Raw genomic sequence first — 72,089 nt, 5'->3', positions numbered from 1 at the left:
GGTCACAGAGCATGCCTAGAAGACTCTCCCATAGAAGTCAATGACCATTGTGTCTATGGCCCATGGGCTGTGCCGTAAAGCAGTTTTCTTAATGCTTTCTAAATGCCGTTAAGAATGGCTCAGACAAGATGGCTGCCCCCATAATAATGTTCAAAAATCTGAATAAATAAATGCGCAATCAGAAAATAAAAACTGATTAGAAAATAAGGATATGTGTTACTATCTGATTTTAACTGGCAGATAAAACTTTTGGCAACATATTTCCTTTAAGCTGGCTATACCAATTAGAAGGATCTTGGCTGAATAATGTCAATTTTGGCAAGATGGGCTGACCAATGACCATCTAATGTTACAGGAGCCTTCTGACTTTTCCTCAATGGCAGATCTCAGGGGAGAAAATGGTTGGTCATGTTGAATATCAACATGTCTGGTCCTTTTGTTCTCGAGGAGATAAACTGGTGCCAAATGTGTCTGTCAATGGTTTTCTTTTCTGTCAGCCAAGAGTTATCTCCAGTGTATGGCCAGATTTAAACACGTTGTGGACAACATGATGACAACATGTCGTTACAGAAACACTGTTGCCTTGCAGTGCTGGGGTCCTGGATTTAAAAATAACCAAAGACGACACAGGAATGGAGTTTGTAAGTTCTCCTCGAGTTTGTGTGGGTTTCTGACCACAGTCTAATAACGCACTGATAAGTTAAAGTGGTTGATATATTGATGACCTATCCTTGGATCTGATACCTGGCACCTCCACCAATCTGCTGCTGTTTCGGGTAGTCATGGCACCAGAAACTATACAGTGTATGGAGCGGAAGCAGAAGGCTCATCAACACCATGTCGTTTCTGGTTCTGACATATTGCAGCTCTGCTCCCATTCATCCAAATGGGAAATGAGCTGTAGTACGCCGACACCAGGGGCGTAGCTATAGGGGGTGCAGAGGTAGCAGTCGCTACCGGGCCCAGGAGCCTGAGGGGGCCCAAAGACCCTTGTGCCACATAAGACACTAGCATTATAGAAAGTGCATACTGGTCAATTTACACCTCTGGCTGGAGGGAAGGGGTTAGGTTAAGAATTTGGCATGAGGGGGTGCCCTTTCAATGTTTGCCTCAGGCAGCAGGAAGGCTATGTGCTCCCCTGCCCCTTGCCAACAAGCACTGAGGGACGGGGGCCCAAGCTGAACTCTTGCACCAGGGCCCATGAGCTTTTAGCTACGACCCTGCCCGACACGGCCATTACTCAAAGCATAGAGCTGTGTGCTTCCAGCTCCATATACTGTATGGTTTCCAATGCCGGCAGCTGCCCGAAACAACTGATCAGTGGAGGTGTCGAATCCCTAACGACCTGATATTAAAGACCTCTTCTGAGGACAGGTCATCATCAATATCTGACTCCTGGTGTCCTACTATCCTAGTGTAAGTGCGTTTAACATAAGGAATTAAGATTATGAGTCCCACTGAAGACAGAAACTGGTGTATTAATAAACTCTGTACAGCTCCGCATAATATTGTCAGTGTTATATATTAATTCTGGGAATAAATAGTGTATAATGCGATCCTGAAGAGTAAGATGACCTGTTGAGTTGTAAATGAGTATTACTGGAAACATAACCTGCGCTAAAGCATCTTCTATAGTAACTTGCAAGCTAAGATTTACTACTCCATATGTATCAAGAAGTAAACTGTAAGCTCACCTGGCATGCTTTAGGTGTAAAGCTCCGAATGCTAGCACCTAAAGTATTACTTTCTTCTTGCAAAACGACCCAATCTTTGCACACCCTTGGAGGTGGAGGCTGTTGGGCTCTCTGCCATATAATTAGGTGAAAGTATCTTGCACCTGCCAAGCATAAGATATGTAAGAAAGGAAATTTTTATTCAAAGAAATACTCAAAAGATATATTAATATTGACATTTATTTCGGAAAGAACATCGGATTTGCAGGCCATAGACATCAGATTTTTTTTAATGATCTTGCTAATCTGAAGTCATTGGGGACTAAACTGTGATATGTCGATCCTTCCGATTGGGGACTACTAGTATCCAAATAATTGGACTTCCAGTTGTCTGATCAGCATCATCACACAGGATTCTTTAATAATAATAAAAAGCACCTTGCTTCCGTACTGATGGCATATGCTACGCTAGTATTAGGGAATGTAATGCAAGCACAAAACTATAGGACACTGATCTGTAAATGATATAGGCAAGATGTAACCAGAAGAAGCAAAATGTGGGGATGATATGCACAGACAAGATCGAAGTTGTGTAAGTTGTCTCTGTACTCAGAGACTTATCAGAAATATTGAGTAGCAGCAGGCTCTACAGATCTATGATTTAAAAGATCCACTGAAATTTGGATAAAAATTTTGAAACAAAAATGTAGAATACAAAAGTTTGGACACACCTTCTCATTCAAAGAGTTTTCTTTATTTTCATGACTATGAAGGCATCAAAACTATGAATTAACACATGTGGAATTATATACATAACAAACAAGTGTGAAACAACTGAAAATATGTCATATTCTAGGTTCTTCAAAGTAGCCACCTTTTGCTTTGATTACTGCTTTGCACACTCTTGGCGTTCTCTTGATGAGCTTCAAGAGGTAGTCCCCTGAAATGGTCTTCCACCAGTCTTGAAGGATTTTTCAGAGATGCTTAGCACTTGTTGGCCCTTTTGCCTTCACTCTGCGGTCCAGCTCACCCCAAACCATCTCGATTGGGTTCAGGTCCGGTGACTGTGGAGGCCAGGTCATCTGGCGCAGCACCCCATCACTCTCCTTGATGGTCAAATAGCCCTTACTTTCAAAGTTTTCCCAATTTTTTGGCTGACTGACTGACCTTCATTTCTTAAAGTAATGATGGCCACTCGTTTTTCTTTACTTAGCTGCTTTTTTCTTGCCATAATACAAATTCTAACAGTCTATTCAGTAGGACTATCAGCTGTGTATCCACTTGACTTCTCCTCAACGCCACTGATGGTCCCAACCCCATTTATAAGGCAAGAAATCCCACTTATTAAACCTGACAGGGCACACCTAAGAAGTGAAAACCATTTCAGGGGACTACCTCTTGAAGCTCATCAAGAGAATGCCAAGAGTGGGCAAAGCAGTAATCAAAGCAAAAGGTGGCTACTTTGAAGAACCTAAAATATGACATATTTTTAGTTGTTTCACACTTGTTTGTTATGTATATAATTCCACATGTGTTAATTCATAGTTTTGATGCCTTCAGTGCGAATCTACAATTTTCATAGTCATGAAAATAAAGAAAACTCTTTGAATGAGAAGGTGTGTCCAAACTTTTGGTCTGTACTGTATGTAATTAAAATCCAGAGGTGTAATTTTATGTTTTTAGGCCATAACGCAAAATCTGCAGCAGGGCCTCCCAAACCTTACATCAGAGTAACCAACATCGACATTAAAACATATGATTTGTTAAAAAAAAAGGTTAAAAAAACACTTCACTGCAAGACACAGCCAGGTCTCAATGGTAACAGGGATAATTCTTCTAGAACCTGGATAATGCAGGGAGGACACAAGACACTCTGTCTTGGCCAGAATATTTGGATACTGCACTAAGGTAGCCAACTGAATGTGCCCAAGGTGATAACTCTAAATAATGCACACAATGATATCCCACCACAAGGATAACAAAAACAGTGTTCACAGCATCGCTATAATGAAGATCATGAGGTTATAATGCAAAGATAATACAGTGTTTCATAGTACAGGTGTAATGCAAGTATTAAAACAAGATTAAATAACAAAACAAAATCTGCACCAGTTTTTACATTTACTGTTCTGTTATAGTAACTGAAAAAAATGGCAGTACTGGATCCATAATATGTCAGAAACGAATGGCTCTCAATAGACCTCCATTGACTATAATGGGTTCCGTTAGGTTTCTGTCAGGAAGCCCAGCATTTCAGTGGACAAAATACTGCAGCATATTGTGCTATTTTGTTCAGATTTTTTTTTTTTACTGACTCTGCAATGGAGGCTTCTAACAGAATCTGCAATGCAGATCTGAACATAGCCTTACTAGAGATAGAAAATAAACACTGTAAAATCATAGGAAAAGCATATGGTGATGTCATAGAACAGGTATAGCATAGTGACATCACAGCACAGTAACGTCACATAACAGAGGTAATACAGTGCTTGTACAGTAAAGATGTAATAAACACAATTATATCACAGTACAGCAGAGAGATAATAAACACAATGGTGTCACAGTACAAAGATAATAAACATAGTGATGTCACAGCAGAGAGATAATAAACACAGTGATGTCACAGTACAGAGATAATAAACATAGTGATGTCACAGCAGAGATATAATAAACACAATGATGTCACAGTACAGAGATAATAAACACAATGATGTCACAGTACAGAGATAATACCTATAGTGATGTCACAGCAGAGAGATAATAAACACAATGATGTCACAGTACAGAGATAATAAACATAGTGATGTCACAGCAGAGAGATAATAAACACAATGATGTCACAGTACAGAGATAATAAACACAGTGATGTCACAGTACAGAGATAATAAACACAGTGATGTCACAGTACAGAGATAATAAACATAGTGATGTCACAGCAGAGAGATAATAAACACAATGATGTCACAGTACAGAGATAATAAACATAGTGATGTCACAGCAGAGAGATAATAAACACAATGATGTCACAGTACAGAGATAATAAACACAATGATGTCACAGTACAGAGATAATAAACATAGTGATGTCACAGCAGAGAGATAAAAAACACAATGATGTCACAGTACAAAGATAATAAACACAGTGATGTCACAGTACAGAGATAATAAACACAATGATGTCACAGTACAGAGATAATAAACATAGTGATGTCACAGCAGAGAGATAATAAACACAATGATGTCACAGTACAGAGATAATAAACATAGTGATGTCACAGCAGAAAGATATTAAACAAAGCACTATAAAACAAGGATAATATGCTTGTGTCATGAGTAGGATATGCCACCAATGTCTGATAGGTGCAGCTCTCACCTCTGGGTCCCGCATCTATCTCTAGAATGGAGCCAACAAAGTGAAGAACCACACATGCTCAGCCGCCTTTCATTCATTTCAATATGACTTCCGAAAATAGCCGAGCACACCAGTCGGCTATTTTCAGCATTCCCATGCACAGCAGCGCATGCACGGTCCACTCTCCTTCACTTTGTGGGCTCCATTTTAAAGAGAGCTACTGGTCACAGAGGTAAAGCCCACACCTATCAACCTAGAGATATGCCTCCAATGCTTGAGATGACACAGCCTCTTCAGATGTTTCTTAAAAACCAACAATTCATTAAGTTATCCCATGATTTTTGCAGACTTAGGCCAGGGGTGTAGCTAAAGGCTCATGGGCCCTGGTGCAGGAGTTCAGCTTGGGCCCCTCTTCCCTCAGTGTTTTGTGGTCAGGGACAGGGAAGCACGTTGCCTTTGCGCTACCTGAGACAAAAATTGAAACGGCACCCTCCCCATGCCAAATTCTTGACCTTACCCCTTCCTTCCAGCCAGAGGTGTAACTAGACCAGCATGCACTCTCTATAATACCAGTGTCTTCTTATGTGGCACAAGGGTCTTTGGGCCCCCTCAGGCTCCTGGACCCGGTAGCGACTGCTACCACTGCAACCCCTATAGCTACGCCCCTGACTAAGGCTGTGGTACCATTCAAAAGCTTTCTATGCACGCGCTAATATATGGTGGCCCACGAAAAAGTAGACCACCTCCAAATCAAACTGCCTAATAGTAAATCCGTCTTAGTTGTCCATACCAACCAATAAGAGCTCAGCTTTAATTTTTTTTAGAGCCTTGTAAGAACTGAAAGCTGAGCTCTGATTGGTTGTTATGGGCAACTAAGACTGGGCAACTAAGATTTATTATTTAGTTTGATAAAAGTGGCCTATTGTGTCAGAAAGATGGTGTTCGCCCTGGAACAGTGAATAGTGATTGTGGAAGGCTATATGCAAGGAAGATCGATTAAGGAAAGACAAGAGACCTTTGCCGATTATTACCCAGGAACAAAACCACCAGCTTAGAGTCTGGTTCAGAAATGGCATCAAACTGGCTCTGTTGCAAACATGAAGAAACCGAGGCCTCCATCAATCAGGACAGCTGACGTTGTGCATGAAATTGAGCAGCGGATTGCAAGCAGCCCCCAAAAATCAATTCAAAGCAAGTTGTTGTATCACGAGTGCTGAAATCTCTGAACCTGAACCATACTGAATAACGTGCGTGCAGGAACTGAAAGAGTCTGACAAAGCTAAAAGCGTACATGACTGGACTTGGTTGCTGACTATGATTGCTGACAGACATTTCGACCCATTGCTGACTCTATGACGGACGGAGCTTGGTTTCATTTATCAGGTCGTAAAATCCCAGAATACGAGGTTCTAGTCCGCTGAAAATCTCCATGTGACTCACAAAACATCATTTCACCAGAAAATTGGCATTTGGTGCGCAGTGTCAGGAACATGAATAGTGGGCCCAATTTTTTTCAAGTCAACTGTGAATACCGCAATTTACCTGGACATCTTTGAACAGTTTTACAACCAACTAACACCAGAAGAAAAAAAGTCCTGTTTTTTCCAACAAGATGGGGCAACATGCTGCACCTCACGGAACTCACTAGTACAGGTGAACTGTTTACGGAGGAGCGAACTGTCAGCAAGGGGTTATAGTCACCACGTTCCCCAGACTTGTCTACACAGATCCTTGTCTACACAGATATTTATCTGTGGGGAACTTTACAACAGAAAGTGTCAGCTAACAATCCATATACCCTGGATGAACTCAAGGAGAACATCACAAACACTCTCCACAACATCACTGTTGAAGGGCTGCAAGCAGTATCAGAGAACATAATCCGACGTGCCCAAAGATGCACAGACGTGAAGTGGGACCAATTTCAGCATCTTTTGTGACTTGTGGGTAATAAAAAAATACTATGGAGGCGGCCTACTTTTTCAGGGGCCACCCTCTATAATTAGTGTTGAGCGAACCTGAACTGTAAAGTTCGGGTATCGTACCGAACTCTACGATTTTTGGTACCCGGACCCGAACTTTGCTGGAAAAGTTCAGGTTCGAGTTCGGTGTTCAGGCATTTAATAAAGCTTGTTGAAAGGCTGTAGGGCAGCCAATCAACAAACTTTTAAACTGTGTGCCCTTAGAAGCCATCACAGCCAGGCCTACTAATGGCATGGCTGTGATTGGCCGGAGCATCATGTGACCCAGCCTCTATATAAGCTGGATCACGTGTAGCACCGCCCATCAGCTCTCAGTAGTGAAGGGACAGATAGCAGGCAGCTAAAGTGAGGGACAGTGTTAGTGCGATTTTTTGTGGGTGCAATACACCATCTTTGCAGCCTTGATGCAGACAGATAATCATAAATCTGGCAGTTTTTTTGTCGGTGCAATGCAACATTTTACTTTGTACCCCTGACACATGGGCGTCCGCAGGGAAGGGCAAGGGGGGGCAAGTGCAATCTCCCCCTCCCCCCCCCCCCTGAGCTGTTTAGAAGTGGGGGGGGCAGCGGCGAGGCACAGGGAGATGAACGCTTCCATTGTGGAAGCGTTCATCTCCATAGTCATCTGTATCGCCGTCCTCAAGACAGCGATACAGATGACTGTGCTGAGGCAGGGGAGGGAGAGGCGTGTCCCTTTCCCTTCCTCTGATAGGCTGCCGGCCTAGTGCCTATCAGAGGCCGGCGCAGGCGGCACGATGACGCCATCACGCCACCTGAGCCGTACAGCGCGGGACAAAGGCCGGAAGAGGCCTGCATCGCATCGCTGCCAAGGAGGTAAGTATAAGTGTTTCTTTTTTTTGGTGTACAATACTGGTGGCTACTGGCACATAATGGGGGTCTCTGGCTACTGGCACATAATGGGGGTCTCTGGCTACTGGCACATAATGGGGGTCTCTGGCTACTGGCACATAATGGGGGGCTCTGGCTACTGGCACATAATGGGGGGTTCTGGCTACTGGCACATAATGGGGGCTCTGGCTACTGGCACATAATGGGTGCTGTCATTACTGGAAAAAAATGGGGGGGGCTGTCATTTCTGGCACAAAATGGGGGGCTGTCATTACTGGCACATAATGTGGGGCTGTCATTACTGGCACATAATGGGGGGCTGTCATTACTGGCACATAATGGGGGGCTGTCATTACTGGCACATAATGGGGGGCTGTCATTACTGGCACATAATGGGGGCTGTCATTACTGGCACATAATGGGGGCTGTCATTACTGGCACAAGGGGGGGCTGTAATTACTGGCACATGATGGGGGGGCTGTTATTACTGGCACATGTTGGGGGGCTGTTATTACTGGCACATGATGGGGGGGGCGGTTATTACTGGCACATGATGGGGGGGCTGTTATTACTGGCACATTATTGGGGGCACTATAGGGGCATCTACTGAGGCCACAAAGAAGGGGTGTTTTATATGGGGGGCTCTGTACAGTAGAATTTTATACTGCGACACATTATCGTGGGTACTATGAGGAAGGGAGGAGAGTAGTACTATGGGGTCATAAGTGTCATCCACCACAGATTCCCATAAATATCATCCACAGATCCCCCATAAGTGTCATCCTCCACAGATCCCCATAAATGTCATCCACAGATCCCCCATAAGTGTCATAGTGTCATCCACAGATCCCCCATAAGTGTCATCCACCACAAATCCCCATAAATGTCATCCATAGATTCCCCCTGTGTCATCCACAGATCCCCTCCCCGCCCAGCGCCGCCTCCTAGCTAATTTATTCACTTCACTTGCCTATGTGTAATCTCGCACAGGCGCATTGGCAGAGGCATCGTCGAATGAGGTGGGCTGGAAGACGGCGCATGCTCACTTCGCTCGATGATGCCTCTGCCAGTGGGCCTGTGCGAGATTACACAGAGGCAAGTGAAGTTAATAAATTAGCTAGGGGGCGGCACCGCGGGACCCCACCGGCCCTGCATTCGGGGCACTGGACAAACCATCCGGGGCTCCAGCCTCAAATGTTTTGACCTAACGACGCCACTACCAGTCACTAAAAAAAAGAACGTATGAGACTTCTACTGTATAGGTTTCAGTAAAAGTACAGTACAGTAGAAGTCTCTTAATGGCTATGCAGCTATTATAGCTGAGTGGTTAAGTGCCTTGCCTCTAATACAGAAGGTTGTGAGTTTGAATCCCAGCAGAAACTTTTCTGAAATACAGGCTAAATTAGATTTAAAAACACTGGGGTGTCCTCAAGCACTAACTCCATATATGGACATAGCTATATATGGAGTCAGAGCAGGGACTCCTATGCCGAACTAGAGTCCCGACACCCTCCCCTCTTCAGAGCAGGGCGTGCCTGGGGTTCTCCCATTGACTTCCATTGTGCTCGGGTGCTTGATCAACATTAGTGCACCCGCCTACACGTACTGACTGATGGGTCTGCCCCATTCAACTTCTGGGTCTCCAAATTGGGCACATGGCCTGAGCTTGCCCTTTACGCCTTGGAGGTGCTGGCCTGCCCTGCGGCCAGTGTATTGTCTAAACGTGTTTTCAGCACGGCAAGGGGGGGGTGATCACAGACAAGCGCAGCCGTCTGTCCACAGCCAATGTGGACAAGCTCACGTTCATTAAAATAAACCAGGCATGGATCCCACAGAACTTGTCCGTACCTTGTGCAGAATAGACAAGTATACAGGCTGCACCCAGCCATTGTTATACTCCAGCGCACTTTCTGTTTGTTTTCTTTTTTATATTTCCCAATCTTTTGGGGTCTTTCCAAATCTACACTGCTCAAAAAAATAAAGGGAACACTAAAATAACACATCCTAGATCTGAATTAATTAAATATTCTTCTGAAATACTTTGTTCTTTATATAGTTGAATGTGCTGACAACAAAATCACACAAAAATAAAAAAATGGAAATCAAATTTTTTAACCCATGGAGGTCTGGATTTGGAGTCACACTCAAAATTAAAGTGGAAAAACACACTACAGGCTGATCCAACTTTGATGTAATGTCCTTAAAACAAGTCAAAATGAGGCTCAGTAGTGTGTGTGGCCTCCACGTGCCTGTATGACCTCCCTACAACGCTTGTGCATGCTCCTGATGGGGTGGCGGACGGTATCCTGAGGGATCTCCTCCCAGACCTGGACTAAAGCATCTGCCAACTCCTGGACAGTCTGTGGTGCAACGTGACGTTGGTGGATAGAGCGAGACATGATGTCCCAGATGTGCTCAATTGGATTCAGGTCTGGGGAACGGGCGGGCCAGTCCATAGCATCAATGCCTTCGTCTTGCAGGAACTGCTGACACACTCCAGCCACATGAGGTCTAGCATTGTCTTGCATTAGGAGGAACCCAGGGCCAACCGCACCAGCATATGGTCTCACAAGGGGTCTGAGGATCTAATCTCGGTACCTAATGGCAGTCAGGCTACCTCTGGCAAGCACATGGAGGGCTGTGCGGCCCTCCAAAGAAATGCCACCCCACACCATTACTGACCCAATGCCAAACCGGTCATGCTGGAGGATTTTGCAGGCAGCAGAACGTTCTCCACAGCGTCTCAAGACTCTGTCACGTCTGTCACATGTGCTCAGTGTGAACCTGCTTTCATCTGTGAAGAGCACAGGGCGCCAGTGGCGAATTTGCCAATCTTGGTGTTCTCTGGCAAATGCCAAACGTCTTGCACGGTGTCGGGCTGTAAGCACAACCCCCACCTGTGGATGTCGGGCCCTCATATCACCCTCATGGAGTCTGTTTCTGACCGTTTGAGCAGACACATGCACATTTGTGGCCTGCTGGAGGTCATTTTGCAGGGCTCTGGCAGTGCTCCTCCTGTTCCTCCTTGCACAAAGGCGGAGGTAGCGGTCCTGCTGCTGGATTGTTGCCCTCCTACGGCCTCCTCCACGTCTCCTTATGTACTGGCCTGTCTCCTGGTAGCGCCTCCATGCTCTGGACACTACGCTGAGAGGCACAGCAAACCTTCTTGCCACAGCTCGCATTGATGTGCCATCCTGGATAAGCTGCACTACCTGAGCCACTTGTGTGGGTTGTAGACTCCGTCTCATGCTACTACTAGAGTGAAAGCACCGCCAGCATTCAAAAGTGACTAAAACATCAGCCAGGAAGCATAGGAACTGAGAAGTGGTCTGTGATCACCACCTGCAGAACCACTCCTTTATTGGGGGTGTCTTGCTAATTGCCTATAATTTCCACCTGTTGTCTATCCCATTTGCACAACAGCATGTGAAATTGATTGTCACTCAGTGTTGCTTCCTAAGTGGACAGTTTGATTTCACAGAAGTGTGATTGACTTGGAGTTACATTGTGTTGTTTAAGTGTTCCCTTTATTTTTTTGAGCAGTGTATCTAAAAAAAAAAAAAATATAGGGTTGGCTACCTCCTCCTCCTCCTCCACTACCACCTACAGTACAGACCAAAAGTTTGGACACACCTTCTCATTCAAAGAGTTTTCTTTATTTTCATGACTATGAAGGCATCAAAACTATGAATTTACACATGTGGAATTATATACATAACAAACAAGTGGAAAACAACTGAAAATATGTCATATTCTAGGTTCTTCAAAGTAGCCACCTTTTGCTTTGATTACTGCTTTGCACACTTTTGGCATTCTCTTGATGAGCTTCAAGAGGTAGTCCCCTGAAATGGTCTTCCAACAGTCTTGAAGGAGTTCCCAGAGATGCTTAGCACTTGTTGGCCCTTTTGCCTTCACTCTCAGCTCACCCCAAACCATCTCGATTGGATTCAGGTCCGGTGATTGTGGAGGCCAGGTCATCTGGCGCAGCACCCCATCACTCTCCTTCATGGTCAAATAGCCCTTACTTTCAAAGTTTTCCCAATTTTTCGGCTGACTGACTGACCTTAATTTCTTAAAGTAATGATGGCCACTCGTTTTTCTTTACTTAGCTGCTTTTTTCTTGCTATAATACTAATTCTAACAGTCTATTCAGTAGGACTATCAGCTGTGTATCCACCTGACTTCTCCTCAACCCAACTGATGGTCCCAACCCCATTTATAAGGCAAGAAATCCCACTTATTAAACCTGACAGGGCACAGCTGTGAAGTGAAAACCATTTCAGGGGACTACCTCTTGAAGCTCATCAAGAGAATGCCAAGAGTGTGCAAAGCAGTAATCAAAACAAAAGGTGGCTACTTTGAAGAACCTAGAATATGACATTTTCAGTTGTTTCACACTTGTTTGTTATGTATATAATTCCACATGTGTTAATTCATAGTTTTGATGCCTTCAGTGTGAATCTACAATTTTCATAGTCATGAAAATAAAGAAAACTGTTAGAATGAGAAGGTGTGTCCAAACTTTTGGTCTGTACTGTATACCGCCACGACCACAGCCTCCTCAACCTCCTACTCCACTTTGACCTCCACCTCCTAGTTCAAGATCATTATTTTTAACTTTTTTTTAAAGTCTGTTATTTTAATTAATTTCCCTATCCACATTTGTTTGCAGGGCAATTGTCCTGCTCTTACCCCTATTTTGCTTCCCTTTGCAGCCCTCTAGCTCTTTCTATGACTTTTTTAGAGCCATTTTAGTGCCCCAAAGTTCAGGTCCCCATTGACTTCAATGGGGTTCGAGTTCGGGGTCAAGTTCGGGTCCCAAACCCAAACTTTGTGGCGAAGTTCAGCCGAACCCGGCGAACCCGAACTTCCAGGTGTTTGCTCAACCCTATCTATAATGTATGATTTTACTGTAGCTAAAGTGGTTATTCATTAGTAAAGTGATAGCGTGTCAGGCTTTATATGGAAGGTAATCTGTTTCGTAATCTATGAACATAAGCTTACTTTACTTCTTATTTAGCCTAAGACTTAAACCTTTCACTTCTGGTTGACAGTCGATTGAGTGAAACCAGTTACTTAAATTCCAGATATATTTTGAGACCTTTGGTCTAAAAAATCAAATTGTTGCCATACTTTCTTTTTTTTAAGAGGTACATTTTAAAAAGGATATGTGTTGCTTGGTGACTTCCACTGCCGGTCTGTATGGCCTACATCCAGACGGGGCATGGAAAAAGGTTGTCTTTTGTACATAGAACAGACTTTCTCAGTCCACACCTGGTTCTCTGACTTGTGAAGGAACAAGCCATGTCTTATTCATTAATAGGGAGTTTATTACCCTAATTCTCTTTTCTCTTGTGCCAGCAATTCAAACATAAAGGTCTTCTCATTTAGTTAAATTTGAAAACAGCAATGTACACCTTCCAGCCCTGATAGGTTAGCCTCTGGAATGTCTAAGAAATTACATAATTTTATTTTGTATGATGTAATGCTCTTCCTCATGAAAACAACAAAGCAATGTCATACAGTAGCTTGAATGCATATGTTTGACTTGAGGTCCAGATATTGGAATTTACTCCATTATTTAGTCATTAGCATATTTAGTATATTTAGTATTAGTCCATACTTGTCGTTCCTGGTTGATCGAACATTTTGGCAAACAATGCTTTGAGTAAAAATAACAAGTTGCTGTTCTGTTGCTGCCATGATCTGTGGTTTTATCTAAACTTCTAATGATGGGACAGATCTGTCATTTGGCACCAAACAATGACCAAATTAATCCAACTTGGCAGAACATTCCAAAAGATATCTAACTTCAGTCAGCATCTGTTTATAGGGCTGAAAAAGACATGCATCCAGTTCAGCCTGTTAAAGTTGAACCAGAGTAAGACAAAGCAGTCAGAATAACTCCATGGATCAACAACCCTTCTCCAGAAATCTAGTACCTATAACCTGCAATATTATTACCCTCCAGAAATACATCCAGACCTCTCTTGAACTCTTTTAGTGAACTCACCATAACCACCTCCTCAGGCAGAAAGTTCCATAGTCTCACTGCTCTTACCGTAAAGAATCCTCTTCTATGTTTGTGTGCAAACCTTCTTTCCTCCAGACGCAGAGGATGTCCCCTCGTCACAATGACAGTCCTGGGGATAAATAGATGACGGGAGAGATCTCTGTACTGACCCCTGAATTATTTATACATAGTTTTTAGATCTCCCCTCAGTCGTCTTTTTTCTAAAGGGAATAGCCCTAATTTTGATAATCTTTCTGGGTCCTGTAGTCCACCCATTCCAGTTATTACCCTCTCCAGCTCTGCTATGTCTGCCTTGTTCACAGGAGCCCAAAACTGTACACAGTACTCCATGTGTGGTCTGACTAGTGATTGTAAAGTGGCAGGACTATGTTTTCATCACGGGCATCTATGCCCCTTTTTATGCAACCCATTATCTTATTGGCCTTGGCAGCCGCTGCCTGACACTTGTTGCTACAGTTACATTTATTGTAAACTAAAATTCCTTTTTCGTGTCAGTGTTAACCTGTGTTTTACCACTCAGTACCTTGTACCAACTTGTTATATGTGTTTTCCCTTTCCATGTGCATAATCTTACATTTATCAGTGTTGATCCTCATTTGCCACATCTCTGTGGGGCTCGTTAATGCCACAAAAGGGCACTGATAGCAGAAAATGATCTAAATCTGCCTTTTCAGATGTCCAGAAACTGTGCATGGACAACTTAAAGAACAATTCCCCTGGTTTTTTTTCAGACTTACATTTCAAATAGATATTAAATCTCCTTTACTCATAAAGTTACATTTTTAGATGCTTACTTTATGCAGAAATTCAAAAAAAAATTTCAGTTACTGATCATATCAGGGGCCAGAGGGGTGAAAATGGGGGAATGTCCGGGTTCAGCTCGGAACCTGGAAACAACAAGCTAAACTGAACCCCCGATGAATAGTGATGAGCGAGCATGCTCGGCCGAGTACCGGTTTCGGCTCGAGCATTGCTGTGCTCGGCTCATGGCGGTACTCGGCCGAATACCACGTGTGCTCGTTGCATTGCTCGAGTCTCCGCCCCGCACATTTGGCGCCTCCTGAAGCATCCAATCAGCGTTCAGGTAAGTAATTCCCTCCAGTGTAATGCCATAGCCATGTTAGCTATAAGCCTTACACTGGTTGGCTGGCCGGAACACGTGGTACTAGTTTATATAGGAGCCAACGTCTCGCGCTCAGATCATTCAGCGTCAGGGAGAGCCGACAGTAGGCAGGGACATATAGCGGTTTGCTGAAATTACAACGATTGAACTCCCAAAAAGCTCTTGAAAGACAAAACAGTCCTCTTCAGGACTAAAGTGTGTGTTTGACAGCAGTGCAGCATTTTTATATATTTTTTTTAACAAGGGTTAAATTCCGCAGTATTAGGGACTGGCGTCTGAAGGAAGGGACAGATAGTGCAGGGCTGGAAAATCGCTGTGTTCAGTACCAAAAAGCTTTCAAAAGAAAGAAATATTACATATCAGTGAGATCTACAGTACACCATCAGAAAGCAGTGTGTTTAGCAGACATTCTAAAAAGGGGCTTATTTACTAGAGTGTTCCTGCTAGTGAGATATACACCCCTCCATAATAGAAATGCATTTTTCTGGGGAAATTTACCTAATTTGTGCCACATCTGTGTGTTATATACAGTATTCCAGCCTAGAATCATTTCTATTTGGGACAAATTTCACTAGTTTGGGTCACATCTGTGTCTGCATTTAGGCCGCAACCATATATACAGTAATTCAGCAGAGAATTCTTTCTATTTAGGACAAAAATCCCTAGTGTGGGTTTCATCTGTGTGTGAATTTAGGCCACAACCATATATACAATAATTCAGCACAGAATTCTTTCTATTTGGGACAAATTTCCATAGTTTGGGTCACATCTGTGTGTGAATTTATTCCGCAACCATATATACAGCAATTCAGCTGAGAATTCTTTCTATTTGGGACAAATATCTCTAGTTTGGGTCACAACTGTGCGTGTATTCATACTGCAACCATATATACAGTAATTCAGCAGAAAATTCTTTCTATTTGGGACAAAAATCCCTAGTTTTGGTCACATCTGTGCCTGAATTTAGTCCGCAACCATATATACAGTAATTCAGCAGAGAATTCTTTCTATTTGGGTCAAATATCCCTAGTTTGGGTGACTTCTGTGCGTGAATTTAGACTGCAATCATATACAGTAATTCAGCAGAGAATTCTTTCTATTTGGGACAAAAATCCCTAGTGTGGGTTTCAACTGTGTGTGAATTAAGGCTGCAACCATATATACAGTAATTCAGCATAGATTTATTTCTATTTGGGACAAATTTCACTGGTTTTGGTCACATCTGTGAGTGAATTTAGGCAGCAACCATATGTACAGTTATTCACCAGAGAATTATTTCTATTTGTGACAAATTTCACTAGTTTGGATGACTTCCGTGCGTTAATTTAGACTGCAACCATATATACAATAAATCCGCAGAGAATTCTTTCTATTTGGGACAAAAATCCCTAGTTTGGGTTTCATCTGTGTGTGAATTTAGGCCGCAACCATATATACAGTAGTTCAGCAGAATTTTTTTTCTATTTGGGACAAATTTCAATACTTTTGGGCACATCTGTGTACTGTGGATTCATGTGGCAAATACTATATCACATTTGAAAAGAGTGTCTGTTGCGCCAATCTAAATAATCTGTGCATAATCTAGTGTCCATATTCTGTTCATTACTGGGGCATATACTGAGTCAAATTTAAAATTTGTGTTTCGGGCGACAAAATAAATAATCTGTTCAAAATCTATTGTCCATAGCGCGTGGCTCTCTGTTTCAAATACAGTACCACATGTGAAAACAGTGTATTTTTGTGAGAAGTAAAATATTTGTGCCACATCTACTGTGTGTGCATTTCATACATATTACTATCATATACTGTACTTCATCCGCAGACGGTGTATGGTAGTCTGTGACATTATCAGAGCTACATCCCCTGTGTGAAAAGTGTGCGCATCCAAAATACCTGTTTTAATTGATTGGCGCGTACACGTACATATCCCACAATACTGTAGGTGTTAAATACTTTTAAGCATATATAACATTTCATATTAAGAAGGCGCCCAGTAGGGGACGTGGAAGTGGCCGTGATGATGATGGTTCACGCAGAGGCTGTGGCCCTGGGCTCAATGAAACAGAGTAAAATAATGTAGATGAGGGTCTCCAGGTGCGCTAACCCTCTAAAACAGCGAAGGCGATGGCGAACCTTTTAGAGACTGATTGCTCAAACTGCAACCACAAACAGACTTATTTATCGCAAAGTGCCCACACGATCATTTACCCTAAATACTACAGTCCAATATAGTATATCTTCCATGTTCCTTATTATTTAGTGGCCTGTCTACAGTCAATGTGCTGCCTGTGCCATTCATGGCGTACCCGATGCTGATGAATGGCAGGAAAACTGTAAGGCATATTGGTGCACCATAGACTTTTTCAAGAGTAAGGGTGCCCACAGAGACGGCTCTGAGTGTCGCCCCTGGCACCTGTGCAAGGGTTTCGCTGACCCTATAAAACATTATGCCCTGCCTCTGTTGGAACTGCGGTGTGTTCCCCTCATCTCCCCTCCCGGGTTGGCCAAGGAACTACGTACTCTGCCGCCAGCGTTGTCAGCTGTAAATATTTCTGCAATGACATTCTGTTCTGTTATTATTATAGTTTTTTGTTTGTATTATAGTTGGTATTATAATTGTTATTATGGTTTATGGTTGTAAAATATGTTATGGTTATTTGGTTATTTATGAGTTCTTAAAAAGTTCATGCCATTGGTTTAACTCCACTCTTGTTTGTTAGGTTTTTAGTTATATTGGTGTATAAGTTTGGGATGTTTGTTGTGCATGGTACATATATGCTGTTTGATTGCCATGTGTGTGAGCTTGCCGAGCTACAAAGCTGCCAACAACTTATGGCCATTATCAGACACAGCCAACCTGGTCCCTTACACCCTGCCCCAGCTCTGCAGCGGTGTGCTTTTTGTCATCCAAGCAAATTAATTTCAGCAGGCCTGTTGCCACTTCCCCATGAGAATTCACAGTTTACAGTGGAGGAGGAGGTGGAGGCGGAGGAGAAGAAGGGTGGGTTGCTGCCACTAATGTAGGTGGTGGCAGAAATCCTGATGGCAGTAGTGCCCTTTCAATCCTTGGCATCGGTGGCACCTGTGCTATCCCATGGTCCGACTCGTTAACGGCCTACACAAGGTTCACCCAGTGTGCCGTAACGGAAATGTAGCGTCCCTGGCCAAAAGCACTTGTCCATGTATCCGTCGTTAAGTGGACCTTCCCAATAACTGCGTTGGTCAGGGCACGGGTGATGTTACGGGACACACACACAATTGCTGGTGTAATGCGGCAACGGCACACCGTGAAAAATAGCGGCGGCTGGGGACTGAGTAACGAAGGATGGCCACCACCATGCGGCTGAGGAAAACCTCAGTGTCCACAGGCCTAGATGGTAACATCTCCATGCCTACAAATTTTGAAAGCTGCGCATTTAGCGCTATAGCCTGTGGGTGGGTGGCGGGGTATTGGCACTTACGATCAAAGGCCTGGGGACATCTGTACGCTGTGCTTGGACACAGAAAGGGGTGTGCTAGCAGATGGTGCTTGCAAAGGCCCAGCATCAGGGTGGGAGTCATCCAGGCCTGCATCTAGGACAGAGGATTGGCCAGCACGTAACACAGGGGAGGAAAAGGTGACCCACAGACACTGATTGTGGACCCAGGGGTTCGGCCCACCGATTAGGGTGCTGTAAGGCCGGATCATGCTGGTGGGGTTGAGGTTGCTACTGTTCCCACCAGGGGCGTACCTAGAGCATTTGGCACCCGGGGCGAACCCTTTGTTTGGCACCCCCCCTCCTCAAGAAAGTTAAGAAAACATGCACAAACTTTTTTCAATGTTTTCAATAATATTTATTACAAATTTGTAAGCTCTATATCAACTTGAAAAAACTATAACTGTGAAAAATAAATTAACTTGGAAATAAATTAAACTTAAAGGGTTTCTATCACTTCGTATGACATAATTAGCTCTCAGACACTAGCGGTCCGCTAGTGTCTGCTCTGGCCAACCATCCTAATATAACAGCTTTTGTGGCAGCCGTTTTGCTAAAAAAATAACTTTTATAAATATGCTAATGAGCCTCTAGGTGCTATGTGGGCGTCATTAGCACCTAGAGGCTCCGTCTACCTTCATACACAGCCACCTCCCAGCGCGTCCCTCCAGCCCGCCCATCTCCTGCTGAATGCGATCCTCCGTGTGACGCAACGGACGAATTCTCGCGCATGCGCCGTGCGCGGCTGTATTCGGCGCATGCGCAGTGAATGTCTGACCGCTTCCCTGCTCAGACATCTCCACTGCGCCTGCGCCGATGATGTCATAGTGCTCCAAGGAACAGGCGCAGTGGAGATGTCTGAGCAGGGAAGCGGTCAGACATTCACTGCGCATGCGCCGAATACAGCCGCGCACGGCGCATGCGCGAGAATTCGTCCGTTGCGTCACACGGAGGATCGCATTCAGCAGGAGATGGGTGGGCTGGAGGGACGCGCTGGGCGGTGGCTGTGTATGAAGGTAGACGGAGCCTCTAGGTGCTAATGACGCCCACATAGCACCTAGAGGCTCATTAGCATATTTATAAAAGTTATTTTTTTAGCAAAACGGCTGCCACAAAAGCTGTTATATTAGGATGGTTGGCCAGAGCAGACACTAGCGGATCGCTAGTGTCTGAGAGCTAATTATGTCATACGAAGTGATAGAAACCCTTTAAATAATTACTGAACAGCTTTCTAGAAACAAAAAAAACACAGATCCAAAGTGACCACTCAGTCTATTACAGAGAACACAATGACAGCCCCAGAGCCTTTCTGCTGCCTGGCCAACCGTATGCTGCCACAGCGCCAGCCCAGCCTGCAGGACATCAGAGAGGTCTGGGGTCCACATTACAGCATCAATACATTTACATTTATTTATTATCAAAAATCATCATACATAACTAAAAAAAAAAACAATTTTTTACTGTCCCTTTAAGCAAAAGCCAGAATATAATAAAAGACAAAAACAGACATTAAACTACATTTATAATAAAACAATTTACTTACAAAAGAAGCTATTCAGTCGTCTGCTGTGCCGTCCTCTGCTTGCTTCCACTGATTATTTGCCCTCCTTTCTGTCTCTCCTCAGTGCGCAGGCGCACTGTTATGGGGGATCTGTGGATGACAGTATGACACACTGTTATGGGGGACCTGTGGATGACACACTGTTATGGGGGACCTGTGGATGACACACTGTTATGGGGGACCTGTGGATGACACACTGTTATGGGCATCAGTGGATGACACACGGTTATGGGGGCATCTGTGGATGATGCACTGTTATGGGGGATCTGTGAATGACACTTTAATGGGGCATCTGTGGATGACACTATTATGGGGGCATCAGTGGATGACGCACTGTTATGGGCATCTGTGGAGGACACTCAAGTGTTATGGGCATCAGTGGATGACACACAGTTATGGGGGCATCTGTGGATAATGCACTGTTATTAACAGTGCGTCATCCACAGACCCCCACCCCATAACAGTGTAATCCACAGATATCCCCTTAATAGACTGTTAAGGGGATATCTGTGGATTGCATGGCACTGTTATGGCGGCATCTGTGGATGACACTGTTATGGGTGGCCGGGGGGGATCTGTGGATGACACACATATATGGCAGCGCAAGCATCTTGTGCTATATATATGTGTCATCATCCACATTATCCACGGATATCTCCCCCCCCCCATAACAGTGTCCCTCCCTATTGTAAGACAGACCCCGCCGTTCCTTATGTAAGTGAGCTATTGAGCTTGTAAATAAACTTGTGCAAAGTATATGAGTAGTTAGTAACTACTCATATACTTTGCACAAGTTTATTTACAAGCTCAATAGCTCACTTACATAAGTTACTATCTAATAATCTATCACTATCACTAACTTACTGCCTTGGACAGTCAGTAGGCATGGGCAGGCGGCAGCCACAGCCAGTTGGGCACTACTAGGGCGGGCAGGCAGAAGCTGGTGGCTCCGGTCCCGCTCTTCAACAAGCTCAACATTCAAACTAGGCGGCCGGCGGCAGCGTAACGTGACGTGACGTCACTCACTACGTAACGCCGCACGCGCATGCTCCTCCCACTTTATTAATGAAGGCGGAGCAGGCGCGTGACGTCGGAGTGAGCTGCCGGCTGCCGGAAGATGGAGTCACGAAGGCGGAGCACAGGAGGCGGAGCAGTGGGGGTGGACTCACAGTCAGTATCTATGTGTCTTTGTGTCACTCGTCTCAGAGTCGGTCATGAATGATGATTAAGCTGTGCGGCCGGGGCTGGCCGGAGGCGGAGCACAGGGAGGGGTGTGATTAGGCCATACCGGCACACCCACTCGAGCCCTGAGGCGGCCCGGCCCGACCTATGGCCAGTCCGGCCCTGATCAGACAGTCATGATGATTATTAAGCTGTGCGGCCGGGGCTGGCAGGAGGCGGAGCACAGGGGTGTGATTAGGCCATACCCGTCACACCCACTCGAGCCCTGAGGCGGCCCCCCAGTGGCGGCCCGGCCCACCGGGCAAATGCCCGGTCTGCCCTATGGCCAGTCCGGCCCTGGTCATGGCACCCCCCTTGTGAGTGGCACCCGGGGCGGGCCGCCCCCCCCTTGGTACGCCACTTTTTCCCACCCCTACTCATTTAGCCTCCAGTGTACAGTCTTCCCCCATTATGTTCCCGTGTTTGAGTGTTTATTGTTATGTTTTTAGTTAGTTTATTGATAGGATGTAAAATATGTTATGGTTATTGTTATTTATGAAATGTTGAGTTCTTATTTAGGTATAGCACAGTTACAGTTAGCAAATTCCAATTCTTTTATCGTCCCCACCTTCCTCAATAAAGCCCCAAACTGCGGAACACCTACCCCTTGTCAAGGGAGATTTGCACAAGGGGGAACAGTTGCAGGCCTGTTTATTGTGGCCTGCCTTCTCTCTTTTGCCACCACACAGCCTCTTCCAGCCTGTTGCGGTGCTGGCTGTGGATCCCTCCCCCTCTGTCCTGCTGTTCTCACTTGGCTTTCCACCTCCCCAGGTTGAGTCAGTGATGTCATCGTCCCCCATCTCTAAATCCACTTCCTCACTCTGGTCATCCTCCTGACTTGTGTTGACCTAACAAGACCCTACTTATTGACAATTGTGTCTCATCCCCATCATCCACCAAGTGAAATACTAATTGCCATCCCCCCCCCCCGTCATCTTCTTCTGACTTAGGAGGCTTAAGAGTTTGGGGATCAGTGCATAAGATATCCTCATGTCCCTCTTCAGGGAGGGTCAGCTCACCTTCAGGCCCTCACCTACAATTTTTTGGGGGGTTAGCTGACATGGTATATTATTTTCTATGTTTCAGACTTGGAAGGAAACATAATTTGGTTTCCTTCAATGGTGAATCTTTCATGCGTGTGTTTTTTACAGGATTCTGGTTTTTATATAGTGGCACAGGGGTAAATATTTCAATGTTTTTTTTTTTAATATGTCAGGCTTGACTCCATTTTCTCCTCTCTCCTTTGCAGATGCCTTTTCAGGAGATATTAGACCCTTTTGCAGTTAGGGCCTGGAGGAATTACAATTGTATACCTTTTTTTCATTGTATGTGCCAATTTCCCTAGATCTTTCTTTGGGGTAGACAATAGAATTCCAAGATAGTCAGATAGCAGCTTGTAATTGTGGTACAGTTCGATAATGTAAAGAGGCAACAAATGCTGACCGCCATTCCGTGCGCTAACTCTGCTATGTGACGTTATCTGGAACCCAAAGGAACATTACGAATAGAAATTGGTCATTCTTTCTTGGTAGCCTGTGCTGACCACATTCCCTGCGCTAACTCTGCTATGTGACGTTCTCTGGAACCCAAAGGAACATTACGAATGAAATTGGTCATTCTTTCTTGGTAGCCTGTGCTGACCGGGTCAATTAACTTCTTAGGCGGTCAGATCAGCAGGCCCTTGCTCCTAATGTTTTTGAGGGTCACCAGCAGGCCATCAATGATAATTTTTAAAGGGTGGGTATGATGCCCTCCTTTATGTGTAATAAAGGGTGCATAGTAGTGCCAGTTCCTTGTAATTTTTAGCAGCCCTTTCCCTTAGTGCATAGGCTTTATGAGTGTAGGAGTCCCACTACCTGTACAATTGTAGCACCATGTGAATGAGGCCCACCTTTATGTGATATACGGGCTGTATCTCTTCTTCGTTGTAATTTTTGGCAGCACTTACACTGTATATACAATTGAATCTACAGGAAAGAATGTTTCCTAACAATTTTTCCTCTAAAAATATATTATTTTTTTTTGTGGGGGCGAGGTTTTGTCCGTTTTTTTCTCAGTCTGTTAAAGTGGCGTACAGCTTGGACAACATGGTTCCCAGCAGCGACATTGGTGTCCAAGATGCATCCAGACACAGAAATTTAAATAGGCCTTTCAGAAAGCATATCCATGAAAACTGGCAATACACATTAAGTAGAGGTCGGTCGGCCACACAGTTTTACCTCCCGAATCACCTAGGCCCATGCATATTCGGTTCAGCCAAACATGCATGTGCTTTGAATGGGGATAGCAAAATAAGATACCTCTGGCATTAGCTTGTCTCTGAAGAACAAAAGGATAAGGCATGTTGAAATCCAACTACCCTATCCCCCTATAGAAATTAGATTCTCTGCTATGACATGAAGACTGATTCTCTGCTGACATGAAGCCTGATTCTCTGCTATGGGACCTCTCTCCAATTGATATTGGTTAATTTTCTATTTATTTTATTTTTATTTTTATTCATTTCCCTATTCACATTTGTTTGCAGGGGATTTAACTACATTTTGCTGCCTTTTGCAGCCCTCTAGCCCTTTCCTGGGCTGTTTTACAGCCTTTTTAGTGCCGAAAAGTTCGGGTCCCCATTGACTTCAATGGGGTTCGGGTTCGGGACGAAGTTCGGGTCGGGTTCGGATCCCGAACCCGAACATTTCCGGGAAGTTCGGCCGAACTTCTCGAACCCGAACATCCAGGTGTTCGCTCAACTCTAGTCACTATTCAAGCAAAACATTTCCCTATCTCTGGCCACCATATCTAATATCTGTTAAAATACTATACCTTAGATGGAAACCACTCAAAAGAACATATGAAGGCTCTGAGCTCACTTTTTTCAGCATACTTGTATGGTCCGAAATAGAAAACAAATGGAAGATTCTCCATATATGAGTCATTGTGCAAGAGGCAAAAATGACCTCATGCCTCTATATGCAGAGTGAAAGTGAATCTCCTTCATATAACTGTCAAAGGTGAAAGAGTTAAGGGCAAAAAGTATCACTTAATCATTTATTCTTTGCTGGGAAACAATGTTTTTTTTCCTCCAAGCATCTGCCAAAGTATTACTAACTCTCCCATCCCATTCCCCTGTATCTCTCACCTTCCTGCAAACATTACTAAAGAGGTTCCTCTCCGTTCTCACTCTCTGGAAAGGTTTTGCTCCTATGTATAGCAAATGCTGCTGTGTTTTGCAAAAAAAGAAGAAAAAAAAACGCAGACACTTGACAATGATGCTCTTGTGGAGGCCCCATGAGAAGTACTGACTCACAGCAGCAGATTACAGAGAGTGTTGAATTTTAGGGAGAGGTTACTCTATCCGTCTGCTGCAAAAAACATTCTGGGAACAGCAAATTTCACTAATGTTCTATACTGCATCATCATTAACATAGCTCTGAGGATGGAATAGTTTGCGGAAAGGTAGAAGCATGATGGACGTGTAGGAATTGAACTGGTTTGATAATTATGTGCATGTAGGACAACAGGAGACTACATAGGTAGAGCTACTACATAAGATAATAACCATGTAGTTTATGCTGGTTCTGAGAATACATTTCCTCTAAGACCACTCTAATGGGGAGCGGGGGGTTGAAATAGGTTTTTAATGTGTACTAATATCATAATTTTGGCTCCAAAATGCAAAAGAAAGTTTACTCTACTCAGGTACACTCTTCAACGGGAGCAGTAATTAGGTAAATTCATAATAAAACTGGCCATAAACATTAGATGAATGTCAGCCAAACCGAACAATTTTAGCAGGGCAGTTGATCATCTGCTCCTCTCGCTATTGAGAACAATCACCTTAATATAACAATTTGAAAGATATCTCAACTTCATCTCAGAGATCATAGAGATCATATATTGAACAAAAGTAGGTTTTACTCTGTGTCCAATCCCATAGGTAGGCAGGGGATTTAAGACTACTGATCCCTGACTGACTTGCCTGTGATTTTGTTTGTATCTGGGCTTTATACTGTGTGATATCCTGTTGATTCTCCCGGTGAACTAACTGCAGGCTTGTTTCTGGGTTAACCCTTTGGCTGCTGTTCCTCCTTATATTTCTTCTTCTGGTACTGACCTTGGCGTGGCTCTATATTAACCCCTTGATTATTGTATTGGCCGTGTCTGTCTCTCCTGTTTTGACCACAATTGTGTCACGGATGGTGTACAGGAAACAAGACAATACAATATAAACAATGACTCACTGGATCCACAACTAAGGAACAAAAGGGAGACCCCTGCATGAGACCTGCCGCTCTCCCTTATTGCTCAGCCTATGCGACCACCCCAAAGGGGATGGGCGCATATCCACGTACCTCGACTATCTTACACCTGAAGACCCTACAATAGTGAGGGGACACGACCACCGGCTCCCTACACAGACACGGAGGGAGTCAGGGTCACCTGGATCCAGAAACAGAAAATCATAAATACATAAACAGCACTTATCTTGCAGACGACTGGGGACTGTGGACTGGGAACTAGGAACAGCATGCACACACACTCCAGGAAGTTGTATAAGCCGCACACTACTGCATTCTGGGGAGGAACTTAAAGGGCAGCAATCAGTCCAACTGCATGACAGCTGAGATAGACTAACGAGATGAGGAACTTAACCAAAACAAAGAAACTCAAGAAGGAGGATCTGGAAAGCTCCTGTCAGAGCTTCTCAACTGTCTGGTTGTGACAGTACCCCTCCCTCTACGAGTGGACTCCGGACACTCAGGGCCCACCTTCTCAGGATAGGACCTATGGAAAGCCCTGATGAGACGAGTGGCCTTAATGTCCGTCACTGGGACCCACATCCTCTCCTCAGGACCATAACCCTCCCAATGAACGAGGTACTGGAGGGAACCGCGGACAAGACGAGAATACACAATCCTAGAGACCTGAAATTCAAGATTTCCATCAACCATAATCGGAGGAGGAGGCAAAGGCGAGGGTACAATAGGTTGAACATAAGGTTTCAATAAGGATTATGAAAAACATTATGGATCTTCCAAGTCTGAGGAAGATCAAGACGGTAGGCAACAGGATTGATGACAGACAGGATCTTGTAAGGCCCAATAAACCTAGGACCCAACTTCCAGGAGGGAACCTTCAATTTGATATTCTTGGTAGACAACCACACCAGATCACCAACATTCAGGTCCGGACCAGGCACACGTCTCTTATCTGCCACACGCTTATATCTCTCACTCATGCTCTTTAGATTATCCTGAATCTTTTGCCAAATAGATGACAAAGACGAGGAGAATCTGTCCTCATCAGGTAAACCAGAAGACCCCTCTCCCGAGAAAGTCCCAAACTGCGGATGAAACCCATATGCACCAAAAAATGGTGACTTATCAGAGGACTCCTGACGACGGTTATTTAAAGCAAACTCAGCAAGGGACAAAAAAGAACACCAATCCTCCTGATTCTCCGCCACAAAACAGCGCAGATATGTCTCCAGATTCTGATTGACGCGCTCTGTCTGGCCATTTGACTGCGGGTGGAAAGCAGAAGAGAATGACAACCGAACCCCCAAGCGAGAACAGAAAGCCTTCCAGAATCTGGAAACAAACTGCGTGCCCCTATCAGAGACTATGTCTGAAGGAACACAATGCAATTTGACAATGTGGTCAATAAATGCCTGCGCCAGCGTCTTAGCATTGGGCAAACCAGGAAAAGGGATGAAATGCACCATTTTGCTAAAACGGTCCACCACCACCAGAATCACAGTCTTCCCCGAGGAACGAGGCAAGTCCGTTATGAAGTCCATGGACAGATGTGTCCAAGGACGGGAAGGAATGGGTAAGGGAAGGAGAGGACCTGATGGCCGTGAATGAGGGACTTTGGCACGAGCGCAAGTCTCGCAAGCTGCCACAAAACCCTCAACCGACTTACGACGCGCAGGCCACCAGAATCTCCGAGCGATGAGATCCAGTGTGGCTCTTGCCCCCGGGTGCCCAGCAAGGACCGTATCGTGGTGTTCCTTAAAAATCTTGTGTCTCAAAGCGAGAGGCACAAACAACCTCCCAGGAGGACAAAGATCAGGAGCCTCTGACTGGGCTGCCTGCACCTCTGCCTCCAATTCAGGAAAAAGAGCAGAGACCACCACACCTTCAGCCAAAATGGGACCCGGGTCTTCAAAATTCCCACCTCCCGGAAAACAACGTGACAGGGCATCTGCCTTCGCATTCTTAACCTCAGGGCGGAACGTGACAACAAAATTAAACCTTGAAAAGAACAAAGATCATCTGGCCTGTCTCCGGTTCAGACGCTTGGCTGACTCCAAGTAGGCCAGATTTTTATGGTCAGTAAACACGGTAATAGGGTGTCTGGCTCCCTCTAGCCAATGGCGCCATTCCTCAAAAGCCAACTTGATGGCCAACAATTCCCTATCTCCCACATCATAATTTCTCTCTGCGGAGGAGAGTTTCTTCGAGAAAAAGGCACATGGTTGCCATTTGGCAAGAGAGGAACCCTGAGACAAGACCGCACCCACCCCTACCTCAGAAGCATCAACCTCAACTATGAAGGGTAACGAAATATCAGGTTGTACCAGGATGGGAGCGGAAGCAAAACTCTCCTTGATATTAGAAAAGGCCTTACGCGCCTCTACCGACCAGGAAGAAAAATCTACCCCCTTTCTGGTCGTATCAGTGAGTGGTTTAACAACAGAGGAATAATTCAAAATAAATTTCCTGTAATAATTGGCAAAGCCCAAAAAACGCATCAGCGCCTTCTGATTCTCAGGAAGCTCCCACTCAAGCACAGCGCGGACCTTCTCGGGGTCCATGCGAAAACCAGAAGCGGAGAGAAGAAACCCCAGAAATTGAATTTCTGGAACCGCAAACACACATTTTTCCAGTTTCGCGTATAATTTATTCTCCCGCAGGATGAGCAAGACCTGACGTAAATGTTCCTTATGAGTCTTGAAATCAGGAGAAAAAATCAAAATGTCATCCAAATACACTAATACAAATTTTCCCATTAAATGATAAAAAATGCTGTTCACGAAATGCTGAAAAACGGCTGGGGCATTCATCAAACCAAAAGGCATAACCAAATTCTCAAAATGGCCCTCAGGGGTATTGAAAGCCGTTTTCCATTCGTCTCCTTCTCTGACCCTGACCAGGTTGTATGCCCCTCTTAGGTCTAATTTGGAAAAGACTTTAGCCCCAACAACCTGGTTAAACAGGTCCGGGATCAGAGGAAGCGGATAAGGGTCACGAATAGTGATACTGTTCAGCTCCCTGAAATCCAGACAAGGTCTTAAAGAACCATCTTTTTTCTTAACAAAGAAAAAACCAGCGGCAACAGGTGACTTCGAGGGTCGTATGTGTCCTTTTCTCAGACTCTCAGAGATATAAGCACGCATAGCGACCCTCTCAGGTTGGGAAAGATTGTATAAACGAGATTTAGGCAGCTTGGCGCCTGGGATGAGATTAATAGGGCAATCGTACTCCCTGTGCGGGGGCAAATCCTGAACTCCACTCTCAGAGAAGACATCCGAAAATTCAGAGAGGAAAGGTGGTACAGTCTTAGTAGAAACCTCAGAAACAGATGTCATGAGGCAATTCTCTCTGCAAAAGTCACTCCAACCATTTATTTGCCTCGCTTGCCAATCAATGGTGGGGTTATGTTTAGTGAGCCAGGGTAGCCCCAACACTAGAGGAGTAGGCAAACCGCTAAGGACGAAACATGACACATCCTCAACATGAGCATCACTCACAATTAAACGGATATTGTGAACTATGCCCTTTAATGATTTCTGAGAAAGTGGAGCGGAATCAATAGCAAAAACAGGAATATCCTTTCCCAAAGTGCATACCTGGAAACCCTGAGTTATTGCAAATTGATTATCAATGAGATTGACAGCTGCTACACTATCCACAAAAATCTCACAAAAAATGCTTTTGCTCTCTAGCGCCACCCTAGCAGTCAGGACAAAACGGGAACTACAAGCAAACGGAAAACCTTCAATTTCCGCGTCAACCCTGCCAATAGTAACAGACGGAACATTTTTAAAAGATTTTTTCCTTTTTTGTTTCTTTATTACTCCCAGAAAACTGCCTGAATCTCCTAGAGGGACAAACATTTGCCAAATGATTTATACCTCCACAACAAAAACAAACCCTCCCATGCGGGCTGAATCTTCTATTGTCAGAGGCAATCAACCCCAGCTGCATGGGCTCCTGCTCAGAAGGGGCTGACAGCGACTGAGACCCCTGCGCACAGAAAGAGACCGCTGCACTGTCCCGGGACTGAGTATGACAGGAAGGAGAGATCTCTCCTCTCTCTCTAAGACGCCTGTCAATACGAACGGCCTGAGACATAGCAGAATCCAAGGAGGTAGGTCTCTCATGAAAGGCAAATGCATCTTTCAATCCCTCTGAAAGACCATGGCAAAATTGACTTCGGAGTGCAGCATCATTCCAACCAGTATCAGCTGCCCATCTCCGAAATTCTGAGCAGTATATCTCTGCGGATTGTTTACCCTGGCATAACAGACGTAGTCTAGACTCAGCCAGAGCAATACGATCCGAATCATCATATATCTGACCCAGGGCTAAAAAGAATTCATCCACTGAACGGAGGGGCCGTGCCCCCTCCGGCAGCGAAAAGGCCCAGGATTGAGCGTTACCCCTGAGCAGCGATATAATGATCCCCACCCTCCGTTCTTCATCACCAGAGGAATGGGGAAGAAGGCGAAAATGGAGTTTGCAAGCCTCTCTAAAACGCACAAAATACTCACTACCCCCGGAGAACGTATCCGGGAGCGAGATCTTAGGCTCAGAACAAACTCCATGAACGCAAGCTGAACCGGTCACTTGAAACTGAGAAAAAGTCTTACGGAGATCAGCTACCTCCAATGAAAGACCCTGGAAGCGCTCAGCCAAAAGTGAAACCGGATCCATGCTTGAGACGGTTTTGGCGGCTTATAATGTCACAGATGGTGTACAGGAAACAAGACAATACAATATAAACAATGACTCACTGGATCCACAACTAAGGAACAAAAGGGAGACCCCTGCATGAGACCTGCCGCTCTCCCTTATTGCTCAGCCTATGCGACCACCCCAAAGGTGGATGGGCGCATATCCACGTACCTCGACTATCTTACACCTGAAGACCCTACAATAGTGAGGGGACACGACCACCGGCTCCCTACACAGACACGGAGGGAGTCAGGGTCACCTGGATCCAGAAACAGAAAATCATAAATACATAAACAGCACTTATCTTGCAGACGACTGGGGACTGTGGACTGTGAACTAGGAACAGCATGCACACACACTCCAAAAAGTTGTATAAGCCGCACACTACTGCATTCTGGGGAGGAACTTAAAGGGCAGCAATCAGTCCAACTGCATGACAGCTGAGATAGACTAACGAGATGATTAACCAAAACAAAGAAACTCAAGGAGGAGGATCTGGAAAGCTCCTGTCAGAGCTTCTCAACTGTCTGGTTGTGACAAATTGATGATTTGTCTTTGTACCTCTCTGGTCATTCTGGAAGGTCTGCTACTAGTGTGTCCACACCTGTTTTCTGTTACCAACTCTACAGACATTACTTGGGTTCCCCACACTGGTTGTCTCCCTTCTGGCTTGATTGACATTCCATAGGCCAGGTATGTAATCATAAGCCACCTCCAGCAGCATCCAGCTTGTGTGTACATTACTAGATAAGCATGGAGAACTGGTCTTAGCTTTATCTTCACACTGATTGCTGATTGCCATTGAATTTAGCATGTGAAGCTGTACTAAGGCTGTAAGATGCTGATTAAGCCAGCAGTGTTCCTCTGTACGCACACGTTTTTGTTCTGTCTGAAGTATGTAGCTTTTACACCCATTTCTATTCTTTGTTGAATGCTAAAGCAATAACAGAGCATGTTTAATTTTTAAAGATATGAGTAAGGCTACCCCTAGACTTCTTATAGGACTTGATTAATTGATTTTTACTACTGAGCTACAGTTGTAGTCTAAAACAGTAAATTGATTTGTATGCAATTGTGTCCACTGCAGTATGCAATTGTGTCCACTGCAGCTGTCAATTAAAAATGTCTTGGGGAAGCCCCAGCCTAAATACTCTTCTTCAGGATTACAAATTTTTATAAAGGAGGTATACTCACAAAAAGTCCTAACTGCAATGTTCTGACTATATTATACTGACTGCTTAACTCTTAATTAGTGCAATTGTAATAAGGTAATTGTCATTTCTGGAAAAATTGTCCACAAACGTGTTCTGGGATTTTTAAGCAGTAAGTCTGGGGCTACACCTAGACTTTTTGTAGCACTTGAAATTGATTATAAAGGGTAACTAAACATTTGAATGAAATTTTAATATGATGTCCCTAAAAAACTTTTTCCAATATAACTTTTTTATTAATTTTGTATTTTTCTTAGTGTTTTTCCTACCTAAAGCGCACCATTCACTGTGCGCTTAAAACTCAGTTTTCTGTACACCGCTGAGCTGTCAGCATATTGCTGCTCCTGTCCGTTCTCCCCAGAGGATTGCTAACTCCTGTAATAGTACATAGGTACTCTGTACCCATGTACTATGCCAGGATTAGCTGAGTGGAGCTGGCTACTGCTAATGCCTGCTCCTCTAAGCTAAGAGAACTGCGTGTCAGCACTTAGCTTTTCAGAGCAGCAGAAGCAGGAGCCCGCTCCGCTCAGCTAATCCCACCTAGGAGTTAGTAATCCCACCCAGGAGTTAGTAATCCTCCAGGGAGCACGGGCAGGAGCAGCAATATGCGCTCCTGCCTGCACTCACAGCGCTGCTGCTGCCCATTCACAAATTTCACACTCCGTACACTGCTGAGCTGTCAAAATTAATGTACGTAAAAATTAATGTACGTAAAAATTACGCTTTGGCCAAAATGTACACCAATGCCTCATTCAACATCCAGCATAGAGGCAGGGCAGAGTGCTGGTTGCAGAGTGCTATTGCATTTGTATTTTTGCGTTTGTATGTGTATTTCGCCATAGCGATGTGCACCTGCATACAGGGTTGTGCTGACTGAATCCCCCACATTTTTTCTTTGTAGTATATATTGGAGGCGTGGCGATCTCCATGCAGTCATGCACACCTGACCAGTTAGTCTGCCCTGGAGGCTGGTTTTAAAGTCAGTATAAAACTGAGTCTACTTTTACAGTGCCTACCAGTAGCCATTTGGCTCCAGGAGAAGTATATAGTGGGCTCAGCATGCATGTTGGTGCTTGCATCCCTGGATCCGATGAAAGCTGTCACGGCACCGGACGGGGTTAAAAGCAGAGTGTGCCTGGCGTGCATGCTGTACCTGAGCTCCCTGGACTTTGTGTGGCTATCATAGCCCATAAACAGGTAGGAACTAGTGTTAGGGACCACTCATAGAGGCGACCTTGACGTGGTGAGTGGCTTATTACGCTTTGGTCATAATGTACTCCAATGCCTCATTCAACATCCAGCATAGAGGCAGGGCAGAGTGCTGGTTGCAGAGTGCTATTGCATTTGTGTTTTTGCATTTGTAATGTACGTAAAAGACTAAGAAAAATACAAAATTAATAAATAAAGTACCGTATATTGGAAAAAGTTTTTTTTAGGGCATTAGGGACATCATATTATAATTATATTCAAAGCTTTAGTTACTCTTTAACTATTGAGCTACTGACTTGTATGCAGGTGTACGTGAGTACTGTACAATAGACCTGCTGTCCGGCAGGAATTCACTGCATCACAAATCACTATGATGCAGTAAGCTTGGGTCAGATGAAGTGATGTTTGTCTGGAAGATGCTGAACAGTTAGTAGTAGAAACCACGGCACTAGCAAGAGATTTTGTAGTAATTTCTTGTTTATTTCATTTCATTATTTAAATTTCATTATTTAAATCCATCCGCTTAGTAAATTACTGGCCAACGTTTCGGTCCAACTCGTACCTTGTTCACGGCCTATGTCTGGAAGATGCAGCCGACACACAGATTATGCCTCCCTGACTGCACACTTTCTCTCCTTTTATGACCCACTTCTGATTTTAGCTTCATAAATGTGTCAACCTGAACTTGTGGAAGTAACCTTATAACAAAAGGGAGGTGGAATGGAAAAAGAAAGAAAGAAAGAAAGAAAGAAAATGTGTTGTGAGTCCATGTACCAATAATACAGTTTATATGTAGTGTTGAGCGAACTTGTGTTTTAAGTTCGGCGTCTAAAGTTCGGGTTCGGGTTATCGAAGAATCGCGTTATGGATTCTAAATTCCGTTATGGTCCGTGGTAGCGGAATCCATAACGCGAGTCTTCGATAACCTGAACTTTAGACACCGAACTTAAAACACAAGTTCGCTCAACACTATTTATATGGCTTGTCTCTGACTATGCTTCAGCTTCTGCCTCAGACAATCATCATCATCATCAGCTGCTGCCTTTACTCTAGTCTTCTGTGCAATACCACTTCTCACCACTGTGTCTGCTATTGGACTCAGTTCACACTAAGGGCTCTTTCACACTTGCGTTGTCCAGATCCGTCGTGTACTCCATTTGCAGGAGGTGCCCGCCGGATCCGTAACAACGCAAGTGAACTGAAAGCATTTGAAGACGGATCCGTCTTCAAAATGCGTTCAGTGTTACTATGGCAGCCAGGACGCTATTAAAGTCCTGGTTGCCATAGTAGTAGTGGGGAGCGGGGGAGCAGTATACTTACAGTCCGTGCAGCTCCAGGGGCGCTCCAGAATGATGTCAGAGCGCCCCATGCGCATGGATGACGTCACTCTGAAGCGCCCCGGGAGCCGCACGGACGGTAAGTATACTGCTCCCCCGCTCCCCCGCTACACTTTACCATGGCAAACAGGACTTTAGCGTCCTTGCAGCCATGGTAACCATTCAGAAAAAGCTAAACGTCGGATCCGTTAATGCGCCGAAACGACGTTTAGCTTAAGGCCGGATCCGGATTAATGCCTTCCAATGGGCATTAATTCCGGATCCGGCCTTGCGGCAAGTGTTCAGGATTTTTGGCCGGAGCAAAAAGCGCAGCATGCTGCGGTATTTTCTCCGGCCAAAAAACGTTCCGGTCCGGAACTGAAGACATCCTGATGCATCCTGAACGGATTTCTCTCCATTCAGAATGCATGGGGATAATCCTGATCAGGATTCTTCCGGCATAGAGCCCCGACGACGGAACTCTATGCCGGAACACAACAACGCAAGTGTGAAAGAGCCCTAACTGCAGTTCTTACTGCAACTTGAGCTACTGGAGCGTTACCTGAGCCAGTGAGTCAGCTGTCAACAATATTAGCTAATCCTGTAGGTAGTGGTTCAGTTTATCTCTTGCTGCATTCTGTCCTGTCTCCTGTGAGAGTTTGACCAGTGGGTCCCACTCACTGGTTGTAACACTAGGCAAGTATTATACAATGCTTTTCCCACCCTTACACCATGCTTTTTTGAAATATTAATGGGATTATGGTTTTTGTGATAGGGTTCAAATTTTTCAGGGTTTCCCTTCAAAAACATATGATGCATCATGTTACACTGAAGGGTTTGAGGAGCATTATTATTTACTTGGCTTTAGAAGCCTTTATGGAACCAGCTAAAAGCTGAATGACTATATAGTCCATATTGGAGAATGAAAATGTGACAGAAATGCTGCTTCCTTAAAATCTTTGCATATGGTGAGTTCATTATCCCCCACACATTAACGGACATATGTGCCCCCACACAGTTGTGCTGATATTATCATTGATAAGGAATTTGCATTATCAATCTGAATGGAATTCCATGATCCATATGAAATGACGCCATGCAAACATTGTTGGATTTATTGGATGTTTTTCAAATAATATGTTGGATAACAATTTTTTTTTTCTAGTTTCTATATGAAATACGCATTTCTGTAGTTGCATATCTCAGACTCTACTTGAAAATGTCCAGTGACGTGAGGCTGGACTGACTCCAAACTTCAGGATACAGTTCCAGCCACTGACTCACAGAGGTTTCTGTTACATTAAGTCTGTGATTTTCCAGTTATTTATTACATCTGGTGGGTTCTTGTAACTGTTAGGTATACCCACCCACACAATGTGTGAGACCAGTCACAATGCTGTGTAAAGCAGACTAGTTGCTTACAGTGCATACTGTGTGTTCTTCATTCTGGACTCTGGAGTCTGAGGCTTTGCAGAGCATCTAGTCGAAACCAAGGGGGAAGCAGCCTGTGCTTATACGGCCGCATTATACAGGGAATCGTGTTAAAATGATCAAAGGAGAATTTAGTGGTGTTTGCAATAAATCCTCTTTGGATGGGTTATATCAAATCATGGCATCATGTACATATTATATATTTCAAGAAAATGTATACTAGCACATTCATGGTCACAGGTGCATATCCATGAAGCGAGCATATAGAAATCTAATAAAAGTATGGCAGCACAACGTTTCACATACAAGCAATAGAACTGAGAAATGGGGATCATTCTAAATTAAAGTGGTATTATACTTACTGTAAATGAAAAAATAGAAGCTCTTTTGAAACGTTTGATCAAAAATGTGTGCAAAGAGCTTCTATTTTTTCATCTATAGTAGGTATAATACCACTTTAATTTAGAATGATCCCCATTTCTAAGTTCTATTGTTTGTATGTGAAACGTTGTGCTGCCATACTTTTATTAGCTTTCCATATTCCATATTTCAGTTTGTTGTTTAGGTGAGGATCAAATATTTTTTTGCAAAATTTGTTTGCTACCTTCATTATTTATGCACTTAGTTCTACGGGCATGTTCCTCCTCACTATAGCCTGGCAGAGCGCACATTTGTGAATTTCGTCTTGCACACCAAATGTGGTTTCCGCACCAGTGGGCATAACCATGGAGTAAATCCAGGACCTGATCACCACACAATAGTATGAGCTGACAGAAATGAACACTCCCTGTTCATATGCCCTATTAAAGGGGTTGTCCAGAATTTAAATATTGATGACCAATCCTTAGGAGAGGTCATCAATATCTGATCAGTGGGGTCCAACTCCTGGCAACCGTGCTGAGCAGCTGTTAGAATGGTTCCAAAGTGAGCGCTATAGCCTCTTCCTAGACATGTGACCTCATGTCCATTGGTCACATGGCCTTTGTGCAGCTAAGTCCCATTCAAATGTATTGGAATGACCTGTAATGCTAAGCACAGCCACTATACAATGTAGAGCTGTGTGCTTGGTACACTGTGTGGAGACAGCTGATCGGTGGGAGTGCAATGAGTCAGACCTCCAACATCAGATAATGGGAAAGGGAAATGTATGTTGTCCCGGGACATTTAAACGAGTTGTCCAGCTTTTTTTAAGTGATGACCTATACAGCAGTAGTCTGACACTCCGTACCCTGTCGATCAGCTGTTCTGTGTAGTTAATCGATGCCGGAACTAAACAGTACTGTCCACATTGTAGTGGACAATGGCCGTAACTGCAGCGCTGCTCACATTCACATCAATGTCCACTACAATGTTGAAAGGACTGAGTAGTTTCAGCGCTGACTTCCAGTTGCAGAGTTACACAGAACACCTGATCGGAAGGGGTACAGAATGTCGGTTAGCTGCCGATCGTGAGGACATCACTTAAAAAGGATGGAAAACCCCTTTAAATTGATTGCCAGTGGATTTTAGCAACTGGACCCATAGTGGTTAGCTTATAAACACAGTGGTGTGATTGCAAGAAGTGGTTATTCAACGGCCAAACAACCACCAAAAGAATATAAATGAATGCTCACAAGATGGTGTCTATAGGCATGTGTGTGGTTACCCTCTATCTCACCAGAAGGCCCCAGTGTTGATATTAATGTTTCAACCGTTCATCCTTTTGGGTTCTCTGTACTGTGGCCATCTATAACAGCAAAATCATGGGGGTAGGGTAGGACTATGTATGGCCATCTGTGTGATTTACAAATGTTCCCCCAGCAAAATGTTCTTCTAAGCTTTAATGGCAAATAGATGTTTCTTCAAGAAGTTGAGGTTATCTTCCCCATCAATATTCTTTAAAATGGAGAATATGGAATTATTAATCCTTCAATATATGTATTCACAGTGAATGTACAATTGCTTAACACTAAAATCACTGGGAAAGCTATAAGGGGCAGTATACTCGATTAAACTTTACTTTTAATAATATGTAGGAGATAAAAATAGCCCCTACAGACAAACAACAAGTAAGACGTTCACCCTCAGCAAGGTGTGGTGAGAGAGCATAGACGGTTACAGTACAGACATAAATACTGATGGTGGGCTGGACAAATATGAACGTAGAGGGTCAGGCGAGAGGGTGTAAGTGTGTACTACCCACTAGCCCTAGTGCCTCCCTACTTGTCCTAGTCCACCCTAAAACGTGTGTCCAAGGGACGGGGTCCAAAAAAGCCCCGCAAGGGGTGGCCCAGACTGGAACTCTGATCCTATATTGGAAGCCCTGATGAGGCCCTAACCAATAAAGAAAAAAAGGGGAGAATTCCATACATTGGAACAACACACATGCAGATTAAAGGAGATTAACTCCACCAAAAAAAAACAGGAAGGATTAAATGGAGGAATACTCAAGTGTCCCGACGCGTTTCTTCGATAGAGGCCCCAGGATTCTTCAGGGGACACGGGGCATAAACGATGGTTATCCCTGCCGGCTGATAGCCCAGTAGTTAGGGAGTAACCTGTATATTCGCTGCAGTCAGTATGTGGCTGAGCCTACGGGGAGTAGTAAAAAACAAACAAACACAAAGCATGAATAAAGTAACCAAAACGAATCTCCATCAGTCATCCAGTATAGGGCCATGGAGGAAAATCACTTACTTTTTGGTGACTGCGGTCAGCATATGGCTGTAAATCTAAGCAAGACCCAGGGTGGTGGTGTCTGCTGGAGTAGTGACCGGCATCCAGTGAGGCGAAACTGCCCCATTATAAAGGCTGAAGGGCCAGGTGAGACGCATCATCTGTAGCCGGCTACAGCCGGCGGGACGCCTATTGATGACGTCATGTGAGGCGTCTTGCTAACGCGGTCATGTAATCGGAGGAGCCGAAGTCACATGACCGCGCATGCGCTTCAAACCCCTGCCCCATGCGTTTCATGAGGCTAGAGGTGGAACGCACGGCTAAAGCTGGACTTCCGCATCACGTGACCGCGCCGACGTGAGACGCGGTCGCGTCATAGCAGCGGCCATAGGATCGAAGTCAGGTAGCAGCCGCACTTGCGCAGACGTGCCCCAGACGGCAGATAGAGCCAGCAGTTCAATCTGGATGCCATCAGTTTAGCAAACCGCCGGACTGGGTGTCATGGTCTTACCTGCTTGCTGCTCTCCTTCGTTTGACATGTGCTGGCGGCCATCTTGGTTTCTGGGTTTCTTGTAGCCTTCCACCCTGCGGCTCCTCCTTCCCCTGGGAGGAGCTGGATGCCTAGCTCATATATATAGGAGGTCTGTGGCTTCAGTTCCTTGCTTGGTCCTCTTGTGTTCACATGCTTCTAAGACTGCTGCTGCTTCTGGTTCCTGATCCTGGCTTCGTCTGACTACCCTGCTGGTTCCTGATCCTGGCTTCGTCTGACTACCCTGCTGGTTCCTGATCCTGGCTTCGTCTGACTACCCTGCTGGTTCCTGATCCTGGCTTCGTCTGACTACCCTTCTGGTTCCTGACCTCTGGCTTCGCAAAGACTCTGCTCGGTTTCACCATCCGTTTGGACTTTTGCTTTACAGCTTTATTTTCAATAAAGCCTTCTATTTTCACTTATCTCTTGTTGTACGTCTGGTTCATGGTTCCGTGACATTAGGACCAAGCCATGAATTCTGACGGTACAGGGCCATCCTCGCTACCCACGCTGGTTGCCAGACTTGATCAGCAGGATCACCTGTTGGGTCGGTTCGCTGTGGCGTTGCAAACCCTGCTTGAACGCACGGCTCATTTCGCTCCCGTTGCCGATGGGTCGGTTGTCGCTCCTGGGCTCGCTCCTACTGCCGCTCCGGTTGTTGCGCCAGAGTCTACCCCGACACCTGTTGTTGCGCCTGCGGTGTTTCGGGGTATGACCGGTTCTGCCCCTCTTCCACAGCGCTTTGGGGGAGAGCCAACTCAGTGCCGAGGTTTCCTTAACCAGGTGGGCATTTATTTCGAGTTGCTGCCACATGCCTTTCCTACTGAGAGATCAAAGGTGGGCTTCTTGATCTCGCTGCTCTCGGACAAGGCCTTGGCCTGGGCCAGCCCTTTATGGGAGAACAACAATCCGGTGGTTGCCGAGTTTTCCGGTTTTGTTGCTTCTCTTCGGAAGGTATTCGATGTGCCGGCTCATGCTGCCTCTGCTGCGAAGCTCCTTATGTCCATCAGACAGGGTTCACGATCCGTAGCTGAATACGCCATTGAGTTTCGTACCCTGGCAGCAGAGGTGGGCTGGAATAATGAGGCTCTGGTCGCTGCTTTCTCTCATGGTCTCTCGGATGCCTTGAAGGATGAGGTTGCAGCTAAGGACCTACCAGTTGAGCTCGAGTCTCTTATTTCTTTCCTGATTTTGATTGACACCAGACTCAGGGAGAGACCTTCCTTTAAGGAGCACCTGCGGAGGTCTTCTAACAGATTGGTGCCTACGTTTGCTGTCCCACCCGTGCCTCCCTCTCCTCCCACGCCTCCTGGGGATGACTTGTCTGGGGGTGAACCCATGCAGCTGGGGTTTGCTCGCCTGTCCGAGGGGGAGAGGGCACTCCGGAGACGCGAGGGCCGATGCATGTACTGTGGTCTCGGTGGGCATTTTCGGTTGGCATGTCCGAACCGTCCGGGAAACGCTCGTACCCTGAGATCCTGTCGGGGGCAGATCTTGGGTGGAGTCTCCTCGTCCCCGGTTTCCCATGTTGACAAACCACTGATCACTGTTGTCCTCTCCTGGGTCGGGGGCTCGGTGACGACCCAGGCGTTGGTGGACTCTGGTGCTGGTGGTTTGTTCATTGATAGTGTGTTCGCTGCCGCCAATTCCATTCCTCTGCAGGCTCGAGGTTCCCCACTGGCTCTTGAGGCGATAGACGGCAGACCCCTTCTGCCGCCACACGTGACTCATGAGACCCTTCCAGTGGGGATAGCCATTGGTGCCGTTCACAGAGAGTCGGTCTGCCTCCAGGTTATTTCTTCTCCACACTACTCGGTGGTCTTGGGGTACCCCTGGCTCCAGAAGCATAATCCGACTTTCGATTGGAGATCGGTCGAGATCCTCTCGTGGTCACCGCAGTGTGGGGCTAGTTGCATCCATGGGTCTGTCAAGTTGCTGTGTACTTCCTCGGACTCTCTGTTGCCTCCTGAATACGAGGAGTACCGGGAGGTATTCGATAAGGTGCGCGCGGTTGCCCTACCTCCGCACCGCCCATACGATTGTGCCATAGAGTTACAATCTGGTGCCGTTCCTCCTCGTGGCAAAGTCTATCCACTGTCGGTAGCGGAGAATGAGGCCATGGAGGAGTACGTGAGGGAGGCGCTTTCACGCGGACACATTCGCAAATCTTCGTCCCCGGCAGGGGCTGGATTTTTCTTTGTGAAAAAGAAGGGCGGTGAGTTGAGGCCTTGCATCGATTACAGGGGTCTCAATCGCATCACGATCAAGAACGCTTACCCGATACCCTTGATTTCCGAGCTGTTCGATCGCCTTAAAGGGGCCACGGTCTTTACCAAACTCGACCTGAGGGCGGCATATAACCTGGTAAGGATCAAGGCGGGCGATGAGTGGAAGACCGCGTTTAACACCAGGACCGGTCATTACGAATCCTTGGTTATGCCCTTTGGGTTGTGCAATGCGCCCGCAGTCTTTCAGGAATTCATCAACGATGTTTTCCGTGACCTGTTGCAGCAGTGTGTGGTGGTCTATTTGGATGACATCTTGGTATATTCTGAATCCATGGAGGCCCACATTCTGGATGTCAGACGAGTGTTGCAACGGTTACGAGAGAACAAGCTGTTCGGTAAGCTTGAGAAATGCGAATTTCACCGATCCCAGGTAACCTTCTTAGGTTACATCATTTCCGCTGAGGGGTTCTCCATGGATCCTGAGAAGGTTTCGGCTGTCTTACAGTGGCCCCAGCCCAGTGGTCTTCGTTCCCTGCAGCGCTTTTTGGGCTTCGCCAATTATTATCGGAAGTTCATCAGGGACTTTTCCATGCTGGCCAAGCCTCTCACGGATCTGACCAGGAAGGGCAGTAATTCCCAGGTCTGGCCGCTCGAGGCCATCCGAGCTTTTGAGGCCCTAAAGTCCGCCTTTGTGTCGGCTCCGATTCTGTCGCATCCCAACCCTGGGTTGCCCTTTGTCCTCGAGGTGGACGCGTCTGAGACGGGAGTAGGCGCCCTTCTGTCTCAGCGTAGAACACCAGAGGGTCCTCTGCTTCCTTGTGGGTTTTACTCCCGGAAACTGTCTTCCGCGGAGTGCAACTATCAGATTGGTGACAGGGAGTTATTGGCCATCGTGCAGGCCCTTAAAGAATGGAGGCACTTGCTCGAGGGTTCGGTGGTTCCGGTTCTCATCCTGACGGACCACAAGAATCTGACCTACCTTTCTGAGGCCAAGAGATTGACACCACGTCAGGCCAGATGGGCTCTGTTCTTGTCACGTTTTAATTACGTGGTCTCCTACCTACCCGGTTCCAAGAACATCAGGGCGGATGCCTTATCACGGCAGTACTCCGAGCTGTCCAGGGAGGAGTCGATTCCGACTTCGGTCATACCTCCGAATCAGATCCTGGCCGCCATTCGCACCAGCCTGACCTCTCCCCTGGGTGAGCAGATTTTGGCGGCTCAATCTGGTGCTCCCTCTGGGAGACCCAACGGCAGATGTTTTGTGCCTGAGGAGTTGCGCACTCGGTTGTTGCGAACCTACCATAACTCCAAGACCGCGGGGCATCCTGGAAAGAATCAGCTGTCCTGGGCTGTTTCACGTCTGTTCTGGTGGCCTTCCCTACGTTCCGACATCGCCGCATATGTAGCGGCATGCTCCGTTTGTGCCCAGAGTAAGTCCCCTCGGCACCTTCCGTTGGGCCTTCTGCAACCCATAGCCACCGGGGAGCGCCCATGGTCACACCTGGGGATGGATTTCATTGTGGACCTCCCTGCATCCCGAGGCCATACGGTCATTCTCATGATTGTGGATCGGTTTTCCAAAATGTGCCACTGTGTTCCTCTCAAGAAGTTACCCTCTGCACAAGAGTTGGCCACGATTTTTGCCAGGGAGGTCTTCCGGTTGCACGGTTTGCCTAAGGAGATTGTGTCGGATCGGGGGAGTCAGTTTGTGTCCAGGTTCTGGCGCGCCTTTTGCTCCCAGTTGGGGATTCATCTCTCCTTCTCCTCGGCCTACCACCCTCAGTCCAATGGGGCCGCAGAACGATCCAATCAGGCCTTGGAGCAATTCCTTCGTTGCTATGTCTCCGATCACCAAGACAATTGGGTTGACCTCCTGCCTTGGGCTGAGTTTGCCAGGAACACGGCGGTGAACTCTTCCTCTGGGACGTCTCCCTTCATGGCCAATTATGGGTTCCAACCTGCCGTGTTACCGGAGGTATTCTCTCCCCAGGATATTCCGGCTGTGGAGGATCACCTTTCCGTCCTACGTGCTTCTTGGGTACAGATCCAGAAGTCCCTTGAGGTCTCTGCGCAGCGCCAGAGACTCCAGGCTGATCGCAGACGAGCGCCTGCTCCTTCCTACCAGGTCGGAGACCGTGTATGGTTGTCCACCCGCAACCTCAACCTTCGAGTGCCCACTCCCAAGCTGGCGCCTCGCTTTGTTGGTCCCTTCCGAGTGCTTCGCAGGGTAAACCCGGTAGCCTATGCCCTTGCGCTTCCTCCTGGCATGCGGATCTCCAACGTGTTTCATGTCTCCCTGTTGAAGCCTCTGGTGTGTAATCGTTTCACTTCCTCGGTTCCTCGGCCTCGTCCGGTCCAAGTGGGCAATCGTGAGGAATATGAGGTGAGCAATATCCTGGACTCACGCCTGGTCCGCGGTCGGTTGCAGTTTTTGGTCCATTGGCGTGGTTATGGTCCAGAGGAGCGTTCCTGGGTTCCCTCCGCAGATGTCCATGCTCCTGCCTTGCTCCGAGCCTTCCACGCACGCTTCCCTCAGAAACCGTTTTGTGCTCCGCGGAGGAGGGGCCCTTGAGGGGGAGGTACTGTCATGGTCTTACCTGCTTGCTGCTCTCCTTCGTTTGACATGTGCTGGCGGCCATCTTGGTTTCTGGGTTTCTTGTAGCCTTCCACCCTGCGGCTCCTCCTTCCCCTGGGAGGAGCTGGATGCCTAGCTCATATATATAGGAGGTCTGTGGCTTCAGTTCCTTGCTTGGTCCTCTTGTGTTCACATGCTTCTAAGACTGCTGCTGCTTCTGGTTCCTGATCCTGGCTTCGTCTGACTACCCTGCTGGTTCCTGATCCTGGCTTCGTCTGACTACCCTGCTGGTTCCTGATCCTGGCTTCGTCTGACTACCCTGCTGGTTCCTGATCCTGGCTTCGTCTGACTACCCTTCTGGTTCCTGACCTCTGGCTTCGCAAAGACTCTGCTCGGTTTCACCATCCGTTTGGACTTTTGCTTTACAGCTTTATTTTCAATAAAGCCTTCTATTTTCACTTATCTCTTGTTGTACGTCTGGTTCATGGTTCCGTGACACTGGGGCACATTTAGTGTCATGCAGAAACCTCTCCTCCGGTCTGCATGATCTCATAGTTGGATCGCCCCCTATTGAAAGTATATTCACAGGGGGAACTCTGCTCCAGTATGAATTTTAGAATGGGTAAAGAGAAAACACAAAGGGGGAGCAAACTACTCATTGGTCCATCGGGACCATAACCCCCTTGTCCCTCTCACACATTCGTTGGGGACATGGCAGTATGTGCCCATTGTCCCACATAGAAGACCAAATAAAAGGACTTTGTATGGCAGGGAGTCTGACCGCAGGGCCTGAGCAAGAACACTAGTAATCAGAGAAAACAACTGAAGTTCAGTTGTTCATTGAGACCCTGAGGGGCAACCGTATTAAGAGTGAACGTCCACCAACATTCTCTTTGTAGAATGAGTCTGTTCCAGTCGCCACCCTGTGCGGGTTTAGGCACATGTTCAATGGCCATAAACCTGATGGACGCAGGGCGTCCCTCATGGGACAACTGCACATGGTGCACTATGGGGGTATCTCTGTTGTTACGGATATCACTATAGTGTTCCCCCATACGTTTGCGCAGTTCCCTGAAAGTTTTGCCAATATAGCGTAACCCACAAACACATGTTATTAAATAAATCACACCGGCCGTGCGGCAGTTTAAAAAACCTTTCACATGGTGGACAGTGATATTGGGTTCTCCAATGAACGTCTTACCCTGTGACAGGCAGCCACAGAAGCTGCAATGTCCACATCTGTGGCATCCCATCACAGGTCTATCCAGCCACGTCCGTGGCTTCGCTGGGGGGGCAAAGTGACTGTGTACCAGCCTATCCCTCAAATTGTTACCTCTCCTGAAGGTGAGGGAAACGGAGGGATCCAGAACCTCGGCCAGGTCTGGGTCCATCAACAAAGTATCCCAGTGGCGTGCCAGGATCTTCCTCACTTGGGAAGCAGCAGCATCAAATGTGCCTATTACCCGGACAGTACCCTGAGATTCACTAGTAGTGGGGTGGAGTAACTCTGTACGTGTGCGTACTTTAGTTTTCTCATAGGCCAGTCTGAGGGTCCTATCCGGATACCCCCTCTCCTGAAACCTAGACCTCAGGTCTCTCGCCTGGTGCTTAAAATCAATTTGTTCTGAGCAGTTACGTTTTAATCTCAGGTACTGTCCGGTGGGAATCCCTCTCTTAAGAGGGACAGGATGGCAGCTGTCCCACCTAAGGAGGGAGTTGGTGGAAGTGGGTTTACGGTAAAGGGACGTGCTAAGACCGCCTCTATCATCCCTGAAGATAACCACATCCAGGAAAGGGAGGCGATCCCTAACAATTACAGAAGTAAACCTCAGGTTAAAGTAGCGTGACAGTGACGGTTCCCCGAAACCACAGTGACGGTTCCCCGAACACCACAGACTCCTCCCACCAGCCCAGGAGCAAGTTGGCATAAGATGGGGCACAAGAACTGCCCATAGCAGTGCCCCTGAGCTGGTGGTATATGCGACCGTCAAATAAAAAATTGCTTGACAGTATGAAGTCCAGAAGCTCGAGGGTAAAAGCGTTATGCAGAGAAAATTGCTGCCCTCTGGTTTTCAGGAAGTGGCTGGTGGCCTCCAACCCTCGTTCGTGCGGAATAGAGGAATATAAGGCCTCGACATCAATGGAGGCCAGGTACCAGTGTGGCTCGATACAAATATCCTCCAGTTTCCCCAGCAGGTCACCCGTATCCCTCACATAGGACGGTAGAGCCACCACAAAAGGACGCAACACCTTATCCACATAGATACCACAGTTTTGTGATAGACTACCAACTCCCGAGACGATTGGTCGTCCTTTGGTTGGTGTGGTCCCCTTGTGGACTTTTGGCAGACAATAAAAGGTGGCTGTTATCGGATGGAGTGGATAAAGGAAATCATATTCCTCACTGCTGATTAGATGGGCATTTTTAGCCTTTTCTAGAAAGTGTCTCAATGTCCCTTGCAAACCGCTGGTAGGGTTAGTGGGAAGTATCTCGTAACCAGTGCTATCTGACAGGACAGAGAGACACATTCCTCTATATGCGGACATTTCCATCACGACAACATTGCCCCCCTTATCCTACGGTTTAATTATGATATTTTTATCGCTTTCAAGAGTCTTAATGGCCATCCTTTCCTCTTTGCTACAGTTGAATCTGGGTGGGACTGGGTGTATGGTGGCCAAATCAGAGGTAGTGTGTTGTAGAAATACATCCACACAGGACACATCACCCATTGGGGGCATTCTGACACTTTTGTTTTTCAGGGACGTAAAGGGACCCAGCCCTTCGGCGTTGGGTGGTAATTGATCAAGATTAAAGAGTAGGCAGACGTCCTTCAAAATTTCAACAGGGACGCCCAGTTCGCGACTTTCCCTTTTGTCCCTAAGTTTGTGAAACTTGTGCCACTTAAGTCTACGGGCAAAGAGATGAAGATCTCTTGTCCACCGGAAGATATCAAATTTATTTGTTGGGACAAAGGAAAGTCCACGTCCCAGCAGCCTAAGTTCAATTGGCGACAGGACACTGGAGGATAAATTTATGACCCGTTTGTCCGAGGAAGGAGGGTATATGGTGCCTATTTTTGAGTGTTCCGGCTCCTGAGGGGGTAATGTGCCCCTTGATCTAAAAAAGGAGAACCCGGCGTGGACACAGGTGGGATTTGAGGAGAATTTTGTGGATACTGTCTGGGGCGATTGCCTCGTCCCCTGGGCCTATATGATCCCCGTCCGCTCCCTCTATTCTTGGGGTACCTCTCTTTCTCTACGTTGGAGGCTTCCGTATCCGTGGATGAGAGGTCGGTGTTCTGGGAAGCGGGCGGATTTGTTAGAAATTGGTACACCTTATTGTCACGAAAATCCTGGAAATCTCTGTTAAATTGTCTGTGCTGGGATGTAAATATTACAGATCCAATGTTTATAAGGTTTGCATAGACCAAAAAATTATTTCACATAGTGGGAATATACTGTGTAATCTGATGACTCAGAGGGAATTACTAAGAGCTTTACAGACTTTCATGCTAGTGACAAGGCTAACTATGGCTGATTTTCCCTGACCACAGTGAATTACCTCTAGGCTTATATGGAGCAATAGGCATAATGTTTCACAATTATATGTAAAACTTCAAAATTCACTGACGTGGATGGTCAAATAAATGCCTTATTCCATAAAATCATCCAAGTCACATCCTGGAATTATAAACCTCCTCTATTAACTGTTATCCAAAAGCATCCTCAAAGGCAGTAGCGCTATATATTTCTATGAATTTAGAAGTAGGGTTGAATAATGTGGTCCTAGGTTACAATCCGACCAAGGACAACATCTGCAAGGAGTTTGCGTGAGTTTCCTCTAGGTACTCCGGTTTCCTCCCACACTCTAAAGACATGCTGATAGGGACCTTAGATTGTGAGCCCCATTGGGGACAGTTGGATCCTAATGTCTGTAAAGTGCTGCAGAATATAAAAGCGCTATATAAGTGCATAAAATAATAAATAAATGAAAGATGTCAAGACCACTTGCCTCACTGTGAGATCACTACGTCAGCACTGAGGAGAGGGGAAAGGAGCAGCTACTGAGCATTTTAGTCCACCAGTGAATGCAGGAAAAGATGGAGCAGAAAGATAAACAGCAGGGGGGACTACCAAAGAGGAAAATGTACAAAAAAATAGAACAATATTTGTATTACATGTATATTGCAATAACTACTGCTTTTGAAATGTCCTATTCATTGCATAGTAATACTTTTCGTAGGATAACCACTTTAATAAAAACTATTGATGCTCAGAAACTCCGATTACTTTTCCCTCCTAAATTCCAAAGCATAATGATAATTTAATTAGCCTGATAAATTACCACTACAACGCGCGTACACAAACATTAGAGACGCAAAAGTAAAAAAAAATTGCAAAAGAAAAAAATAACTTATCCTTAAAGAAAACTATTGGCAGCACACAGAGTAGACTTTCAGTCAACGAAATTACTTGACTCATTGTTACTTGACTGTTTTCAGCATACTAGACTAAAAGTAGGGTTAACAAAATCTTGGCTTTAGCAGAAAAATGAAGTCATAGTCTGGCCAGTCTATGAAACCCCCACTCAGGGATCATGTTCTCTAAATAAGATAAACTCAGCCTCCCGCTTCTATTGTTTGGAGAAGGGATGAGGCAGCCTCTTCTCTACACATATGACCTTTTGCAGTTGTTCTTCTAAGACCGATCTTGGTCTTTATCCTTTAGTAGTGCATAGGGGGTTATCATTCCAGAAAATTCCATGTCTGTAGTACATAAGGTATGGGGTTTTTATACAGATTTTGAGTGAGCAGATGTAAACTGCAGGACTATATAATCATACATTGCATGTATAGGTAAAATGGAGAACGTTAACTTCAGGATTCACCTATATTATTCACACCACTAATTGCCTTGAATTTAAAGGAAACATCATCAGAAAATGATCTATTGTTTAAATCACGTTTTTGTGTTAAACATTTTTTTTTATGTTCCATGTCACCATATTTAAAATGTATATAATCCTAATACTAGGTTATGATTTCCTGTTCTGTAAAGGTAACTTTTCAGTAGATATTATCATTATCACCATAGATAGAATTACAATGACAAGTAACACCTCTATATAGATAGACAGGATCTACCATTCACAAGGTAATATCACACTTTATCAGCACCTCTGTACAGGTCACAGAGCATGCCTAGAAAACTCTCCCATCTAAGTCAATGGGGTCCCCTCCTGTCCATTGTGGCTGTGGCCCATGTAGCTGCATTTTAAAAAAAAGGAAGTCGTAATGTTTAAGGCCTAGTGGCCAGTGTGAAAACTGTAGGAGTTTATATATATTTTTTTATATATAGTGACATGAAAAACGTAAAAACCCCTAAAATTCTCAGGCTACTTTCACATATGTGGCACTACAATACGACCGCAGAGAATGCTGGGAATCAGCTGGACACAAAACGCAGCATACAGCGGTTTGTGTCCAGCCGATTCTCGGTCTATTTGCCGGATTTCCACTATATTAAAAAAACTAAAACTAAAATCCTGACATTAGAGATACGCTAATGTCAGCTAAACATAACTATCTTAGTTCCATCTCACTTTGTGCCCCGGTTATTGAGGAAAAAAATTACTTATATGCAAATAAGCTTCTAGGAGCGGGGGGGGGGGGGGCCTTGCTCCTGCTCCTAGAGGCTCCGTTCTCACACCTCTGGTCACGCCCTGCTAGACTTGATTGAGTTTGGGTAAAATCTTCAGCTCTTTAATATGCGGCACAGGTGTAGTGAAGAAAGGATGCTCGCCAGTTGGGGACTTCGTTACTGCGCCTGCGCCGCAAACGTCACAGTACACCCTCTCCTCTTCAGTGATGCCGACATCTCTCTTCTTCCGGGTGTACTGTGATGTATGTGGCACCGGCGCTGTAAGGAAGTTCCCAGCCGGCGAGCATCCTTTCTTTACTTCGCCTGTGCCACATACTAAACCGCTGAAGATTTCACCCAAACTTAGGGCCAGGCAGTATGACCTGAACATTGCCTGGCCCTGTCAATCACGTCTAGCAGGGCATGGCCAGAGGTGGGAGAACGGAGTCTCTAGGAGCAGGAGCAACGATTTGCATATAATAAAAGTTATTTTTTTCTCAATAACAGGGGCACGTAGTGAGATGGGACTAAGATAGTTATGTTCAGCGGACATCAGCACATCACTAATGTCAGCCAGGTTAATGCCCATATTCCTGCTGACAGAAGCCCTTTAATCCCTGTAAAAACCCCTTTAAATATGCTGCTCTTGGAGAAGGGTTGCTTAAAAACTTATGTGCATAAAAGAGGCTCAAAGGATAGTTTATGATTTTATCATGTTTGAGCCATACAGCTATAGTTTAGGTTTAATACTACAAAATAGGATGCAGATTATTATTTTAAGTTACCAATACATTTATATTGAGTAAACATTTACTTTTGGTATACATGTAAATCAATTAACTTATCAAATGTGGGTGTGGACCCACTGTACGTACCAACCAACTGGTTTGGCTTAGCGCTAGCTCTAAGGGCGTTATCCTGGCAGCCCTCCGGTATTCATCCTTTAACCCCTATACAGGGATCTAGACTTTTCTGCAGAGAGGCTTGAGATAGTTCCAGTGTGGTTAGTGACTGACCCATGGGGTCAGAGACACTGATGCGAAGTACCAAAAGATAAGGCAATAAACAGTCCGGAGACTGGCCAAGGTCAGGCAGGCGGTGTACAGATGTATCTAATGGACAAGTCCAAAGCCAGGGCAGGCAGCAGTAGGGCAATCTGAGAAAAAAGCTAAGGTCCGGAAGGCGGCTTCAAGTCAGAGTCAGTAGTCAGGCTGGAGTACAGTAAACGGGTAGTCAGACAGAAAATGCACCTTTGCTGTTACTAGGTATGAGAAAGCCTAAAGCTTAGGCAACCTCACACTGAGGAGGGCACCTTACATACACAGGGGTGGGTGGGGAAGGATTTGGACACACTCTGGCCAGGTCAAAAGTGAGCCTATGGAACAGGCCTGGAGGCCATTAGACTGAATGTGCAGGCCACAGCCTGCAGAGGACGCTGGTGGCCAGAACCACCACAGCTGGGAGAAAGGAGTGGGGCTGGAGAACAGGAAAGCGGGCAATGTAAGCAGCATGTAGACGGAAAAGGGATGTTAGTGCAATAGTATGTGATGTTAAATGGGGTTTGCCAGTTTGTATCAACATCTTTTATAATAATCATTTATGAAGGTTGATGTAATTTTGTATTGTCTTTATTTTACCATTATTGCCCCTATTCTGGGCTGTGGTTACATGACTATGTCTATGTGATAGGGAAGTGTCTATGGAGCTGGGTGGGAGCAGCTATACCCTAGTTGGGCAATGTTAGGGCGCTGCTGGATCTGTGGCAGAGAAAGGAGAAGTGCATCACGGGCTTGGTTGGATACAGCAACAGGAAGTGCTACATTCAGGATGTAAACCATAGTGATTTGTTTTCATGGTGAAAACGGGTCAGGAGAGAGCAAACTGAAAAAGAAAAAGCATGGGGAAGATGTACATGAGGTAAGCAACCACATGAGCATATCTGTAAAAAACAGTAATCCCAGAAAACCTCTTTAAGTGAAGTTATGCTCTTTTTTTGTATTCAGAAGAAAAATAAAACAAAAACTTACAGAATTGTATATTCCTATATCATCAATATAAGACATGCAGTCAATCCATTTATTACCTACATTTTGAATCCAATGTGCTTTCTCCATCTTTGTTCTGAGTAAGTTATTCTTCTTACCTTAAAATGTCCATCTGTGAAAAACGTGTTATTTCCTGCATGAATCATAGAAGTAGACAGTTACGGAAAAGTACTTTAGCTCACTGGTGTTTAGAGAAATTTACAATGAAGATCCTGCACTGTTAAACCTCATGTATTTTATCCAGAATATTGCACTATTCTCTGTTAAAGGAGCTCTAAATATCCAAGTTCCTGCTCTCGTCTTCTGTTCCTTTTATGCTATTTTGTCTCATTCTTCTCTCGGTGTTCTAGGAGATCAGTCTGGTGCCTCCCTCTCCTCCTCACTGTTCTATGTCTGTCTGTAAACAACTGCGTGCAGCAGGAGATTCCCCCTCTGCTTGTTCCAAAAATCTAGTGATTATCCTATGGAGGACTAAAGGCAAAGCACATAATGGATCAGTTATATCAGTTACTGGATCAGCTATACTTAGCAGTTAAGGGTGGCAACATGGTGAGTACTGGTGTGTGAGCGCTGGGATCCTGGATTTGAATCTGACCAAGGACAACATCTGCATATAGTCTGTATGTTCTCCCCATGCTTGCCTGGTTTTCTTCTGGGTACTCTGGTCTCGTCCCACACTCCAAAGGCATACTCATAGGGAACTCAGCAAGGGATAATAACGTATGTAAAGTGTTGTGGAATATGTCAGCGCCATATAAGTGATTAAAATATAAATAAATAAACCATTTAGATATGTAATTTTAATAGTAGTATGAACATAGTGTAGCTTAATGCAGTTCTGAATATACAGTGCCACTATGTTTGTCCATAGAGTTGCCCCCTCTAGATTTTGGCAGCTCTTTAAAAATGTGGGTTGGGTAGGAATTTGCCCATCCTGAGACACAGCGGTGCAGCAAGAGGCCCAGCACAAGTGCAATTCTTTCTTTACCTTTTAGGAAATAGATCTTGGTGTCATTTGTGTTCTAATATTTAGAGAAATTTGGCAGTCTATAGTCAACTTTTCCTCCAACCCTTAGTGTGTAAAGCTTATATTACACTGGCAGATAATTGTGCAGATCAGCGCTAACAAGTGTTCTTTATGAAGGCTAGTTAGCGATGATCTGGCAGTGTAATACTGCAGCCAATTACCTGATGATTGAGCAAACGAATCTTTCAAATCCATTTTTGGGACCTGAGGTGGTTCCACAGATCAGACCATCACAATTTATATGACATAAATATGTACATAAAAACAACTATTAGTAACTATTAGTCATAAAAGAGGGTTAGGGATTATATATGGGTCGTCGTCCATCTCTAAGTATAGCCAAAGTTTATACTGTATGTATAATATGTAGAACATAGGAATCAGGTACCTATGCCATATAACTTTTTTTAAAATATGGGTACACTAGACTTTAATATATGTGTTGCAAAGCATGCACACATGTTTTTGTTTTTTGAACAAATTGTTCCAGAATTTTGGTGCATTTTGATTAGTAAATCTCCCCACTATCAGAGGACCTTGGTCAGGAGCGGACTGGGAACTTAAAGTGGCCCTGGAAAAAATACAAATAAAAGTTGCCCCATTTTGTAGGCAGGTCCAAATTATCAGAAGGTTTGGGCAACACAAGTAGGAGGGATCAACAATACCAAAGTGCAAATTACCATCCCAGCAGAACCAAATAACACAGTGTAGCACAATATACTGCCCCAAAAGCACATTAGGTAATGAAATAATGATTCATTCCCCATTGTATCGTTACGTACTTACAATACAACTTTTATTTCTTAGCCACGTAGTACATTGTCTGCCTTTTGACTTTCACTGTCTATGATATGCCCAAATTTTGCCATTTAGTCTATGGTACATGGTGGCTTTCCACAGTTCTTGTTCTATCTTGTCATTTTCACAGAAATTACGTCTCCAGCAGTGGAAGCCAAAATATGGACTGTAAAAGCTTTCTTAGAAGATTTTCCAATGTAAGCAGTTCCATAACCAAAGCTGTTAAAGAGTTTCTCATTTGCAAATAGTGGAAAGTAATAAACACATGTTAAAAAGTTGTCCCTTGCGAGATCCGTCATTGAAATAACACAGTAAGGGGTGTGTGCCCCTAATCCAGTGAGACATCTCACTCCGCACATTGTCAGTAATATGCCAGCACTAGTTCTGGGTGTATGTGGTTCGCGAAATGTTTGTCTTGTCTCCTGCCCTTCCATCACTGGCAGCAGTTACAGACCCACATGATTCTGCTGCACGTCTGTAAGAGATATGGATGCAACGTCTGAGATTACATAGCAGACGACACCTTTTTAGGTAGTATGGCCTCACTGTTTCCTCTCTCACATTCTTTTTTCACAGCACCATCGCTGTCACGCAACCATGAAATGTATACTGTGAATCAATACATTTTCAAATTAATAATAATAATAATTTAAAAAATATAAAAAATATCGAGAGTATATATACAAAAAAAATAGATTTTAAAGATCCTAGCGTAATCCATGAAATGGTGCCACCCAGCCTTGCCCTAAATGGCCAGTGTGTTACAATACAGTTATTCCAGTAGTAACATGGTGGGCACTCAGCACTTCCTGTACACAAACTTCCAATTTTAGTTAAAGGGCATCTGTCAGCAGATTTGTAGCTATTAAACTGACTGATCTGTTACATGTGCGCTGAAGACCTCTGTGTTGGTTGCATGTTCATACACACCCGTATTGCTGTGAAAAGGGTGCGGCAGCTGCAAAGAGAGCAGAGTCTCTAGGTGTAACAGCAACGCCCTTGTTGCTCCTAAAGGCTCATTTGCATATAATAAAACATCATTACTCAGCAATGTGGGCACATATGAACATGGGACCAACACAGATGCCTTCAGTTGTGAAGTGTACATGCAACAGGTCAGCCAGATTCATAGGTACAAATCTGCTCCCAGATGGCCTTTAAGTGTAATAAGTGACCATCTAAGAAAAACACACACACACACATATATATATATATATAAAAATAAAAAAAAGAGAAAGTAGTGGCGGCACTGGAGACAAGCAGTGTGGGTGCTATGTCTAGGGATATTGCTGCTTACCCCAAATGAACAAGAACGAAGAAAGGACAGCACTCCAAGTAAAAAGTAGTGGTCTTTAATCACCCATGCAGATGGCAACGTTTCAGCTCAAACAAGGCTCTTGTTTGAGCTGAAACGTTGCCATCTGCATGGGTGATTAAAGACCACTACTTTTTACTTGGAGTGCTGTCCTTTCTTCGTTCTTTTATATATATATATATATATATATATATATATAAATTTCCAGAGATCAGCTGATTACCATGAATCTGGCTCCTGGAATCCCAACAATCAGTTGATATCTGGCCATATACGGTATTTGGAAATGCCACATTAGATGTTAAGTTATACAAGGTCAGGCCAAGTCTGGCTCTTAATGATTACTTAAAGAGGATGCCGATCTATGCCATCCATAATCCCTAATAGGGAAAATGGACAAGGATTGGCTTTATGAGAATCTGCCACCATGAAAATGCAGTGCAATCTGCAAGCAGCAGATTATGGAGTAGAAGGAGCTGAGCAGATTGTTGTATAGTTTACGGGAAAAATTCTGTATAACTTATATTTTATTCATTCAATATGACCACAGGATGACCACAGGATAGGTCATCAATATCAGATCGGCGGGTGTTCGACACCCAGCACCCCCGCCGATCAGCTGTTTAAAGAGAAGGCGGCGCTGTATGCGAGCGCTGCCTCCTCTTCAAACAGCTGATCGCCAGGTGTCGGACCCAACCTATCAGATGTTGATGTCATTAATATAAAACCCCTGCACAACCTTTTTGACTAATGAAGGAAAATAACTCTTACCTGGTGACCACCTTTTCATCTTTCCCGAGCTCCTCCAAGATGGCCAAGTTGCTTCTCAGACCACCCGATGCACACTGTGCATTTGGTAGTCCAAGACATTACACATTGCCCTCGAATGGCCAGCACTGCTCTTGTGAAGAATGCTGAACAATCCGAGAGCAGGCTGAACAAGCAGTAATTGTCTTGGACTACCAATGCACAGTAGTCTAAGAAAAGGTGCTGTCATCTTGGATGACAGAAGAGGATCCCAGACTTTGGCAGATCTGCCAACTGGAAAGATGTATAGAAGGTCACCAAGTAAGTGTCCTGTTTATTCCCTAATATGATTTATTTTTTTCAGGGCTGGCAGATTGCTTTAAAAGCTGGTTCTGAACTCTGTAGCCAAATGAGTAGTCCTATCAGTGGTTTACAGCACCTGTGTGAAGTTGGCACCCCATGTTCTTGAATTTCAAAAAGAAATACACCATTCGTTTGTGCTGCGTTTGTGCTGGTTTGTGCCGCAAAAATGAACGTTTGTGCCGGTTCGGTTCCTGAGATATTGCGCGTTAGATTTTTATGAAGCCCCGCCCATTTTCCACCCCATGTTCTTAAATTTCAAAAATAAATACACCATTCGTTTGTGCTGCGTTTGTGCTGGTTTGTGCTGCAAAAATGAACGTTTGTGCCGCTTTGGTTTCCGAGATATTGCGCACTTGATTTTCTGAAACCCCGCCCATTTTCCACCCCATGTTCTTAAATTTCAAAAATAAATACACCATTCGTTTGTGCTGCGTTTGTGCTGGTTTGTGCTGCAAAAATGAACGTTTGTGCCGCTTTGGTTTCCGAGATATTGCGCACTTGATTTTCTGAAACCCCGCCTATTTTCCACCCCATGTTCTTAAATTTCAAAAATAAATACACCATTCGTTTGTGCTGCGTTTGTGCTGGTTTGTGCCGCAAAAATGAACGTTTGCGCCGCTTTGGTTTCCGAGATATTGCGCGCTTGATATGCTGAAACCCCGCCCACTTTCCACCCCATGTTTTTTAATTTCAAAAAGAAATACACCATTCGTTTGTGCTGCGTTTGTGCTGGTTTGTGCCGCAAAAATGAACGTTTGTGCCGCTTTGGTTTCCGAGATATTGCACGCTTGATATGCTGAAACCCCGCCCACTTTCCACCCCATGTTTTTAAATTTCAAAAAGAAATACACCATTCGTTTGTGCTGCGTTTGTGCTGGTTTGTGCCGCAAAAATGAACGTTTGTGCCGGTTCGGTTCCTGAGATATTGCGCGTTAGATTTTTATGAAGCCCCGCCCATTTTCCACCCCATGTTCTTAAATTTCAAAAAGAAATACACCATTCGTTTGTGCTGCGTTTGTGCTGGTTTGTGCTGCAAAAATGAACGTTTACGCCGCTTTGGTTTCCGAGATATCGCGCGCCTTTTTTGGGTCCGTCCCTTCTTTCCAGTATGGGGGACCACACCTGGAAAGTGTTGGCCAGGGACGATCCAAGCGCCTCCAGTTCCCGAGGTACTCCGGCCCGCTCTTTCCCGGTCAGAAAAGATCAGGTCCTTGAGGACTGCCTCATAGAACTGAAGGAATATCCCTGTGTTGCCAGCGCTCCGGGACAGCACAAAAGAGTTGTACAAGGCAACCTGCACCAAGCAGACCGCAACTTTTTTGCACCATGCCCGGGTTTTGCGCATGGTGTTATATGGCTTGAGGACTTGATCAGATAGATAAACTCCTCCCATATACCGACGATGCAATCGGGCTTGAGGACCGTTGCCGCAGTACCTCGCACAGGGACAGGGGTGATGCCGTTACTGTGAACTGTGGACAGCACAAGGACATCCCTCTTGTCCTTATACCTGACCAGCAACAGGTTTCCACTGGTAAGGGCACGGGTCGCACCCCTGGGGATAGGTACCTGGAGGGGGTGGGTAGGGAGGCTGCGTTGATTTTTCCGCACGGTCCCACAAGCGGACGTGGATCTGGCGGCGAGGGACTGGAACAAGGGGATACTAGTCTAAAATTTACCCACGTACAGGTGGTAACCCTTATCTAGCAGTGGGTGCATAAGGTCCCACACAAGTTTCCCGCTAACACCCAGAGTGGGGGGACATTCTGGGGGTTGAATACGGGAATCTCGCCCCTCGTACACACGAAACTTGTAAGTGTAGCCTGAGGTACTCTCGCAAAGTTTGTACAGCTTCACGCCATACCTCGCCCGCTTAGAGGGAACATACTGGCGGAAAATGAGTCTCCCCTTGAAAGCAATGAGAGACTCATCAACCGCGACCTCCCTTCCAGGTACATAGGCCTGTACAAATTTGGCCCCAAAGTGATCGATGACCAGCCTGATATTGTACAGGCGGTCATAGGCATGATCACCTTGGGGGGGACATGCTGCATTATCTGCATAATGCAGGCATTTCCGGGTGGCCTCAAACCGGGTACGTGTCATGGCCGTACTGTAAAGTGGGGCCTGGTAGAGGACGTCCCCACTCCAGTAATGCCTGACACTAGGTTTCTTGACTAGGCCCATATGCAGTACGAGGCCCCAAAACGTCCTCATCTTGGCTGCACAGACCGGAGTCCAGCCACCGGGCCTAGCCAAAAAGGAGCCCGGGTGTTGAGCGACGAACTGTTGGGCGTACAGGTTCGTCTGCTCCAACATCAGATTCACAAAGTGGTCACTGAAAAAAAGACTAAAGTAGTCGTATTCCGTGAAGCCCACTGTGGAAATCTGGATTCCTGGTTGGCCTACGAAATCAGGAATCACGGGCTCAAAACGCTCTATACGGTATACCAGGCAAGTTCACCGGTAGGGGGCTCCGGTGGACTTAACTGGTGGGCCGGAAAACTAGTACGAGCCCCAGAGCTTCTCGTACTAGTGTGGGCCACAGGGTCCCTAGCATAGCGGTCCCCTTGCTCCGCCTGGCGGTGTCTCTGCCGCCTTGGGGTCTCATCATCATCGCTAGATGATGAGGAGGACGCGGATGACAAAAGGAAAGTGGGGTCATCCTCATCCTCACTGGGGCTCTCGGACTCGGAGGCAAGCTGGGCGTATGCCTCCTCAGCCGAGAACATCCGGCGGGCCATAGGGGAGTGTGTGTGCGTGATAAACTTTATTTGGTGTGCGTGTGTGTGGGGGGACGGGTGTTCGTGAACTTTTCCTAAACCTAACACACAAAAAAAATAAAATTAAAACTCGCTGATCAACCGTCCGAAGTTGATCAGCGGTGGGGTGTGTGATGCACTAACAGTGGCCGGACGCTAAGAGTCCCGACCACAGTTAGCGTACGCAGAAAAAAATTAAATATGCTTGTGCCCCAAAAAAAGTTGTGGGGGGGGGGGGGCGGGAGGGGGGCAAGCTGCAGCACACCTGGGGGGTCTAGCGTCAGGGTTAAAAACATGGGGTGGAAAGTGGGCAGGGTTTCAGCAAATCAAGCGCGCAATATCTCGGAAACCAAAGCGGCGCAAACGTTTATTTTTGCAGCACAAACCAGCACAAAACGCAGCACAAACGAATGGTGTATTTCTTTTTGAAATTTAAGAACATGGGGTGTAAAGTGGGCGGGGTTTCAGCAAATCAAGCACGCAATATCTCGGAAACCAAAGCGGCGCAAACGTAAATTTTTGCGGCACAAACCAGCACAAACGCAGCACAAACGAATGGTGTATTTCTTTTTGAAATTTAAGAACATGGGGTGGAAAGTGGGCGGGGTTTCAGAAAATCAAGTGTGCAATATCTCGGAAACCAAAGCGGCGCAAACGTTTATTTTTGCAGCACAAACCAGCACAAAACGCAGCACAAACGAATGGTGTATTTCTTTTTGAAATTTAAGAACATGGGGTGTAAAGTGGGCGGGGTTTCAGCAAATCAAGCACGCAATATCTCGGAAACCAAAGCGGCGCAAACGTAAATTTTTGCGGCACAAACCAGCACAAACGCAGCACAAACGAATGGTGTATTTCTTTTTGAAATTTAAAAACATGGGGTGGAAAGTGGGCGGGGTTTCAGCAAATCAAGCGCGCAATATCTCAGGAACCGAATCGGCACAAATGTTCATTTTTGCGGCACAAACCAGCACAAACGCAGCACAAACGAATGGTGTATTTCTTTTTGAAATTTAAGAACATGGGGTGGAAAATGGGCGGGGTTTCAGCAAATCAAGCGTGCAATATCTCGGAAAACAAAGCGGCGCAAACGTTCATTTTTGCGGCACAAACCAGCACAAACGCAGCACAAACGAATGGTGTATTTCTTTTTTAAATGTAAAAATATGGTGTGGAAAGTGGGCGGGGTTTCAGCAAATCAAACGCGCAATATCTCGGAAACCAAAGCGGCGTAATTGTTCATTTTTGCAGCACAAACCAGCACAAACGCAGCACAAACGAATGGTGTATTTCTTTTTGAAATTTAGAAACATGGGGTCGAAAGTGGGCGGGGTTTCAGCAAATCAAGCGTGCAATATCTCGGAAACCAAAGCGGCGCAAACGTTCATTTTTGCGGCACAAACGCAGCACAAACGAATGGTGTATTTCTTTTTGAAATTTAAAAACATGGGGTGGAAAATGGGCGGGGTTTCATAAAAATCTAACGCGCAATATCTCAGGAACCGAACCGGCACAAACGTTCATTTTTGCGGCACAAACCAGCACAAACGCAGCACAAACGAATGGTGTATTTCTTTTTGAAATTTAAAAACATGGGGTGGAAAGTGGGCGGGGTTTCAGCAAATCAAGTGCGCAATATCTCGGAAACCAAAGCGGCGCAAACGTTCATTTTTGCAGCACAAACCAGCACAAACGCAGCACAAACGAATGGTGTATTTATTTTTGAAATTTAAGAACATGGGGTGGAAAATGGGCGGGGTTTCAGAAAATCAAGTGCGCAATATCTCGGAAACCAAAGCGGCGCAAACGTTCATTTTTGCAGCACAAACCAGCACAAACGCAGCACAAACGAATGGTGTATTTCTTTTTGAAATTTAAGAACATGGGGTGGAAAATGGGCGGGGTTTCAGAAAATCAAGTGCGCAATATCTCGGAAACCAAAGCGGCGCAAACGTTCATTTTTGCAGCACAAACCAGCACAAACGCAGCACAAACGAATGGTGTATTTCTTTTTGAAATTTAAGAACATGGGGTGGAAAATGGGCGGGGCTTCATAAAAATCTAACGCGCAATATCTCAGGAACCGAACCGGCACAAACGTTCATTTTTGCAGCACAAACCAGCACAAACGCAGCACAAACGAATGGTGTATTTCTTTTTAAAATTCAAGAACATGGGGTGCCAACTTCACACAGGTGTTGACAGCTATGTATTTATCACTGATAGGACCGCCCACTTGGTCAAAAAAGCCAAAAAAGCTGAGATTTTAATAAATAAAATAACATTTTTTCCAACAAAATTACATATAAATCTGCTCAGCTTCTTCTGCTCTATAACATGCTGCATGACTGGTTCTCCTTAAGAATATTTGTTTGACTGTTATTCTACATGACTGAAGGTAATTCCACCTTACCAGCAGACATTTTAATGATTAGTTCTGCATTACTTTATCTAGATTTACTATTCTTCAGTTCTAATTTTCCTCAAATAATTCACGATAACCATAATTTTTATACAGTACTAGCAGAAGGACCCGGCTTTGCATGGGTATATTTCATCTATTTCATTTAATGTTTCTGTGTGTCGTTAAAAGATATCGACAGTATCCACTATAACATTGACCTCTACAGCACCCTGCCACACTGTCTGCTGAGCTGTGTATCTAATCCTATCCTGTGTGATACTGTCTGCTGAGCTGTGTATCTAATCATATCTTGTGTGATACTGTCTGTTGAGATGTGTATCTAATCCTTGCTGAGCTTTGTATCTAATCCTATCCTGTGTGATACTGTCTGCTGAGCTGTGTATCTAATCCTACCCTGTGTGATACTGTCTGCTGAGCTGTGTATCTAATCCTATCCTGTGTGATACTGTCTGCTGAGCTGTGTATCTAATCATATCTTGTGTGATACTGTCTGTTGAGATGTGTATCTAATCCTTGCTGAGCTTTGTATCTAATCCTATCCTGTGTGATACTGTCTGCTGAGCTGTGTATCTAATCCTACCCTGTGTGATACTGTCTGCTGAGCTGTGTATCTAATCCTATCCTGTGTGATACTATCTGCTGAGCTGTGTATCTAATCCTATCTTGTGTGATACTGTCTGTTGAGATGTGTATCTAATCCTTGCTGAGCTTTGTATCTAATCCTACCCTGTGTGATACTGTCTGCTGAGCTGTGTATCTAATCCTATCCTGTGTGATACTGTCTGCTGAGCTGTGTATCTAATCCTATCCTGTGTGATACTGTCTGCTGAGCTGTGTATCTAATCCTATCTTGTGTGATACTGTCTGTTGAGATGTGTATCTAATCCTTGCTGAGCTTTGTATCTAATCCTATCCTGTGTGATACTGTCTGCTGAGCTGTGTATCTAATCCTACCCTGTGTGATACTGTCTGCTGAGCTGTGTATCTAATCCTATCCTGTGTGATACTGTCTGCTGAGCTGTGTATCTAATCCTATCCTGTGTGATACTGTCTGCTGAGCTGTGTATCTAATCCTATCTTGTGTGATACTGTCTGTTGAGATGTGTATCTAATCCTTGCTGAGCTTTGTATCTAATCCTATCCTGTGTGATACTGTCTGCTGAGCTGTGTATCTAATCCTACCCTGTGTGATACTGTCTGCTGAGCTGTGTATCTAATCCTATCCTGTGTGATACTGTCTGCTGAGCTGTGTATCTAATCCTATCCTGTGTGATACTGTCTGCTGAGCTGTGTATCTAATCCTATCTTGTGTGATACTGTCTGTTGAGATGTGTATCTAATCCTTGCTGAGCTTTGTATCTAATCCTATCCTGTGTGATACTGTCTGCTGAGCTGTGTATCTAATCCTACCCTGTGTGATACTGTCTGCTGAGCTGTGTATATAATCCTATCCTGTGTGATACTGTCTGCTGAGCTGTGTATCTAATCCTATCCTGTGTGATACTGTCTGCTGAGCTGTGTATCTAATCCTACCCTGTGTGATACTGTCTGCTGAGCTGTGTATATAATCCTATCCTGTGTGATACTGTCTGCTGAGCTGTGTATCTAATCCTATCCTGTGTGATACTGTCTGCTGAGCTGTGTATCTAATCCTATCCTGTGTGATACTGTCTGCTGAGCTGTGTATCTAATCCTATCCTGTGTGATACTGTCTGCTGAGCTGTGTATCTAATCCTATCCTGTGTGATACTGTCCACTGAGCTGTGTATCTAATCATATCCTGTGTGATACTGTCTGCTGAGCTGTGTATCTAATCCTATCCTGTGTGATACTGTCTGCTGAGCGGTGTATCTAATCCTATCCTGTGTGATACTGTCTGCTGAGCTGTGTATCTAATCCTATCCTGTGTGATACTGTCTGCTGAGCTGTGTATCTAATCCTATCCTGTGTGATACTGTCTGCTGAGCTGTGTATCTAATCCTATCCTGTGTGATACTGTCTGCTGAGCTGTGTATCTAATCCTATCCTGTGTGATACTGTCTGCTGAGCTGTGTATCTAATCCTATCCTGTGTGATACTGTCTGCTGAGCTGTGTATCTAATCCTATCCTGTGTGATACTGTCTGCTGAGCTGTGTATCTAATCCTATCCTGTGTGATACTGTATGCTGAGCTGTGTATCTAATCCTATCCTGTGTGATACTGTCCACTGAGCTGTGTATCTAATCATATCCTGTGTGATACTGTCTGCTGAGCTGTGTATCTAATCCTATCCTGTGTGATACTGTCTGCTGAGCGGTGTATCTAATCCTATCCTGTGTGATACTGTCTGCTGAGCGGTGTATCTAATCCTATCCTGTGTGATACTGTCTGCTGAGCTGTGTATCTAATCCTATCCTGTGTGATACTGTCTGCTGAGCTGTGTATCTAATCCTATCCTGTGTGATACTGTCTGCTGAGCTGTGTATCTAATCCTATCCTGTGTGATACTGTCTGCTGAGCTGTGTATCTAATCCTATCCTGTGTGATACTGTCTGCTGAGCTGTGTATCTAATCCTATCCTGTGTGATACTGTCTGCTGAGCTGTGTATCTAATCCTATCCTGTGTGATACTGTCTGCTGAGCTGTGTATCTAATCCTATCCTGTGTGATACTATCTGCTGAGCTGTGTATCTAATCCTATCCTGTGTGAAATCCTGGTAAAGTAAATGTGAACTTATATTGGCAGATACACGTCATATGACTGAATATTTAAGGACCTGTGATCAGTTGTTATGGAAACCTGGAGTAGGACCTGCGAGCTTCTATTGGCTGAACCGCAGTTGGCATATGAAGAGAAAGACTGGCAGGCTTGTATTGGCTAATGCAGATAATTTTGGGGGAATATCTCAGGAACGGTACGTCCTAGAGAACTGAGACCCGTCTAAAACCTTCCCGGACACCTGATGTACCTGTGTGCCAAATTTGGTGAAGATCGGTCCAGTCGTTTGTTCGCGCATAAAGAACAGACAGACAGAAACTCATTTTTATATATATAAGGGCTCATGCACACGACCATATGCCCTCCGAGACATACGGTCCGTGAGCGAGCCATATGTCCCGGAGCGGCATACATCGTGCGCACGGGAGCGCACAGTATCATAGGTTACTATGATGCTGTGCACATCGGGCCGCCTGCGGGGCTATTGTCCCGCACTCATAATATCATATGAGTGCGGGACAATAGCCACGTGGGCGGCCCGATGCGCACAGCATCATAGTTACCTATGATGCTGTGCGCTCCCGTGCGCACAATGTATGCACTCCGGGACATATGGCTCGCTCACGGACCGTATGTCTCGGAGGGCATATGGTCGTGTGCATGAGCCCTAAGACATAAATGTTTTTGTAAATTACAGTATCTAAGTACTCCTTACTATAGGTTTTACAGAGGGTAAATATGTATCCCACAATTGTTTTTATTTTTGTTCTGTCCCCTTTACTGACCTGTGTTTTGGCTCACATACAATTCTATTCATGCACATAATGACCATTTAAAATGCTGACTACAGCTTTACAAGGCTTTTCTCTTTGACAATTACTAGACCTCTGATGAGTCCCAATTAAATCTCTGGACCAATCTCTAGTTATTCTAGCCAGACACATAAATTTGGGAGGAAATGGTTATTTATGTAGACCTCTTCACATTTGTTCTCCAATAGCTGTGGGTACTGCTGTGATAACAACTTTTGGTCTAGACTTGCTAAGAGATTTTAAGGATAAGCCATTTACAAGAGAAGGAGATAAAACGCGTTAGTCAACCAGCGTGCTGCTCAATTAGACCAGGAGTTTAACACATTAAACAGATGAGATGTTCTATTGTGTGATGCTGAATTTGAAATCCTGAGTTTATTTGGGACTTACATCCAATGCCCCTTTACACAAGTAAAAAATCAGGGCAATTATCAGTATGGAGCATTCCTAGGAACATTTGTTCCTGATAATTATCTTGTGTAAAGGCCCCACAGATCAATTGATGAACAAGCAAACGTTTGTTCATTGGATAAAATGGGCAGTAGATCATCTGCTGCCCAGAAACAATGAATCTGTATGGGGACAAGGTAGCCATACCTCATCCACATAAAGTGGAACTGATTGCTGCGAGTAAATGGATCCTTCACCTCCTCTGACGAGCAGGCAAGTATCAGGAACAAACGGTTCATTCCTGATAATTGCCTGCACAGTTGGCCTGTGTAAAGGGGCCTTTAGCCACCCATTCAGATTTTTTTATGAAATATCATCAACTTCCACTCATAAATATGTCTTGATGTTTAAGAAGATTTTACATAAGGGTTCAAAGTGTAAAAATAAACGGTGCAATATACAGTGTTTACCGATTCTGCTCACAAACCCCGACCACTATGAATGGAATGCCAGTGCACATTAGCGGTAGCTTATCATTGGTCTCAGCAGTCTCACGCAACACTGAGGTCAATGATTGGCCGCAGCAGTATACAGGATGTTAGAGGGGACTGAGCGGTGACAATGAATCAGAAGATCTGGGAAGGTGAGTTAAAGTTTTTTTTTTTTTTTATTATTATTTATTTTTTATATTATCATTTCAACAACATCCCTGGATTTTGTCCATTAAAAATGTAAACCCCCTTTAACTTCCTCTGGATAGGTCATCAATATCTAATTGGTGGGGTCCAACACCAGGGACCCCAGCCAATCAGCTTTTTGAGAAGGCACCAACGCTTGCAGTAGTGCCATGGCCTTCTCTCTGCTCATCAAGCACAACGCCATCCTTTGCTTGGTATCACAGTTCATCCCTATTCACTTCAATGGAGCTGAGCTGTGCCTAGGCAATGTTACCGATGAACGTGACTTCACATGGCCTAGGGAAAGACGACGGCGCTACTGCCAACGCCTTCTCAAACAGCTGATCAGCAGGGGTCCTGGTCGGATTAGATACTTATGACCTATCCAGAGGAACATTTCACCTATAGGCCTAGTATAGAGCACATACTGTCAGAAAGCCATAGGTTGTTTGGTGTGAGTGCTAAACAACTTACTGTTAGATGTCTAATCTGCCTGCATATGTAAGTGACCAAACTGAGCTAACCACCTATTTTCACAGTCAAATGTAACTTGTAAGAGATAGAAATGCTAATTAGAGCTAGTAAGTGATCACGGTAACCCTATACTTTTCTTAGCTGTGATTCCAGGTTTATCCATTTAAACATGAATTTGCATTGAAATTTTGAATTCCACCGACAGTGCTATCTACTTACTTTAATATAGAGCAACCAAGCTGTTGGTCCTCATACAAATGACCAGCCACATGGGGGAGGGTGCAGGAGGGAGAATTAAGGTGGAATTGCCCAGAGGTCATCGTCCATCTCTGTTAATAAGAAGGTATGGTGGGATCACCTGGCCTGTAAGGATTACATTTCAGATCCAAAAGTAATAATCACATGACATGTGCCCACAAGCAGGCAAGAATAATGACTTTTCCATCCCAAAGAAAGATATTTTTGCCCATAAATGCGGCCAGGAGCATGTTAGGTGAGTTAGCCTTTCTGTAATAATCTGGATGATTCTAGCATGTGGTGGAAAATACACGTCTTCTGTCTGCAAAGAGGCCACACACACCTGTGACTCCTTGTATATAACTATAAAATGTTAGACCTTACAAAATGAAAGGGTCTACATAGACTGCAGTCAAGCTACAGGTAGCCAACATGTCAGGACAGGAAAGAAATAGCCTCAATAGTTTTTTGTTATATACAAATGCTAATATACCAAAGGGTGACATTCCCTATCTTTACTGGTCATGGTCGCTGATGTAGTATTCTAAGGCCCCTTTCACACGGGCGAGTTTTCCGCGCGGGTGCAATGCGTGAGTTGAACGCATTGCACCCGCACTGAATCCGGACCCATTCATTTCTATGGGGCTGTGCACACGAGCAGTGATTTTCACGCATCACTTGTGCGCTGCGTGAAAATCGCAGCATGCTCCTTTTTGTGCGTTTTTCACGTAACGCAGGCCCCATAGAAATGAATTGGGTTGCGTGAAAATCGCAAGCATCTGCGGATGTAGTGCGATTTTCACGCACGGTTGCTAGGTGATGATCGGGATGGGGACCCGATCATTATTATTTTCCCTTATAACATGGTTATAAGGGAAAATAATAGCATTCTGAATACAGAATGCATAGTAAAATAGGGCTGGAGGGGTTAAAAAAAATAAAAATAATAATTTAACTCACCTTAATCGACTTGTTCGCACAGCCGGCATCTCTTCTGTCTTGTTCTGTGAGGAATAGGACCTTTGATGACGTCACTACGTTCATCACATGGTCCGTCACATGATCCATCGCCATGGTGATGGATCATGTGACTGACCATGTGATGAGCGTAATGACGTCATCAAAGGTCCTATTCCTCACAGATGAAGACAGAAGAGATGCCGGCTGCGCAAACAAGTGGATTAAGGTGAGTTAAATTTATTTTTTTATTTTTTAACCCCTCCAGCCCTATTTTACTATGCATTCTGTATTCAGAATGCTATTATTTTCCCTTATAACCATGTTATAAGGGAAAATAATACAATCTACACAACCTTGAACCCAAACCGGAACTTCTGTGAAGAAGTTCGGGTCTGGGTACCACAGTCAGTTTTTTTTATCACGCGCGCGCAAAACACATTGCACACGCGCGATAAAAACTAAACAACGGAACGCAATCGCAGTCAAAACTGACTACAATTGCGTACCTACTCGCGCGGGTTTGCCGCAATGCACCAGGACACATCCGTACCTAATCCGGACACACTCGTCTGCAAGGGGCCTAAAGATCCCTTTACATGGGACGACAGAGCAGTAGATTGTCAGGAAGGAAGCCTTCATTTCTAACAATTTGCTGCTTGCTGGTGGAGGAGTCCACTGAATTTACATGCACTGATCTCCTCCACAGTATGAGGAGGAGTGATTGTTAATGACATTGCTCTTCACCATACTGACTTTTTGTTTGCCGGCAGGAGATCGTATTTACATAGTACATTTACACCACCAGATAATCGTAAGTGAACCTCTTATTATATAGATTCATTACACACAGAGTGATATATTTCAAGAGTTTATTTTAATGTTGATGATTATGCCTTACAAAACTAAAAGTCAGTATCTCAGAAAATTTGAATACTATATAAAACCAATGAAATTAATGATTTTTAATACAGAAATGTTGGCCTACTGAAATGTATGTACCGTATATGCACTCAATACTTGGTCAGGGCTCCTTCTGCATGAATGCGACGTGACATGGAGGTGATCAGCCTGTGGTACTGCTGAGGTCTTATGGAAGCCCAGGTTGTCTGCATTGTTGGGTCTGGTGTCTTTCATCTTCGTCTTAACAATACCTCATAGATTCTCTATAAGGTTTAGGTCTGGTGAGTTTGTGTCACAAGGGTGTCAAGAACCACGCCTGACTCCGTTATACCCGGGGTCAGGAAGTCGCAGCGGTTGGCTGCGCGCTCTATGTAAGATAGGGCTGTTTCCTTATGGTAGCTTTCTGGGTTTGCTTTGCAAACCCTTTTGGCTCACTCAGGGATCCGTAGCTCCTTCTCCTCAGCTGTTCCTTGTCCAGCACTCCCAACCTCCTTATATTCCCCTCTCACACTTCTCTGGTTGCCGGATATAGAGCTTCCTGCCTGGACATCTATTCTGACCCTCTGGAGCTGTGTTGCTGCGTTCTCTGGTTGTTGGTCCAGAACGCTACCCTCCAGATCCCTGTTGGACCTTTGTGGTCTATTGTGATCGCCCACCTGGGTGTATGTGTTTGTCTGTTTTGTCTGTCCTCTCCCTGGTGTTTCCCTCTTAGTGTCAGTGGTGCGGACTAGCGATCCCACCGGCCCGTTCACTATCTAGGGCTCATTTTAGGGAAAGCCAGGGTTTAGGCACGTGATCGCCGCACGGGTGAGGAACCCGTCTAGGGACGTCAGGGCAGTCAGGTGCCAGCCGCAAGGTGAGTCAGGGGTCACCACCTTTCCCTCTCCCTTGGGCAGGGCTTTCCCTTTTCCCTCCCTGTGCGTGACGCCGGTCATTACAGTTTGCTAGCTAATCAAGCACAGTGATACCGTAGTTATTAAACCAGGTATTGCAACTTTTGGCAGTGTGGGCAGGTGCCAAGTCCTGCTGAAAAATGAAACCAGCATCTCCATGAAGTTTGTCAGCAGAGGGAAACATGAAGTGCTGTAAAATTTCCTGGTAGACAGCTGTTCTGTTTAAATTCTTTCTTTATTCAAATTTTGCAAGTTCAAAAAGTAATTCTTTTTTACAATGAAATGATAATGCAAATCAATATCACATACGTAAATATGATTGATATACATAACATTAAATGTCATGTCATGTATTACAATGAGATTATAAAATAATCAAGTAGAAATGTAAAAAATCTAACTCTCAAAAGCTGTTGAACCTATAACAGTTGTTGCTGGGACGACAGGCCATCAAATAGCAAATTAGGACCGAAGTCTTTATTGATAACACAATATTATGCTTGCTATTTGTTATGCACCTATACCACTGCAGTTTCCTAGAATTTCGGAATTTAGTCAACTTCTAAATTACTGAGTGTAACAATCTAGTCGGGTCATCCCAGCTGCACCTCAAAAAGAACAATAACTGGGGGAGAACAAATTAAGAGGGAACACATGGGGGAGGGGAATCACTGTTCTGACTTTGGACTTGATATAATACATTGGACCAACATCAGTAAATTACATGGCTACCCAAGCCATCACTGACTGTGAAAACGTCCCATTGGACCTCAGGCAACTTGCACTGTGTGCCTCTCCTCTCTTCCTCCGGACTCTGGAATATTGTTTTCCAAATGAAATAAAAATTTTACTAAAATGAAAACAGGACTTTGGACCACTGAGCAACAGTCTAGTCCTTTTTCTCCTTAGTCCCGGTAAGACGCTTTTGATGTTGTCTCTGTGGGTCATAAGTGGCTTGACACATGGAATGAGACTGTTGGAGTTCATGTTCTCAATACTTCTTTGTGTGGTGGCTCAAATTCTTGAATGGCCTTTTCTTGACAATTCTGTCAAGGCTGTGGTTATCCCTGTTGCTTGTGCTTCTTTTTCTACCGCATTTTTTCCTTCCACTCAACTCTCCATTAATGTGCTTGGATACAGCACTCTGAACAGCCAGTTTCTTTAGCAATGATCTTTTGTAGATTTCCCTCCTTGTGGACTGCTAACTTCACAGTTGTCCAGAAGACAGTCATTACTGTCTTCTGGACAACTGTGAAGTTAGCAGTCTTTCCCATGATTGTGTAGCCTTGTGAGCTAACTAATAGACCATTTAAAGGCTTAGGAAACCTCTGCAGGTGTTGATTAGCTGTTTAGAGTTTGACAATATTGGACTCTTTCACAATATTCTAATTTTTGGGATTTTCGTTAGCTGTAAGCCATAATCATCAACATTTAAAGAAATTAACCATTGAAATAGATCACTCTGTGTGTAATAAATCTATATACTGTATGAGTTTCACTTTTTGAACTGAATTACTAAAATAAATTACTGAAATAAGTTTTCGATGATATTGTAATTTATAGAGATGCACCTGTACAGCAGCTGAAATTACTTGAATGTTCTGCAATACTAGGCACGGCCAGTACTCGTGAAGGGAGCATTCCTCCTGCCCCTCTCCGCGGTGACTGACAGGCTGCTGTATACAGGGCAGTCTGTCAAACATGGTTGGGTTAGGCGGAAGAGGAAGGGGGAATGCTCCACCTTTGAATACAGTGGACTACTAACTATCAGTCCCCTGTATTCTTTGCTTGCTCCTATGAGGTGAGGTTTTCATCAACAGGAGAACGGACCTGTATCTGCTGATCACTTTAATATATAAATGAATGTTAAGCTTGAACTTTCCCTTTAGGTGAACATACTTTTAAGTATAGGAACTATTTGAATAAATATTTTGAAAGGTGTAGCAAGAATTGAATTGATAGTAGTTTGAGCAGATTTATATATTTGGACACCACAGTGCTGTAACCCTATTACCAGTGTAATGCATTAATGTGATAATTAATCATACATCTGTGCTGGAAGGGCCCCTGTTCACACCACAGGGAATATCAGAGTTCCACAAGATTCAGCACTTCATAACTAATGAAAAGGAAGGCTGGAAAGAATATTCCTCCTGACCCGGGCAGATAAATAACCAAGATCATTTCTAAGGCTAGAAACTGTATAAAAAGAAAGATTTATTTAATTTGAAGTCCTCATATTTATCTTTAGTGAGAAATTATACTAAGCAGTCAGCAAACATTTCATCTAAGTCTTCTTGCTCGTGCTGCGGACCGCAACTTGCTGGCCGTGTGCCCACTGTCTGCGGATGGGGATCTATTCACTTGAATGTGGTCCGTGATCTGTATCCGATGGTCCGCAGCGCAAAAAAGTAGTGCATGCACTACTTTTTTGTGGTGTGGAGGCAGGGACAGAAAACCTATGGAAGTACTCCACATCGGTTCTGTGGGCTTCTGATCCGTGCCTCCGCTACGCACCGCAAAGTATCTTCCGGACTGTAGAACCATTCAAGTAAATGGGCCAGCACCCATGATACAGTACGTACATGGCCGGTGCCCGTATATTGCGGACCCCCTGTTTGCAGGCTGCAATACAGGCACAGCCTGCACATGGTCGTGTGCATAAAGGCTAAGGCAGGAGTAGACCTTGTGTTGTGAATTTACCCCATGCTGCTCATATATCATGTACATTAGAGAGGTTTTCCAAGATTTTTATACTGATGACCTATCCTCTGGATAGATGATTGAAAAAAAGGTTGCAGCAGCATCTCCAATGATTTTCTGTATTTCAGGTACTTCAAAGCATATGTATAAACAGACAATGCAACGTTTCGGCTGCACTCAGCCTTTGTCGAGCATAATTACAAACTGAATAACCCCACATATAAATAGTAGAATAGTCATACCTCCCCCAAGTGGTTACTCCAATCCTCTGTGTAGGGGCAAGTACTTACTGCCCAAAAACCAATCAAATTGGACAAACATTTCATTGCTTACTTTGCATACCTAATGACTACACCTATGTCCTCACCTTCACCAAATTGCCATGGCGGAACACCTCAGCTCTCTACATACTTGCGTCCATTTAGCGCTACTGCGCATGTCCACAATCTGGATATTCCTCCGTGTACAGAGCAACATTGCCTGCAGGCCTAGCATCGCGAGAATCAGCGAGATCAAGTTCGCAATCACATACTGATGCTAAAAGCGTCACAGGAATACGTCTCGATCACCTAACCCAGTGGTCGGCGAGCCACATGCGGCTCTTTTGATCCTTCACTGCGGCTCTTTGGTGCGGGCTCGCGGGTGGGCGGCCGCGCAGCCATATCGCACCGCTCAAGCTGCTTGTAAATTGTCCGTCATGCGCCTGCTGCCCCGTCTGTCTGCTTCTTCCACTTTATGAATGAAGCAGGCAGGCAGGGCAGGAGGCGCATGACGGAGGGAGAGATGTCACGCTGCGCACAGCAGCAGAAGGGCGGGCAGCGCGGCTCTAGTTCGGCTG

General features: G+C 44.9%; 1 long non-coding RNA gene across 1 annotated transcript; it reads left to right on the top strand.

Moving 5' to 3' along the window:
- The first annotated feature begins 34,485 nt into the window (after positions 1 to 34,485).
- LOC121008190 lies at positions 34,486 to 53,445 on the top strand. The gene is made up of 3 exons (XR_005780525.1): positions 34,486 to 35,248; positions 51,420 to 51,618; positions 53,025 to 53,445. It is a non-coding gene; the product is annotated as an uncharacterized LOC121008190 (long non-coding RNA).
- Positions 53,446 to 72,089: the final 18,644 nt, after the last annotated feature.

This window comes from Bufo bufo, chromosome 7, assembly GCF_905171765.1.
Source record: "Bufo bufo chromosome 7, aBufBuf1.1, whole genome shotgun sequence".
NCBI lineage: Eukaryota > Metazoa > Chordata > Amphibia > Anura > Bufonidae > Bufo > Bufo bufo.
The sequence above is the reverse complement of the archived record's forward strand: the minus strand, read 5'-3'. Positions and strand labels throughout refer to the sequence as shown.